Below are 72089 nucleotides of genomic sequence, written 5' to 3'. Positions count from 1 at the left end.
CAGGCATAGCGGGGTTAATGTGACGGCGGGACCTTCTCTGTGGCGGCCCCGGCCTTCTGGAACCAACTCCCCCCAGAGATTAGAATTGCCCCCACACTCATTGCCTTTCAGGATTGCTCCCCCATTCCTTTGATGTAGCAAACCCGCATCATCGCTTGTTAATATTAATAAGGTGTTAATAATAAAGATATCGGATGATAAAATTAAAATCCAATAGATTTCTTTTTGCCTGCGCAAAATACCGGACGTGACCACCGGAGGGCAGGTTTCTATCATTAACAATGCTGAATCAGGCATAGCCGGGTTAATGTGACGGCGGGACCTTCTCTGTGGCGGCCCCGGCCCTCTGGAACCAACTCCCCCCAGAGATTAGAATTGTCCCCACCCTCCTTGCCTCTCAGGATTGCTCCCCCATTCCTTTGATGTAGCAAACCCGCATCATCGCTTGTTAATATTAATAAGGCGTTAATAATAAAGATATCGGATGATAAAATTAAAATCCAATACATTTCTTTTTGCCTCCGCAAAATTCCGGACGTGACCACCGGAGGGCAGGTTTCTATCATTAACAATGCTGAATCAGGCATAGCGGGGTTAATGTGATGGCGGGACCTTCTCTGTGGCGGCCCCGGCCCTGTGGAACAAACTCCCCCCAGAGATTAGAATTGCCCGCACCCTCCTTGCCTTTCAGGATTGCTCCCCCATTCCTTTGATGTAGCAAACCCGCATCATCGCTTGTTAATATTAATAAGGTGTTAATAATAAAGATATCGGATGATAAAATTAAAATCCAATAGAATTCTTTTTCCCTCCGCAAAATACCGGACGTGACCACCGGAGGGCAGGTTTCTATCATTAACAATGCTGAATCAGGCATAGCGGGGTTAATGTGACGGCGGGACCTTCTCTGTGGCGGCCCCGGCCCTCTGGAACCAACTCCCCCCAGAGATTAGAATTGCCCCCACCCAAATTGCCTTTCAGGTTTGCTCCCCCATTCCTTTGATGTAGCAAACCCGCATCATCGCTTGTTAATATTAATAAGGCGTTAATAATAAAGATATCGGATGATAAAATTAAAATCCAATAGATTTCTTTTTGCCTCCGCAAAGTACCGGACGTGACCACCGGAGGGCAGGTTTCTATCATTAACAATGCTGAATCATGCATATCGGGGTTAATGTTACGGCGGGACCTTCTCTGTGGCGGCCCCGGCCCTCTGGAACCAACTCCCCCCAGAGATTAGAATTGCCCCCACCCTCCTTGCCTTTCAGGATTGCTCCCCCATTCCTTTGATGTAGCAAACCCGCATCATCGCTTGTTAATATTAATAAGGCGTTAATAATAAAGATATCAGATAATAAAATTAAAATCCAATAGATTTCTTTTTGCCTCTACAAAATACCGGACGTGACCACCGGAGGGCAGGTTTCTATCATAAACAATGCTGGATCAGGCATTGCGGGGTTAATGTGACGGCGGGACCTTCTCTGTGGCGACCCCGGCCCTCTGGAACCAATTCCCCCCAGAGATTAGAATTGCCACAATCCTCCTTTCCTTTTAGGATTGCTTCCCCATTCCTTTGATGTAGCAAACCCGCATCATCGCTTGTTAATATTAATAAGGCGTTAATAATAAAGATATCGGATAATAAAATTAAAATCCAATAGATTTCTTTTTGCCTCAGCAGAATACCGGGCGTGACCACCGGAGGGCAGGTTTCTATCATTAACAATGCTGAATCAGGCATAGCGGGGTTAATGTGACGGCGGGACCTTCTCTGTGGCGGCCCCGGCCCTCTGGAACCAACTCCCCCCAGAGATTAGAATTGCCCCCCCCCTCCTTCCCTTTCAGGATTGCTCCCCCATTCCTTTGATGTAGCAAACCCGCATCATCGCTTGTTAATATTAATAAGGCATTAATAATAAAGATATCGGATGATAAAATTAAAATCCAATAGAATTCTTTTTGCCTCCGCAAAATACCGGACGTGACCACCGGAGGGCAGGTTTCTATCATTAACAATGCTGAATCAGGCATAGCGGGGTTAATGTGATGGCGGGACCTTCTCTGTGGCGGCCCCGCCCCTCTGGAACAAACTCCCCCCAGAGATTAGAATTGCCCCCACCCACCTTGCCTTTCAGGATTGCTCCCCCATTCCCTTGATGTAGCAAACCCGCATCATCGTTTGTTAATATTAATAAGGCGTTAATAATAAAGATATCGGATGATAAAATTAAAATCCAATACATTTCTTTTTGCCTCCGCAAAATTCCGGACGTGACCACCGGAGGGCAGGTTTCTATCATTAACAATGCTGAATCAGGCATAGCGGGGTTAATGTGACGGCGGGTCCTTCTCTGTGGCGGCCCCGGCCCTCTGGAACCAACTCCCCCCAGAGATTAGAATTGTCCCCACCCTCCATGCCTTTCAGGATTGCTCCGCCATTCCTTTGATGTAGCAAACCCGCATCATCGCTTGTTAATATTAATAAGGCGTTAATAATAAAGATATCGGATGATAAAATTAAAATCCAATAGATTTCTTTTTGCCACCGTAAAATACCGGACGTGACCACCGGAGGGCAGGTTTCTATCATTAACAATGCTGAATCAGGCATAGCGGGGTTAATGTGACGGCGGGTCCTTCTCTGTGGCGGCCCCGGCCCTCTGGAACCAACTCCCCCCAGAGATTAGAATTGCCCCCACCCTCCTTGCCTTTCGGGATTGCTCCCCTATTCCTTTGATGTAGCGAACCGCATCATTGCTTGTTAATATTAATAAGGCATTAATAATAAAGATATCGGATAATAAAATTAAAATCCAATAGATTTCTTTTTGCGTCCGCAATACCGGACGAGACCACCGGAGGGCAGTTTTCTATCATTAACAATGCTGAATCAGGCATAGCAGGGTTAATGTGATGGCGGGACCTTCTCTGTGGCGGCCCCGGCCCTCTGGAACCAACTCCCCCCAGAGATTAGAATTGCCCCCACCCTCCTTGCCTTTCAGGATTGTTCCCCCATTCCTTTGATGTACCAAACCGTATCATGGCTTGTTGATATTAATAAGGCATTAATAATAAAGATATCGGATAATAAAATTAAAATCCAATTTAAAAAGTAGATTTCTTTTTGTGTCCGCAATACGTGACCACAGGAGGGTAGTTTTCTATCATTAACAATGCTGAATCAGGCATAGCAGGGTGAATGTGATGGCGGGACCTTCTCTGTGGCGGCCCCGGCCCTCTGGAACCAACTCCCCCCAGAGATTAGAATTGCCCCCACCCTCCTTGCCTTTTGGGATTGCTCCCCTATTCCTTTGATGTAGCGAACCGCATCATTGCTTGTTAATATTAATAAGGCGTTAATAATAAAGATATCGGATGATAAAATTAAAATCCAATAGATTTCTTTTTGCCTCCGTAAAATACCGGACGTGACCACCGGAGGGCAGGTTTCTATCATCAACAATGCTGAATCAGGCATAGCGGGGTTAATGTGACGGCGGGTCCTTCTCTGTGGCGGCCCCGGCCCTCTGGAACCAACTCCCCCCAGAGATTAGAATTGCCCCCACCCTCCTTGCCTTTCGGGATTGCTCCCCTATTCCTTTGATGTAGCGAACCGCATCATTGCTTGTTAATATTAATAAGGCATTAATAATAAAGATATCGGATAATAAAATTAAAATCCAATAGATTTCTTTTTGCGTCCGCAATACCGGACGAGACCACCGGAGGGCAGTTTTCTATCATTAACAATGCTGAATCAGGCATAGCAGGGTGAATGTGATGGCGGGACCTTCTCTGTGGCGGCCCCGGCCCTCTGGAACCAACTCCCCCCAGAGATTAGAATTGCCCCCACCCTCCTTGCCTTTCAGGATTGTTCCCCCATTCCTTTGATGTACCAAACCGTATCATGGCTTGTTGATATTAATAAGGCATTAATAATAAAGATATCGGATAATAAAATTAAAATCCAATTTAAAAAGTAGATTTCTTTTTGTGTCCGCAATACGTGACCACAGGAGGGTAGTTTTCTATCATTAACAATGCTGAATCAGGCATAGCAGGGTGAATGTGATGGCGGGACCTTCTCTGTGGCGGCCCCGGCCCTCTGGAACCAACTCCCCCCAATGATTAGAATTGCCCCAACCCTCCCTGCCTTTCAGGATTGCTCCCCCATTCCTTTGATGTAGCAAACCCGCATCATCGCTTGTTAATATTAATAAGGCGTTAATAATAAAGATATCGGATAATAAAATTAAAATCCAATAGATTTCTTTTTGCCTCCGCAAAACACCGGACGTTATCAACGGAGGGCAGGTTTCTATCATTAACAATGCTGAATCAGGCATAGCGGGGTTAATGTGATGGCGGGACCTTCTCTGTGGCGGCCCCGGACCTCTGGAACCAACTCCCCCCAGAGATTAGAATTGCCCCCATCCTCCTTGCCTTTCAGGATTGCTCCCCCATTCCTTTGATGTAGCAAACCCGCATCATCGCTTGTTAATATTAATAAGGCGTTAATAATAAAGATATCGGATAATAAAATTAAAATCCAATAGATTTCTTTTTGTCTCCGCAAAATACCGGACGTGACCACCGGAGGGCAGGTTTCTATCATTAACAATGCTGATTCAGGCATAGCGGGGTGAATCTGATGGCGGGACCTTCTCTGTGGCGGCCCCAGCCCTCTGGAACCGATAAAATTATAATCCAATAGATTTCTTTTTGCCTCCGGAAAATACCGGACGTGACCACTGGAGGGCAGGTTTCTATCATTAACAATGCTGAATCAGGCATAGCGGGGTTAATGTGATGACGGGACCTTCTCTGTGGTGGCCCCGGCCCTCTGGAACCAACTCCCCCCAGAGATTAGAATTGCCCCCACCCTCCCTGCCTTTCAGGACTGCTCCCCCATTCCTTTGATGTATCAAAGCGCATCATGGCTTGTTGATATTAATAAGGCATTAATAATAAAGATATCGGATAATAAAATTAAAATCCAATTTAAAAAGTAGATTTCTTTTTGTGTCCGCAATACGTGACCAACGGAGGGCAGTTGTCTATCATTAACAATGCTGAATCAGGCATAGCAGGGTTAATGTGATGGCGGGACCTTCTCTGTGGCGGCCCCGGCCCTCTGGAACCAACTCCCCCCAGAGATTAGAATTGCCCCCACCCTCCTTGCCTTTCAGGATTGCTCCCCCATTCCTTTGATGTAGCAAACCCGCATCATCGCTAGTTAATATTAATAAGGCGTTAATAATAAAGATATCGTATAATAAAATTAAAATCCAATAGATTTCTTTTTGCCTCCGCAAAATACCGGAAGTGACCACCGGAGGGCAGGTTTCTATCATTAACGATGCTGAATCAGGCATAGCGGGGTTAATGTGACGGCGGGATCTTCTCTGTGGCGGCCCCGGCCCTCTGGAACCAACTCCCCCCAGAGATTAGAATTGCCCCCACCCTCCTTGCCTTTCAGGATTGCTCCCCCATTCCTTTGATGTAGGAAACCCGCATTATCGCTTGTTAATATTAATAAGGCGTTAATAATAAAGATATCGGATGATAAAATTAAAATCCAATAGATTACTTTTTGCCTCCGCAAAATACCGGACATGACCACCGGAGGGCAGGTTTCTATCATTAACAATGCCGAATCAGGCATAGCGGAGTTAATGTGACGGCGGGACCTTCTCTGTTGTGGCCCCGGCCCTCTGGAACCAACTCCCCCCAGAGATTAGAATTGCCCCCACCCTCCTTGCCTTTCAGGATTGTTCCCCCATTCCTTTGATGTACCAAACCGTATCATGGCTTGTTGATATTAATAAGGCATTAATAATAAAGATATCGGATAATAAAATTAAAATCCAATTTAAAAAGTAGATTTCTTTTTCTGTCCGCAATACGTGACCACAGGAGGGTAGTTTTCTATCATTAACAATGCTGAATCAGGCATAGCAGGGTGAATGTGATGGCGGGACCTTCTCTGTGGCGGCCCCGGCCCTCTGGAACCAACTCCCCCCCAGAGATTAGAATTGCCCCCACCCTCCTTGCCTTTCAGGATTGCTCCCCCATTCCTTTGATGTAGCAAACCCGCATCATCGCTTGTTAATACTAATAAGGCGTTAATAATAAAGATATCGGATGATAAAATTAAAATCCAATACATTTCTTTTTGCCTCAGCAAAATACCGGACGTGACCACCGGAGGGCAGGTTTCTATCATTAACAATGCTGAATCAGGCATAGCGGGGTTAATGTGACGGCGGGACCTTCTCTGTGGCGGCCCCGGCCCTCTGGAACCAACTCCCCCCAGAGATTAGAATTGCCCCCACCCTCATTGCCTTTCAGGATTGCTCCCCCATTCCTTTGATGTAGCAAACCCGCATCATCGCTTGTTAATACTAATAAGGCGTTAATAATAAAGATATCGGATGATAAAATTAAAATCCAATACATTTCTTTTTGCCTCAGCAAAATACCGGACGTGACCACCGGAGGGCAGGTTTCTATCATTTAAAATGCTGAATCAGGCATAGCGGGGTTAATGTGATGGCGAGACCTTCTCTGGCGGCCCCGGCCCTCTGGAACCACTCCCCCCAGAGATTAGAATTGCCCCCACCCTCCTTGCCTCTCAGGTTTGCTCCCCCATTCCTTTGATGTAGCAAACCCGCATCATCGCTAGTTAATATTAATAAGGCGTTAATAATAAAGATATCGTATAATAAAATTAAAATCCAATAGATTTCTTTTTGCCTCCGCAAAATACCGGACGTGACCACCGGAGGGCAGGTTTCTATCATTAACAATGCTGAATCAGGCATAGCGGGGTTAATGTGACGGCGGGACCTTCTCTGTGGCGGCCCCGGACCTCTGGAACCAACTCCCCCCAGAGATTAGAATTGCCCCCACCCTCCCTGCCTTTCAGGACTGCTCCCCCATTCCTTTGATGTATCAAAGCGCATCATGGCTTGTTGATATTAATAAGGCATTAATAATAAAGATATCGGATAATAAAATTAAAATCCAATTTAAAAAGTAGAATAATGTAACGTCTTTAAAAGAACCATACTGACCCCAGGGTCAATGCTATTCCAGACCTGCCAGAAAAGTCAGATCTTAACGGGTTTCCGGAAGACCGGTAGGGGGGAGATAGCACGAAATTACAAAAAGATATTGACAAAATTGAACGGGTCCAAAGACGGGCTACAAGAACGGTGGAAGGTCTTAAGCATAAAACTTCTCAGGAAAGACTTCATGAACTCCATCTGTGTAGTCTGGAGGACAGAAGGAAAAGGGGGGACAGGATCGAAACATTTAAATACGTTAAAGGGTTAGACAAGGTTCAGGAGGGAAGTGTTTTTAATAGGAAAGTGAACACAAGAACAAAGGGACACCATCTGAAGTTAGTTGGGGGTACGATCAAAAGCAACGTGAGAAAATATTATTTTACCGAAAGAGTAGTAGATCGTTGGAACAAACTTCCAGTAGACGTGGTAGATAAATCCACAGTAACTGAATGTAACACGCCTGGGATAAACATATATCCATCCTAAGATAAAATACAGAAAATAGTATAAGGGCAGACTAGATGGACCATGGGGTCTTTTTCTGCCGTCAGACTTCTATGTTTCTATGAGCATGTTAGTTGCTTATGCTAGTTGCCAAGCATCGCAATTTTGAACACGTGACCATGGGAATGCCATAAAAAAATCACTTTGTTCAGTGCCTTTCACTAAGTAATTCTCTGAGTCTTCGTAGAAGGGCAGAACACAAATATTATTATTATAATAATAATAATAATAATAATAATAATAATAATAATAATAATATAATGATGATGATGTTGATAATAATAATAAGAGTAATACTACTACTACTACTACTACAAATAACAATAATAATTATATGCATGGCTGCCAACTTCTTTCTTAAAAACCTATGATTCATATTTAGGCCATCACAGCCCTTCTTAACTGGGTTTCAGGCTTTTACAGGATTATTTCCAATTCCTTTGATTTATCAAAATGCATCATCGCCTGTTAATATTAATATGGCATTGATAATAAAGATACAGGATAATAACGTTAAAATCCAATTGAAAAAGTGTATTTCTTTCTGTGGCTGCAATACCGAATTTGACCACAGGACGGCAGTTTTCTATCATTAAGGCTCAAATAGGGATAGCGAGGGGGGGGGAGTCCGCGTTCCTTTGTGCCCTTCTGGCATTCCCTCACCAACTTCCTTTGGAGTGACCTTCTAAGCATGGCCGACTTCCTGTGTGTCCTTTTCTTCGCATGCCTTACCAACTTCCTTTGGCATCGCCCTTCTAAGTATGGCCGACTTCCTGTGTGCCCTTCTTATGGCATCCCTTACCAACTCTGACTTCAGGTGTGCTCTTCTCCTGGCATTCCCTCACCAACTTCCTTTGGAGTGACCTTCTAAGCATGGCCGACTTCCTGTGTGTCCTTTTCTTCGCATGCCTTACCAACTTCCTTTGGCATCGCCCTTCTAAGCATGGCCGACTTCCTGTGTGCCCTTCTCCTGGCATCCCTTACAAACTCTGACTTCATGTGTGCTCTTCTCCTGGCATCCCTCACCAACTTCCTTTGGCATCGCCCTTCTAAGCATGGCCGACTTCCTGTGTGCCCTTCTTCTGGCATCCCTTACCAACTCTGACTTCAAGTGTGCTCTTCTCCTGGCATCCCTCACCAACTTCCTTTGGCAGCATTGCTCACCTCCTGTCAGTTTCCTGCCCCCCCTTTGGAAAACCCGCCCTCTTCTCCATTCCCTCTCAGCTGTGAGGAACGCTAGTTGATGAAGTTTAAGAGCAGCGCCGGAGCAGCTTGGCCGATGTCTCTGCAACTGACCGGCTGTGGGAGCTGAAGGACCCCTGCAGAGCGTGTGAACCGCCGGTGGAGAGCTGTGGGAAAAGGTTATTTCTTGTGCCTTTTCATTTTTAGTGCTGTTGTTGGATGTCTTCCTCCCTAAAATCAGTAGAGCTAGTGGTAAATATTCTATTTAGACCTCACACTTAAATTATTTCTGTCTCTATAGATATTAAATTAACAATTGCTTAATCATAGATTGAATAATCCTACCCCTGTTCTATTGCATCCTATTTATGATATATAAAAGAAAAAAGCAGGTCCCAAACCAAATATTGATATTAATTGCATAAATCACATAATAACATCAAAATTCATTGACCCCAACCGAGAGAAATTTATCACTTTCTTCAGTGCCTTTCATTAAATAATTCTCTGAGTCTTCGGAGAAGGGCAGAATACAAATATAATAATAATAATAATAATAATAATAATAATAATAATAATAATAATATATAAAAGAAAAAAACAGGTTCTAAACCCAAGATTGATATTAATTGCATAAATCACGTAGTAAGATCAAAATTCATTGACCCAGCGGAGAGAAAAGTACCGTCTGGTTCTCTTCCACGACATATACACGTCTCAGATAATTTCGGTAACTAATTTATTTATTTCATAGACTCTCACACACACACAGACACCCCCCGGGCAGTCAATGGTGTCCCGCTTTACCAATGTTAAAATCTGGTCACCTTATGTAAGAGTCAGTTGTGTAGGTTTTGTGTTATTTTTGTGTGAAGAGCGATTATCCTTTATTATTAAAACATCATTAGTATTAATAGGCATCATAGGCTTTAACTTGTTTCAAGGCTTGCGCCTCCCATTAACCTATTAAAATTGATAATACTTTAAAAATATACAGGATAACTTTAAAATCCGATTAAAAAGGTCGATTCCTTTGTGTGGCTGCAATATCTGTTTTGACCACAGAACGGCAGAGTTTTCGGTTTCAGGATTTAATATTGAGGCCAAGGGACAGAATATCGCCAAGGGACAGAAGACTCTGCCATTCTATTGTCAAAAAAGGAATATGAGACAGAAAAAGGAATCAACCCTCTTAACAGATTTTAAGTTTATTATTCTGTATATTTATTATTAAACTCCTTAATAACATTCATAGGGCAACAGTAGGCCCGGGGGTCGCAACGCAAGCACCAGAAGGAATCCTTCAAGAGTTAAAGCTGCCAGGTAGGGAGGGGAATCCCGTCCTAGCACGAACCGGTCAATCTCCAGGCGGAGAGCCGGACCGTTTGATCGGTCACAGCCGGGGAGAGCAGATATTTGAGAGCCTGGAGAGCACAGCCTCCCAGAGATTTTCACCGCGCCATTGGGTTTTTACTTGTTATGCATTTTCTCATTGTAACGGAATAAAGTCGTTTCTATTTAGCCGCTCGTCTGCTGGTTCTTACCAATATTCAAGACTTTCCCTTTAAAGCACAGGACGGTTCCAATATCATATAACACCCGTTTCTCCCAAATTCTAGAACCCGGCCACTCGAGGGATGCAGGCGGAATCCTACCGAGGCGATGGTACATCAGCCCGTTCATCTGGGAAAAGGCAGCCAAGCGTGTCGCCAGCAAGATGACCATCCCGTCCTTTGCGGGGGGCACGGTGAGAGCTGGGCCTTTAAAGGTAAGGAGCAGCTGTTTCGTATAACTTTTCTTAACAGGTGCCACTCGGTCCATTGACATAAATACCGTCCTCTGAAGTCATAGCAGACCAGAAGGTCTTTTCACCTGACCCCACATCAGTTGGCCATCCCCTGGGATAGGCAGAAGAGAAGGGCACCGTGGTTCCCCAGACGTAGGACAGGTAGAAGACTTCTTTTTGTGTCCGCAATACCGGATGTGACCACAGGAGGGCAGTTTTCTATCATTAACAAGGCTGAATCAGGCATAGCAGCCCCCCCCCCCCCCCCCAAAAAAAGCCCGGCATCTGGACTTGGACCACCCACCCTAGGGAAGGGGAGGGTTAGGGAAGGGGAGGTTTAGGGTTCATAGGGAAGGGGAGGGTTAGCGTTATTAGGGAAGGCGAGGGGCCCGGCATCTGGACTTGGCCCAGCCACCCTAGGGATGGGGAGGGTTAGGGTTAATGTGATGGCGGGACCCAGGGGAAGAGCCTTCTCTGTGGCGGCCCCGGCCCTCTGGAACCAACTCCCCTCAGAGATTAGAATTGCCCCCACCCTCCTTGCCTTTCGTAAGCTACTCAAAACCCACCTCTGCCGCCAGGCATGGGGGAATTAAGATTCCTTTTCCCCCTAGGCCTTTGCAATTTTATGCATGGTGTGTTTGTATGTATGTATGTTTGGTTGTTTATATTAAGGGGTTTTTAATTCGTTCTTAGTATTGGATTATAATTGTACACTGTTTTATGACTGCTGTTAGCCGCCCTGAGTCTTCGGAGAGGGGTGGCATATAAATCCAATAAGTAAACGATTAAATAAACAAAAGATTAAATAAATAAATAAATAAATAAATAAACAAACAAACAAACAAATAAATATGATGATGACGATGATGACAGCCCTTCTTAACTGGGTTTAAGGCTTTTGCAGGATTACTCACCTATTCCTTTGATGTAGCAAACCGCATCATTGGTTATTAATATTAATAAGGCATTAATAATAAAGATATAGGATAATAAAATTAAAATCCAATAGATTTCTTTTTGTGTCCGCAATACAGTACCGGATTTGATCACCGGAGGGCAGTTTTCTATCATTAACAATGCTGAATCAGGCATAGCAGGGTTAATGCGATGGCGGGACCTCCTCTGTGGCGGCCCCGGCCCTCTGGAACAAACTCCCCCCAGAGATTAGAATTGCCCGCACCCTCCTTGCCTTTCAGGATTGCTCCCCCATTCCTTTGATGTAGCAAACCCGCATCATCCCTTGTTAATATTAATAAGGCGTTAATAATAAAGATATCGGATGATAAAATTAAAATCCAATACATTTCTTTTTGCCTCCGCAAAATTCCGGACGTGACCACCGGAGGGCAGGTTTCTATCATTAACAATGCAGAATCAGGCATAGCGGGGTTAATGTGGCGGCGGGACCTTCTCTGTGGCGGCCCCGGCCCTCTGGAACCAACTCCCCCCAGAGATTAGAATTGCCCCCACCCTCCTTGCCTTTCAGGATTGCTCCCCCATTCCTTTGATGTAGAAAACCCGCATCATCGCTTGTTAATATTAATAAGGCGTTAATAATAAAGATATCGGATGATAAAATTAAAATCCAATAGATTACTTTTTGCCTCCGCAAAATACCGGACATGACCACCGGAGGGCAGGTTTCTATCATTAACAATGCCGAATCAGGCATAGCGGGGTTAATGTGACGGCGGGACCTTCTCTGTTGTGGCCCCGGCCCTCTGGAACCAACTCCCCCCAGAGATTAGAATTGCCCCCACCCTCCTTGCCTTTCAGGATTGTTCCCCCATTCCTTTGATGTACCAAACCGTATCATGGCTTGTTGATATTAATAAGGCATTAATAATAAAGATATCGGATAATAAAATTAAAATCCAATTTAAAAAGTAGATTTCTTTTTCTGTCCGCAATACGTGACCACAGGAGGGTAGTTTTCTATCATTAACAATGCTGAATCAGGCATAGCAGGGTGAATGTGATGGCGGGACCTTCTCTGTGGCGGCCCCGGCCCTCTGGAACCAACTCCCCCCCAGAGATTAGAATTGCCCCCACCCTCCTTGCCTTTCAGGATTGCTCCCCCATTCCTTTGATGTAGCAAACCCGCATCATCGCTTGTTAATACTAATAAGGCGTTAATAATAAAGATATCGGATGATAAAATTAAAATCCAATACATTTCTTTTTGCCTCAGCAAAATACCGGACGTGACCACCGGAGGGCAGGTTTCTATCATTAACAATGCTGAATCAGGCATAGCGGGGTTAATGTGACGGCGGGACCTTCTCTGTGGCGGCCCCGGCCCTCTGGAACCAACTCCCCCCAGAGATTAGAATTGCCCCCACCCTCATTGCCTTTCAGGATTGCTCCCCCATTCCTTTGATGTAGCAAACCCGCATCATCGCTTGTTAATACTAATAAGGCGTTAATAATAAAGATATCGGATGATAAAATTAAAATCCAATACATTTCTTTTTGCCTCAGCAAAATACCGGACGTGACCACCGGAGGGCAGGTTTCTATCATTTAAAATGCTGAATCAGGCATAGCGGGGTTAATGTGATGGCGAGACCTTCTCTGGCGGCCCCGGCCCTCTGGAACCACTCCCCCCAGAGATTAGAATTGCCCCCACCCTCCTTGCCTCTCAGGTTTGCTCCCCCATTCCTTTGATGTAGCAAACCCGCATCATCGCTAGTTAATATTAATAAGGCGTTAATAATAAAGATATCGTATAATAAAATTAAAATCCAATAGATTTCTTTTTGCCTCCGCAAAATACCGGACGTGACCACCGGAGGGCAGGTTTCTATCATTAACAATGCTGAATCAGGCATAGCGGGGTTAATGTGACGGCGGGACCTTCTCTGTGGCGGCCCCGGACCTCTGGAACCAACTCCCCCCAGAGATTAGAATTGCCCCCACCCTCCCTGCCTTTCAGGACTGCTCCCCCATTCCTTTGATGTATCAAAGCGCATCATGGCTTGTTGATATTAATAAGGCATTAATAATAAAGATATCGGATAATAAAATTAAAATCCAATTTAAAAAGTAGAATAATGTAACGTCTTTAAAAGAACCATACTGACCCCAGGGTCAATGCTATTCCAGACCTGCCAGAAAAGTCAGATCTTAACGGGTTTCCGGAAGACCGGTAGGGGGGAGATAGCACGAAATTACAAAAAGATATTGACAAAATTGAACGGGTCCAAAGACGGGCTACAAGAACGGTGGAAGGTCTTAAGCATAAAACTTCTCAGGAAAGACTTCATGAACTCCATCTGTGTAGTCTGGAGGACAGAAGGAAAAGGGGGGACAGGATCGAAACATTTAAATACGTTAAAGGGTTAGACAAGGTTCAGGAGGGAAGTGTTTTTAATAGGAAAGTGAACACAAGAACAAAGGGACACCATCTGAAGTTAGTTGGGGGTACGATCAAAAGCAACGTGAGAAAATATTATTTTACCGAAAGAGTAGTAGATCGTTGGAACAAACTTCCAGTAGACGTGGTAGATAAATCCACAGTAACTGAATGTAACACGCCTGGGATAAACATATATCCATCCTAAGATAAAATACAGAAAATAGTATAAGGGCAGACTAGATGGACCATGGGGTCTTTTTCTGCCGTCAGACTTCTATGTTTCTATGAGCATGTTAGTTGCTTATGCTAGTTGCCAAGCATCGCAATTTTGAACACGTGACCATGGGAATGCCATAAAAAAATCACTTTGTTCAGTGCCTTTCACTAAGTAATTCTCTGAGTCTTCGTAGAAGGGCAGAACACAAATATTATTATTATAATAATAATAATAATAATAATAATAATAATAATAATAATAATAATAATATAATGATGATGATGTTGATAATAATAATAAGAGTAATACTACTACTACTACTACTACAAATAACAATAATAATTATATGCATGGCTGCCAACTTCTTTCTTAAAAACCTATGATTCATATTTAGGCCATCACAGCCCTTCTTAACTGGGTTTCAGGCTTTTACAGGATTATTCCCAATTCCTTTGATTTATCAAAATGCATCATCGCCTGTTAATATTAATATGGCATTGATAATAAAGATACAGGATAATAACGTTAAAATCCAATTGAAAAAGTGTATTTCTTTCTGTGGCTGCAATACCGAATTTGACCACAGGACGGCAGTTTTCTATCATTAAGGCTCAAATAGGGATAGCGAGGGGGGGGGAGTCCGCGTTCCTTTGTGCCCTTCTGGCATTCCCTCACCAACTTCCTTTGGAGTGACCTTCTAAGCATGGCCGACTTCCTGTGTGTCCTTTTCTTCGCATGCCTTACCAACTTCCTTTGGCATCGCCCTTCTAAGTATGGCCGACTTCCTGTGTGCCCTTCTTATGGCATCCCTTACCAACTCTGACTTCAGGTGTGCTCTTCTCCTGGCATTCCCTCACCAACTTCCTTTGGAGTGACCTTCTAAGCATGGCCGACTTCCTGTGTGTCCTTTTCTTCGCATGCCTTACCAACTTCCTTTGGCATCGCCCTTCTAAGCATGGCCGACTTCCTGTGTGCCCTTCTCCTGGCATCCCTTACAAACTCTGACTTCATGTGTGCTCTTCTCCTGGCATCCCTCACCAACTTCCTTTGGCATCGCCCTTCTAAGCATGGCCGACTTCCTGTGTGCCCTTCTTCTGGCATCCCTTACCAACTCTGACTTCAAGTGTGCTCTTCTCCTGGCATCCCTCACCAACTTCCTTTGGCAGCATTGCTCACCTCCTGTCAGTTTCCTGCCCCCCCTTTGGAAACCCCGCCCTCTTCTCCATTCCCTCTCAGCTGTGAGGAACGCTAGTTGATGAAGTTTAAGAGCAGCGCCGGAGCAGCTTGGCCGATGTCTCTGCAACTGACCGGCTGTGGGAGCTGAAGGACCCCTGCAGAGCGTGTGAACCGCCGGTGGAGAGCTGTGGGAAAAGGTTATTTCTTGTGCCTTTTCATTTTTAGTGCTGTTGTTGGATGTCTTCCTCCCTAAAATCAGTAGAGCTAGTGGTAAATATTCTATTTAGACCTCACACTTAAATTATTTCTGTCTCTATAGATATTAAATTAACAATTGCTTAATCATAGATTGAATAATCCTACCCCTGTTCTATTGCATCCTATTTATGATATATAAAAGAAAAAAGCAGGTCCCAAACCAAATATTGATATTAATTGCATAAATCACATAATAACATCAAAATTCATTGACCCCAACCGAGAGAAATTTATCACTTTCTTCAGTGCCTTTCATTAAATAATTCTCTGAGTCTTCGGAGAAGGGCAGAATACAAATATAATAATAATAATAATAATAATAATAATAATAATAATAATATATAAAAGAAAAAAACAGGTTCTAAACCCAAGATTGATATTAATTGCATAAATCACGTAGTAAGATCAAAATTCATTGACCCAGCGGAGAGAAAAGTACCGTCTGGTTCTCTTCCACGACATATACACGTCTCAGATAATTTCGGTAACTAATTTATTTATTTCATAGACTCTCACACACACACAGACACCCCCCGGGCAGTCAATGGTGTCCCGCTTTACCAATGTTAAAATCTGGTCACCTTATGTAAGAGTCAGTTGTGTAGGTTTTGTGTTATTTTTGTGTGAAGAGCGATTATCCTTTATTATTAAAACATCATTAGTATTAATAGGCATCATAGGCTTTAACTTGTTTCAAGGCTTGCGCCTCCCATTAACCTATTAAAATTGATAATACTTTAAAAATATACAGGATAACTTTAAAATCCGATTAAAAAGGTCGATTCCTTTGTGTGGCTGCAATATCTGTTTTGACCACAGAACGGCAGAGTTTTCGGTTTCAGGATTTAATATTGAGGCCAAGGGACAGAATATCGCCAAGGGACAGAAGACTCTGCCATTCTATTGTCAAAAAAGGAATATGAGACAGAAAAAGGAATCAACCCTCTTAACAGATTTTAAGTTTATTATTCTGTATATTTATTATTAAACTCCTTAATAACATTCATAGGGCAACAGTAGGCCCGGGGGTCGCAACGCAAGCACCAGAAGGAATCCTTCAAGAGTTAAAGCTGCCAGGTAGGGAGGGGAATCCCGTCCTAGCACGAACCGGTCAATCTCCAGGCGGAGAGCCGGACCGTTTGATCGGTCACAGCCGGGGAGAGCAGATATTTGAGAGCCTGGAGAGCACAGCCTCCCAGAGATTTTCACCGCGCCATTGGGTTTTTACTTGTTATGCATTTTCTCATTGTAACGGAATAAAGTCGTTTCTATTTAGCCGCTCGTCTGCTGGTTCTTACCAATATTCAAGACTTTCCCTTTAAAGCACAGGACGGTTCCAATATCATATAACACCCGTTTCTCCCAAATTCTAGAACCCGGCCACTCGAGGGATGCAGGCGGAATCCTACCGAGGCGATGGTACATCAGCCCGTTCATCTGGGAAAAGGCAGCCAAGCGTGTCGCCAGCAAGATGACCATCCCGTCCTTTGCGGGGGGCACGGTGAGAGCTGGGCCTTTAAAGGTAAGGAGCAGCTGTTTCGTATAACTTTTCTTAACAGGTGCCACTCGGTCCATTGACATAAATACCGTCCTCTGAAGTCATAGCAGACCAGAAGGTCTTTTCACCTGACCCCACATCAGTTGGCCATCCCCTGGGATAGGCAGAAGAGAAGGGCACCGTGGTTCCCCAGACGTAGGACAGGTAGAAGACTTCTTTTTGTGTCCGCAATACCGGATGTGACCACAGGAGGGCAGTTTTCTATCATTAACAAGGCTGAATCAGGCATAGCAGCCCCCCCCCCCCCCCAAAAAAAGCCCGGCATCTGGACTTGGACCACCCACCCTAGGGAAGGGGAGGGTTAGGGAAGGGGAGGTTTAGGGTTCATAGGGAAGGGGAGGGTTAGCGTTATTAGGGAAGGCGAGGGGCCCGGCATCTGGACTTGGCCCAGCCACCCTAGGGATGGGGAGGGTTAGGGTTAATGTGATGGCGGGACCCAGGGGAAGAGCCTTCTCTGTGGCGGCCCCGGCCCTCTGGAACCAACTCCCCTCAGAGATTAGAATTGCCCCCACCCTCCTTGCCTTTCGTAAGCTACTCAAAACCCACCTCTGCCGCCAGGCATGGGGGAATTAAGATTCCTTTTCCCCCTAGGCCTTTGCAATTTTATGCATGGTGTGTTTGTATGTATGTATGTTTGGTTGTTTATATTAAGGGGTTTTTAATTCGTTCTTAGTATTGGATTATAATTGTACACTGTTTTATGACTGCTGTTAGCCGCCCTGAGTCTTCGGAGAGGGGTGGCATATAAATCCAATAAGTAAACGATTAAATAAACAAAAGATTAAATAAATAAATAAATAAATAAATAAACAAACAAACAAACAAATAAATATGATGATGACGATGATGACAGCCCTTCTTAACTGGGTTTAAGGCTTTTGCAGGATTACTCACCTATTCCTTTGATGTAGCAAACCGCATCATTGGTTATTAATATTAATAAGGCATTAATAATAAAGATATAGGATAATAAAATTAAAATCCAATAGATTTCTTTTTGTGTCCGCAATACAGTACCGGATTTGATCACCGGAGGGCAGTTTTCTATCATTAACAATGCTGAATCAGGCATAGCAGGGTTAATGCGATGGCGGGACCTCCTCTGTGGCGGCCCCGGCCCTCTGGAACAAACTCCCCCCAGAGATTAGAATTGCCCGCACCCTCCTTGCCTTTCAGGATTGCTCCCCCATTCCTTTGATGTAGCAAACCCGCATCATCCCTTGTTAATATTAATAAGGCGTTAATAATAAAGATATCGGATGATAAAATTAAAATCCAATACATTTCTTTTTGCCTCCGCAAAATTCCGGACGTGACCACCGGAGGGCAGGTTTCTATCATTAACAATGCAGAATCAGGCATAGCGGGGTTAATGTGGCGGCGGGACCTTCTCTGTGGCGGCCCCGGCCCTCTGGAACCAACTCCCCCCAGAGATTAGAATTGCCCCCACCCTCCTTGCCTTTCAGGATTGCTCCCCCATTCCTTTGATGTAGAAAACCCGCATCATCGCTTGTTAATATTAATAAGGCGTTAATAATAAAGATATCGGATGATAAAATTAAAATCCAATAGATTACTTTTTGCCTCCGCAAAATACCGGACATGACCACCGGAGGGCAGGTTTCTATCATTAACAATGCCGAATCAGGCATAGCGGGGTTAATGTGACGGCGGGACCTTCTCTGTTGTGGCCCCGGCCCTCTGGAACCAACTCCCCCCAGAGATTAGAATTGCCCCCACCCTCCTTGCCTTTCAGGATTGTTCCCCCATTCCTTTGATGTACCAAACCGTATCATGGCTTGTTGATATTAATAAGGCATTAATAATAAAGATATCGGATAATAAAATTAAAATCCAATTTAAAAAGTAGATTTCTTTTTCTGTCCGCAATACGTGACCACAGGAGGGTAGTTTTCTATCATTAACAATGCTGAATCAGGCATAGCAGGGTGAATGTGATGGCGGGACCTTCTCTGTGGCGGCCCCGGCCCTCTGGAACCAACTCCCCCCCAGAGATTAGAATTGCCCCCACCCTCCTTGCCTTTCAGGATTGCTCCCCCATTCCTTTGATGTAGCAAACCCGCATCATCGCTTGTTAATACTAATAAGGCGTTAATAATAAAGATATCGGATGATAAAATTAAAATCCAATACATTTCTTTTTGCCTCAGCAAAATACCGGACGTGACCACCGGAGGGCAGGTTTCTATCATTAACAATGCTGAATCAGGCATAGCGGGGTTAATGTGACGGCGGGACCTTCTCTGTGGCGGCCCCGGCCCTCTGGAACCAACTCCCCCCAGAGATTAGAATTGCCCCCACCCTCATTGCCTTTCAGGATTGCTCCCCCATTCCTTTGATGTAGCAAACCCGCATCATCGCTTGTTAATACTAATAAGGCGTTAATAATAAAGATATCGGATGATAAAATTAAAATCCAATACATTTCTTTTTGCCTCAGCAAAATACCGGACGTGACCACCGGAGGGCAGGTTTCTATCATTTAAAATGCTGAATCAGGCATAGCGGGGTTAATGTGATGGCGAGACCTTCTCTGGCGGCCCCGGCCCTCTGGAACCACTCCCCCCAGAGATTAGAATTGCCCCCACCCTCCTTGCCTCTCAGGTTTGCTCCCCCATTCCTTTGATGTAGCAAACCCGCATCATCGCTAGTTAATATTAATAAGGCGTTAATAATAAAGATATCGTATAATAAAATTAAAATCCAATAGATTTCTTTTTGCCTCCGCAAAATACCGGACGTGACCACCGGAGGGCAGGTTTCTATCATTAACAATGCTGAATCAGGCATAGCGGGGTTAATGTGACGGCGGGACCTTCTCTGTGGCGGCCCCGGACCTCTGGAACCAACTCCCCCCAGAGATTAGAATTGCCCCCACCCTCCCTGCCTTTCAGGACTGCTCCCCCATTCCTTTGATGTATCAAAGCGCATCATGGCTTGTTGATATTAATAAGGCATTAATAATAAAGATATCGGATAATAAAATTAAAATCCAATTTAAAAAGTAGAATAATGTAACGTCTTTAAAAGAACCATACTGACCCCAGGGTCAATGCTATTCCAGACCTGCCAGAAAAGTCAGATCTTAACGGGTTTCCGGAAGACCGGTAGGGGGGAGATAGCACGAAATTACAAAAAGATATTGACAAAATTGAACGGGTCCAAAGACGGGCTACAAGAACGGTGGAAGGTCTTAAGCATAAAACTTCTCAGGAAAGACTTCATGAACTCCATCTGTGTAGTCTGGAGGACAGAAGGAAAAGGGGGGACAGGATCGAAACATTTAAATACGTTAAAGGGTTAGACAAGGTTCAGGAGGGAAGTGTTTTTAATAGGAAAGTGAACACAAGAACAAAGGGACACCATCTGAAGTTAGTTGGGGGTACGATCAAAAGCAACGTGAGAAAATATTATTTTACCGAAAGAGTAGTAGATCGTTGGAACAAACTTCCAGTAGACGTGGTAGATAAATCCACAGTAACTGAATGTAACACGCCTGGGATAAACATATATCCATCCTAAGATAAAATACAGAAAATAGTATAAGGGCAGACTAGATGGACCATGGGGTCTTTTTCTGCCGTCAGACTTCTATGTTTCTATGAGCATGTTAGTTGCTTATGCTAGTTGCCAAGCATCGCAATTTTGAACACGTGACCATGGGAATGCCATAAAAAAATCACTTTGTTCAGTGCCTTTCACTAAGTAATTCTCTGAGTCTTCGTAGAAGGGCAGAACACAAATATTATTATAATAATAATAATAATAATAATAATAATAATAATAATAATATAATGATGATGATGTTGATAATAATAATAAGAGTAATACTACTACTACTACTACTACAAATAACAATAATAATTATATGCATGGCTGCCAACTTCTTTCTTAAAAACCTATGATTCATATTTAGGCCATCACAGCCCTTCTTAACTGGGTTTCAGGCTTTTACAGGATTATTCCCAATTCCTTTGATTTATCAAAATGCATCATCGCCTGTTAATATTAATATGGCATTGATAATAAAGATACAGGATAATAACGTTAAAATCCAATTGAAAAAGTGTATTTCTTTCTGTGGCTGCAATACCGAATTTGACCACAGGACGGCAGTTTTCTATCATTAAGGCTCAAATAGGGATAGCGAGGGGGGGGGAGTCCGCGTTCCTTTGTGCCCTTCTGGCATTCCCTCACCAACTTCCTTTGGAGTGACCTTCTAAGCATGGCCGACTTCCTGTGTGTCCTTTTCTTCGCATGCCTTACCAACTTCCTTTGGCATCGCCCTTCTAAGTATGGCCGACTTCCTGTGTGCCCTTCTTATGGCATCCCTTACCAACTCTGACTTCAGGTGTGCTCTTCTCCTGGCATTCCCTCACCAACTTCCTTTGGAGTGACCTTCTAAGCATGGCCGACTTCCTGTGTGTCCTTTTCTTCGCATGCCTTACCAACTTCCTTTGGCATCGCCCTTCTAAGCATGGCCGACTTCCTGTGTGCCCTTCTCCTGGCATCCCTTACAAACTCTGACTTCATGTGTGCTCTTCTCCTGGCATCCCTCACCAACTTCCTTTGGCATCGCCCTTCTAAGCATGGCCGACTTCCTGTGTGCCCTTCTTCTGGCATCCCTTACCAACTCTGACTTCAAGTGTGCTCTTCTCCTGGCATCCCTCACCAACTTCCTTTGGCAGCATTGCTCACCTCCTGTCAGTTTCCTGCCCCCCCTTTGGAAACCCCGCCCTCTTCTCCATTCCCTCTCAGCTGTGAGGAACGCTAGTTGATGAAGTTTAAGAGCAGCGCCGGAGCAGCTTGGCCGATGTCTCTGCAACTGACCGGCTGTGGGAGCTGAAGGACCCCTGCAGAGCGTGTGAACCGCCGGTGGAGAGCTGTGGGAAAAGGTTATTTCTTGTGCCTTTTCATTTTTAGTGCTGTTGTTGGATGTCTTCCTCCCTAAAATCAGTAGAGCTAGTGGTAAATATTCTATTTAGACCTCACACTTAAATTATTTCTGTCTCTATAGATATTAAATTAACAATTGCTTAATCATAGATTGAATAATCCTACCCCTGTTCTATTGCATCCTATTTATGATATATAAAAGAAAAAAGCAGGTCCCAAACCAAATATTGATATTAATTGCATAAATCACATAATAACATCAAAATTCATTGACCCCAACCGAGAGAAATTTATCACTTTCTTCAGTGCCTTTCATTAAATAATTCTCTGAGTCTTCGGAGAAGGGCAGAATACAAATATAATAATAATAATAATAATAATAATAATAATAATAATATATAAAAGAAAAAAACAGGTTCTAAACCCAAGATTGATATTAATTGCATAAATCACGTAGTAAGATCAAAATTCATTGACCCAGCGGAGAGAAAAGTACCGTCTGGTTCTCTTCCACGACATATACACGTCTCAGATAATTTCGGTAACTAATTTATTTATTTCATAGACTCTCACACACACACAGACACCCCCCGGGCAGTCAATGGTGTCCCGCTTTACCAATGTTAAAATCTGGTCACCTTATGTAAGAGTCAGTTGTGTAGGTTTTGTGTTATTTTTGTGTGAAGAGCGATTATCCTTTATTATTAAAACATCATTAGTATTAATAGGCATCATAGGCTTTAACTTGTTTCAAGGCTTGCGCCTCCCATTAACCTATTAAAATTGATAATACTTTAAAAATATACAGGATAACTTTAAAATCCGATTAAAAAGGTCGATTCCTTTGTGTGGCTGCAATATCTGTTTTGACCACAGAACGGCAGAGTTTTCGGTTTCAGGATTTAATATTGAGGCCAAGGGACAGAATATCGCCAAGGGACAGAAGACTCTGCCATTCTATTGTCAAAAAAGGAATATGAGACAGAAAAAGGAATCAACCCTCTTAACAGATTTTAAGTTTATTATTCTGTATATTTATTATTAAACTCCTTAATAACATTCATAGGGCAACAGTAGGCCCGGGGGTCGCAACGCAAGCACCAGAAGGAATCCTTCAAGAGTTAAAGCTGCCAGGTAGGGAGGGGAATCCCGTCCTAGCACGAACCGGTCAATCTCCAGGCGGAGAGCCGGACCGTTTGATCGGTCACAGCCGGGGAGAGCAGATATTTGAGAGCCTGGAGAGCACAGCCTCCCAGAGATTTTCACCGCGCCATTGGGTTTTTACTTGTTATGCATTTTCTCATTGTAACGGAATAAAGTCGTTTCTATTTAGCCGCTCGTCTGCTGGTTCTTACCAATATTCAAGACTTTCCCTTTAAAGCACAGGACGGTTCCAATATCATATAACACCCGTTTCTCCCAAATTCTAGAACCCGGCCACTCGAGGGATGCAGGCGGAATCCTACCGAGGCGATGGTACATCAGCCCGTTCATCTGGGAAAAGGCAGCCAAGCGTGTCGCCAGCAAGATGACCATCCCGTCCTTTGCGGGGGGCACGGTGAGAGCTGGGCCTTTAAAGGTAAGGAGCAGCTGTTTCGTATAACTTTTCTTAACAGGTGCCACTCGGTCCATTGACATAAATACCGTCCTCTGAAGTCATAGCAGACCAGAAGGTCTTTTCACCTGACCCCACATCAGTTGGCCATCCCCTGGGATAGGCAGAAGAGAAGGGCACCGTGGTTCCCCAGACGTAGGACAGGTAGAAGACTTCTTTTTGTGTCCGCAATACCGGATGTGACCACAGGAGGGCAGTTTTCTATCATTAACAAGGCTGAATCAGGCATAGCAGCCCCCCCCCCCCCCCAAAAAAAGCCCGGCATCTGGACTTGGACCACCCACCCTAGGGAAGGGGAGGGTTAGGGAAGGGGAGGTTTAGGGTTCATAGGGAAGGGGAGGGTTAGCGTTATTAGGGAAGGCGAGGGGCCCGGCATCTGGACTTGGCCCAGCCACCCTAGGGATGGGGAGGGTTAGGGTTAATGTGATGGCGGGACCCAGGGGAAGAGCCTTCTCTGTGGCGGCCCCGGCCCTCTGGAACCAACTCCCCTCAGAGATTAGAATTGCCCCCACCCTCCTTGCCTTTCGTAAGCTACTCAAAACCCACCTCTGCCGCCAGGCATGGGGGAATTAAGATTCCTTTTCCCCCTAGGCCTTTGCAATTTTATGCATGGTGTGTTTGTATGTATGTATGTTTGGTTGTTTATATTAAGGGGTTTTTAATTCGTTCTTAGTATTGGATTATAATTGTACACTGTTTTATGACTGCTGTTAGCCGCCCTGAGTCTTCGGAGAGGGGTGGCATATAAATCCAATAAGTAAACGATTAAATAAACAAAAGATTAAATAAATAAATAAATAAATAAATAAACAAACAAACAAACAAATAAATATGATGATGACGATGATGACAGCCCTTCTTAACTGGGTTTAAGGCTTTTGCAGGATTACTCACCTATTCCTTTGATGTAGCAAACCGCATCATTGGTTATTAATATTAATAAGGCATTAATAATAAAGATATAGGATAATAAAATTAAAATCCAATAGATTTCTTTTTGTGTCCGCAATACAGTACCGGATTTGATCACCGGAGGGCAGTTTTCTATCATTAACAATGCTGAATCAGGCATAGCAGGGTTAATGCGATGGCGGGACCTCCTCTGTGGCGGCCCCGGCCCTCTGGAACAAACTCCCCCCAGAGATTAGAATTGCCCGCACCCTCCTTGCCTTTCAGGATTGCTCCCCCATTCCTTTGATGTAGCAAACCCGCATCATCCCTTGTTAATATTAATAAGGCGTTAATAATAAAGATATCGGATGATAAAATTAAAATCCAATACATTTCTTTTTGCCTCCGCAAAATTCCGGACGTGACCACCGGAGGGCAGGTTTCTATCATTAACAATGCAGAATCAGGCATAGCGGGGTTAATGTGGCGGCGGGACCTTCTCTGTGGCGGCCCCGGCCCTCTGGAACCAACTCCCCCCAGAGATTAGAATTGCCCCCACCCTCCTTGCCTTTCAGGATTGCTCCCCCATTCCTTTGATGTAGAAAACCCGCATCATCGCTTGTTAATATTAATAAGGCGTTAATAATAAAGATATCGGATGATAAAATTAAAATCCAATAGATTACTTTTTGCCTCCGCAAAATACCGGACATGACCACCGGAGGGCAGGTTTCTATCATTAACAATGCCGAATCAGGCATAGCGGGGTTAATGTGACGGCGGGACCTTCTCTGTTGTGGCCCCGGCCCTCTGGAACCAACTCCCCCCAGAGATTAGAATTGCCCCCACCCTCCTTGCCTTTCAGGATTGTTCCCCCATTCCTTTGATGTACCAAACCGTATCATGGCTTGTTGATATTAATAAGGCATTAATAATAAAGATATCGGATAATAAAATTAAAATCCAATTTAAAAAGTAGATTTCTTTTTCTGTCCGCAATACGTGACCACAGGAGGGTAGTTTTCTATCATTAACAATGCTGAATCAGGCATAGCAGGGTGAATGTGATGGCGGGACCTTCTCTGTGGCGGCCCCGGCCCTCTGGAACCAACTCCCCCCCAGAGATTAGAATTGCCCCCACCCTCCTTGCCTTTCAGGATTGCTCCCCCATTCCTTTGATGTAGCAAACCCGCATCATCGCTTGTTAATACTAATAAGGCGTTAATAATAAAGATATCGGATGATAAAATTAAAATCCAATACATTTCTTTTTGCCTCAGCAAAATACCGGACGTGACCACCGGAGGGCAGGTTTCTATCATTAACAATGCTGAATCAGGCATAGCGGGGTTAATGTGACGGCGGGACCTTCTCTGTGGCGGCCCCGGCCCTCTGGAACCAACTCCCCCCAGAGATTAGAATTGCCCCCACCCTCATTGCCTTTCAGGATTGCTCCCCCATTCCTTTGATGTAGCAAACCCGCATCATCGCTTGTTAATACTAATAAGGCGTTAATAATAAAGATATCGGATGATAAAATTAAAATCCAATACATTTCTTTTTGCCTCAGCAAAATACCGGACGTGACCACCGGAGGGCAGGTTTCTATCATTTAAAATGCTGAATCAGGCATAGCGGGGTTAATGTGATGGCGAGACCTTCTCTGGCGGCCCCGGCCCTCTGGAACCACTCCCCCCAGAGATTAGAATTGCCCCCACCCTCCTTGCCTCTCAGGTTTGCTCCCCCATTCCTTTGATGTAGCAAACCCGCATCATCGCTAGTTAATATTAATAAGGCGTTAATAATAAAGATATCGTATAATAAAATTAAAATCCAATAGATTTCTTTTTGCCTCCGCAAAATACCGGACGTGACCACCGGAGGGCAGGTTTCTATCATTAACAATGCTGAATCAGGCATAGCGGGGTTAATGTGACGGCGGGACCTTCTCTGTGGCGGCCCCGGACCTCTGGAACCAACTCCCCCCAGAGATTAGAATTGCCCCCACCCTCCCTGCCTTTCAGGACTGCTCCCCCATTCCTTTGATGTATCAAAGCGCATCATGGCTTGTTGATATTAATAAGGCATTAATAATAAAGATATCGGATAATAAAATTAAAATCCAATTTAAAAAGTAGAATAATGTAACGTCTTTAAAAGAACCATACTGACCCCAGGGTCAATGCTATTCCAGACCTGCCAGAAAAGTCAGATCTTAACGGGTTTCCGGAAGACCGGTAGGGGGGAGATAGCACGAAATTACAAAAAGATATTGACAAAATTGAACGGGTCCAAAGACGGGCTACAAGAACGGTGGAAGGTCTTAAGCATAAAACTTCTCAGGAAAGACTTCATGAACTCCATCTGTGTAGTCTGGAGGACAGAAGGAAAAGGGGGGACAGGATCGAAACATTTAAATACGTTAAAGGGTTAGACAAGGTTCAGGAGGGAAGTGTTTTTAATAGGAAAGTGAACACAAGAACAAAGGGACACCATCTGAAGTTAGTTGGGGGTACGATCAAAAGCAACGTGAGAAAATATTATTTTACCGAAAGAGTAGTAGATCGTTGGAACAAACTTCCAGTAGACGTGGTAGATAAATCCACAGTAACTGAATGTAACACGCCTGGGATAAACATATATCCATCCTAAGATAAAATACAGAAAATAGTATAAGGGCAGACTAGATGGACCATGGGGTCTTTTTCTGCCGTCAGACTTCTATGTTTCTATGAGCATGTTAGTTGCTTATGCTAGTTGCCAAGCATCGCAATTTTGAACACGTGACCATGGGAATGCCATAAAAAAATCACTTTGTTCAGTGCCTTTCACTAAGTAATTCTCTGAGTCTTCGTAGAAGGGCAGAACACAAATATTATTATTATAATAATAATAATAATAATAATAATAATAATAATATAATGATGATGATGTTGATAATAATAATAAGAGTAATACTACTACTACTACTACTACAAATAACAATAATAATTATATGCATGGCTGCCAACTTCTTTCTTAAAAACCTATGATTCATATTTAGGCCATCACAGCCCTTCTTAACTGGGTTTCAGGCTTTTACAGGATTATTCCCAATTCCTTTGATTTATCAAAATGCATCATCGCCTGTTAATATTAATATGGCATTGATAATAAAGATACAGGATAATAACGTTAAAATCCAATTGAAAAAGTGTATTTCTTTCTGTGGCTGCAATACCGAATTTGACCACAGGACGGCAGTTTTCTATCATTAAGGCTCAAATAGGGATAGCGAGGGGGGGGGAGTCCGCGTTCCTTTGTGCCCTTCTGGCATTCCCTCACCAACTTCCTTTGGAGTGACCTTCTAAGCATGGCCGACTTCCTGTGTGTCCTTTTCTTCGCATGCCTTACCAACTTCCTTTGGCATCGCCCTTCTAAGTATGGCCGACTTCCTGTGTGCCCTTCTTATGGCATCCCTTACCAACTCTGACTTCAGGTGTGCTCTTCTCCTGGCATTCCCTCACCAACTTCCTTTGGAGTGACCTTCTAAGCATGGCCGACTTCCTGTGTGTCCTTTTCTTCGCATGCCTTACCAACTTCCTTTGGCATCGCCCTTCTAAGCATGGCCGACTTCCTGTGTGCCCTTCTCCTGGCATCCCTTACAAACTCTGACTTCATGTGTGCTCTTCTCCTGGCATCCCTCACCAACTTCCTTTGGCATCGCCCTTCTAAGCATGGCCGACTTCCTGTGTGCCCTTCTTCTGGCATCCCTTACCAACTCTGACTTCAAGTGTGCTCTTCTCCTGGCATCCCTCACCAACTTCCTTTGGCAGCATTGCTCACCTCCTGTCAGTTTCCTGCCCCCCCTTTGGAAACCCCGCCCTCTTCTCCATTCCCTCTCAGCTGTGAGGAACGCTAGTTGATGAAGTTTAAGAGCAGCGCCGGAGCAGCTTGGCCGATGTCTCTGCAACTGACCGGCTGTGGGAGCTGAAGGACCCCTGCAGAGCGTGTGAACCGCCGGTGGAGAGCTGTGGGAAAAGGTTATTTCTTGTGCCTTTTCATTTTTAGTGCTGTTGTTGGATGTCTTCCTCCCTAAAATCAGTAGAGCTAGTGGTAAATATTCTATTTAGACCTCACACTTAAATTATTTCTGTCTCTATAGATATTAAATTAACAATTGCTTAATCATAGATTGAATAATCCTACCCCTGTTCTATTGCATCCTATTTATGATATATAAAAGAAAAAAGCAGGTCCCAAACCAAATATTGATATTAATTGCATAAATCACATAATAACATCAAAATTCATTGACCCCAACCGAGAGAAATTTATCACTTTCTTCAGTGCCTTTCATTAAATAATTCTCTGAGTCTTCGGAGAAGGGCAGAATACAAATATAATAATAATAATAATAATAATAATAATAATAATAATATATAAAAGAAAAAAACAGGTTCTAAACCCAAGATTGATATTAATTGCATAAATCACGTAGTAAGATCAAAATTCATTGACCCAGCGGAGAGAAAAGTACCGTCTGGTTCTCTTCCACGACATATACACGTCTCAGATAATTTCGGTAACTAATTTATTTATTTCATAGACTCTCACACACACACAGACACCCCCCGGGCAGTCAATGGTGTCCCGCTTTACCAATGTTAAAATCTGGTCACCTTATGTAAGAGTCAGTTGTGTAGGTTTTGTGTTATTTTTGTGTGAAGAGCGATTATCCTTTATTATTAAAACATCATTAGTATTAATAGGCATCATAGGCTTTAACTTGTTTCAAGGCTTGCGCCTCCCATTAACCTATTAAAATTGATAATACTTTAAAAATATACAGGATAACTTTAAAATCCGATTAAAAAGGTCGATTCCTTTGTGTGGCTGCAATATCTGTTTTGACCACAGAACGGCAGAGTTTTCGGTTTCAGGATTTAATATTGAGGCCAAGGGACAGAATATCGCCAAGGGACAGAAGACTCTGCCATTCTATTGTCAAAAAAGGAATATGAGACAGAAAAAGGAATCAACCCTCTTAACAGATTTTAAGTTTATTATTCTGTATATTTATTATTAAACTCCTTAATAACATTCATAGGGCAACAGTAGGCCCGGGGGTCGCAACGCAAGCACCAGAAGGAATCCTTCAAGAGTTAAAGCTGCCAGGTAGGGAGGGGAATCCCGTCCTAGCACGAACCGGTCAATCTCCAGGCGGAGAGCCGGACCGTTTGATCGGTCACAGCCGGGGAGAGCAGATATTTGAGAGCCTGGAGAGCACAGCCTCCCAGAGATTTTCACCGCGCCATTGGGTTTTTACTTGTTATGCATTTTCTCATTGTAACGGAATAAAGTCGTTTCTATTTAGCCGCTCGTCTGCTGGTTCTTACCAATATTCAAGACTTTCCCTTTAAAGCACAGGACGGTTCCAATATCATATAACACCCGTTTCTCCCAAATTCTAGAACCCGGCCACTCGAGGGATGCAGGCGGAATCCTACCGAGGCGATGGTACATCAGCCCGTTCATCTGGGAAAAGGCAGCCAAGCGTGTCGCCAGCAAGATGACCATCCCGTCCTTTGCGGGGGGCACGGTGAGAGCTGGGCCTTTAAAGGTAAGGAGCAGCTGTTTCGTATAACTTTTCTTAACAGGTGCCACTCGGTCCATTGACATAAATACCGTCCTCTGAAGTCATAGCAGACCAGAAGGTCTTTTCACCTGACCCCACATCAGTTGGCCATCCCCTGGGATAGGCAGAAGAGAAGGGCACCGTGGTTCCCCAGACGTAGGACAGGTAGAAGACTTCTTTTTGTGTCCGCAATACCGGATGTGACCACAGGAGGGCAGTTTTCTATCATTAACAAGGCTGAATCAGGCATAGCAGCCCCCCCCCCCCCCCAAAAAAAGCCCGGCATCTGGACTTGGACCACCCACCCTAGGGAAGGGGAGGGTTAGGGAAGGGGAGGTTTAGGGTTCATAGGGAAGGGGAGGGTTAGCGTTATTAGGGAAGGCGAGGGGCCCGGCATCTGGACTTGGCCCAGCCACCCTAGGGATGGGGAGGGTTAGGGTTAATGTGATGGCGGGACCCAGGGGAAGAGCCTTCTCTGTGGCGGCCCCGGCCCTCTGGAACCAACTCCCCTCAGAGATTAGAATTGCCCCCACCCTCCTTGCCTTTCGTAAGCTACTCAAAACCCACCTCTGCCGCCAGGCATGGGGGAATTAAGATTCCTTTTCCCCCTAGGCCTTTGCAATTTTATGCATGGTGTGTTTGTATGTATGTATGTTTGGTTGTTTATATTAAGGGGTTTTTAATTCGTTCTTAGTATTGGATTATAATTGTACACTGTTTTATGACTGCTGTTAGCCGCCCTGAGTCTTCGGAGAGGGGTGGCATATAAATCCAATAAGTAAACGATTAAATAAACAAAAGATTAAATAAATAAATAAATAAATAAATAAACAAACAAACAAACAAATAAATATGATGATGACGATGATGACAGCCCTTCTTAACTGGGTTTAAGGCTTTTGCAGGATTACTCACCTATTCCTTTGATGTAGCAAACCGCATCATTGGTTATTAATATTAATAAGGCATTAATAATAAAGATATAGGATAATAAAATTAAAATCCAATAGATTTCTTTTTGTGTCCGCAATACAGTACCGGATTTGATCACCGGAGGGCAGTTTTCTATCATTAACAATGCTGAATCAGGCATAGCAGGGTTAATGCGATGGCGGGACCTCCTCTGTGGCGGCCCCGGCCCTCTGGAACAAACTCCCCCCAGAGATTAGAATTGCCCGCACCCTCCTTGCCTTTCAGGATTGCTCCCCCATTCCTTTGATGTAGCAAACCCGCATCATCCCTTGTTAATATTAATAAGGCGTTAATAATAAAGATATCGGATGATAAAATTAAAATCCAATACATTTCTTTTTGCCTCCGCAAAATTCCGGACGTGACCACCGGAGGGCAGGTTTCTATCATTAACAATGCAGAATCAGGCATAGCGGGGTTAATGTGGCGGCGGGACCTTCTCTGTGGCGGCCCCGGCCCTCTGGAACCAACTCCCCCCAGAGATTAGAATTGCCCCCACCCTCCTTGCCTTTCAGGATTGCTCCCCCATTCCTTTGATGTAGAAAACCCGCATCATCGCTTGTTAATATTAATAAGGCGTTAATAATAAAGATATCGGATGATAAAATTAAAATCCAATAGATTACTTTTTGCCTCCGCAAAATACCGGACATGACCACCGGAGGGCAGGTTTCTATCATTAACAATGCCGAATCAGGCATAGCGGGGTTAATGTGACGGCGGGACCTTCTCTGTTGTGGCCCCGGCCCTCTGGAACCAACTCCCCCCAGAGATTAGAATTGCCCCCACCCTCCTTGCCTTTCAGGATTGTTCCCCCATTCCTTTGATGTACCAAACCGTATCATGGCTTGTTGATATTAATAAGGCATTAATAATAAAGATATCGGATAATAAAATTAAAATCCAATTTAAAAAGTAGATTTCTTTTTCTGTCCGCAATACGTGACCACAGGAGGGTAGTTTTCTATCATTAACAATGCTGAATCAGGCATAGCAGGGTGAATGTGATGGCGGGACCTTCTCTGTGGCGGCCCCGGCCCTCTGGAACCAACTCCCCCCCAGAGATTAGAATTGCCCCCACCCTCCTTGCCTTTCAGGATTGCTCCCCCATTCCTTTGATGTAGCAAACCCGCATCATCGCTTGTTAATACTAATAAGGCGTTAATAATAAAGATATCGGATGATAAAATTAAAATCCAATACATTTCTTTTTGCCTCAGCAAAATACCGGACGTGACCACCGGAGGGCAGGTTTCTATCATTAACAATGCTGAATCAGGCATAGCGGGGTTAATGTGACGGCGGGACCTTCTCTGTGGCGGCCCCGGCCCTCTGGAACCAACTCCCCCCAGAGATTAGAATTGCCCCCACCCTCATTGCCTTTCAGGATTGCTCCCCCATTCCTTTGATGTAGCAAACCCGCATCATCGCTTGTTAATACTAATAAGGCGTTAATAATAAAGATATCGGATGATAAAATTAAAATCCAATACATTTCTTTTTGCCTCAGCAAAATACCGGACGTGACCACCGGAGGGCAGGTTTCTATCATTTAAAATGCTGAATCAGGCATAGCGGGGTTAATGTGATGGCGAGACCTTCTCTGGCGGCCCCGGCCCTCTGGAACCACTCCCCCCAGAGATTAGAATTGCCCCCACCCTCCTTGCCTCTCAGGTTTGCTCCCCCATTCCTTTGATGTAGCAAACCCGCATCATCGCTAGTTAATATTAATAAGGCGTTAATAATAAAGATATCGTATAATAAAATTAAAATCCAATAGATTTCTTTTTGCCTCCGCAAAATACCGGACGTGACCACCGGAGGGCAGGTTTCTATCATTAACAATGCTGAATCAGGCATAGCGGGGTTAATGTGACGGCGGGACCTTCTCTGTGGCGGCCCCGGACCTCTGGAACCAACTCCCCCCAGAGATTAGAATTGCCCCCACCCTCCCTGCCTTTCAGGACTGCTCCCCCATTCCTTTGATGTATCAAAGCGCATCATGGCTTGTTGATATTAATAAGGCATTAATAATAAAGATATCGGATAATAAAATTAAAATCCAATTTAAAAAGTAGAATAATGTAACGTCTTTAAAAGAACCATACTGACCCCAGGGTCAATGCTATTCCAGACCTGCCAGAAAAGTCAGATCTTAACGGGTTTCCGGAAGACCGGTAGGGGGGAGATAGCACGAAATTACAAAAAGATATTGACAAAATTGAACGGGTCCAAAGACGGGCTACAAGAACGGTGGAAGGTCTTAAGCATAAAACTTCTCAGGAAAGACTTCATGAACTCCATCTGTGTAGTCTGGAGGACAGAAGGAAAAGGGGGGACAGGATCGAAACATTTAAATACGTTAAAGGGTTAGACAAGGTTCAGGAGGGAAGTGTTTTTAATAGGAAAGTGAACACAAGAACAAAGGGACACCATCTGAAGTTAGTTGGGGGTACGATCAAAAGCAACGTGAGAAAATATTATTTTACCGAAAGAGTAGTAGATCGTTGGAACAAACTTCCAGTAGACGTGGTAGATAAATCCACAGTAACTGAATGTAACACGCCTGGGATAAACATATATCCATCCTAAGATAAAATACAGAAAATAGTATAAGGGCAGACTAGATGGACCATGGGGTCTTTTTCTGCCGTCAGACTTCTATGTTTCTATGAGCATGTTAGTTGCTTATGCTAGTTGCCAAGCATCGCAATTTTGAACACGTGACCATGGGAATGCCATAAAAAAATCACTTTGTTCAGTGCCTTTCACTAAGTAATTCTCTGAGTCTTCGTAGAAGGGCAGAACACAAATATTATTATAATAATAATAATAATAATAATAATAATAATAATAATAATAATAATAATAATATAATGATGATGATGTTGATAATAATAATAAGAGTAATACTACTACTACTACTACTACAAATAACAATAATAATTATATGCATGGCTGCCAACTTCTTTCTTAAAAACCTATGATTCATATTTAGGCCATCACAGCCCTTCTTAACTGGGTTTCAGGCTTTTACAGGATTATTCCCAATTCCTTTGATTTATCAAAATGCATCATCGCCTGTTAATATTAATATGGCATTGATAATAAAGATACAGGATAATAACGTTAAAATCCAATTGAAAAAGTGTATTTCTTTCTGTGGCTGCAATACCGAATTTGACCACAGGACGGCAGTTTTCTATCATTAAGGCTCAAATAGGGATAGCGAGGGGGGGGGAGTCCGCGTTCCTTTGTGCCCTTCTGGCATTCCCTCACCAACTTCCTTTGGAGTGACCTTCTAAGCATGGCCGACTTCCTGTGTGTCCTTTTCTTCGCATGCCTTACCAACTTCCTTTGGCATCGCCCTTCTAAGTATGGCCGACTTCCTGTGTGCCCTTCTTATGGCATCCCTTACCAACTCTGACTTCAGGTGTGCTCTTCTCCTGGCATTCCCTCACCAACTTCCTTTGGAGTGACCTTCTAAGCATGGCCGACTTCCTGTGTGTCCTTTTCTTCGCATGCCTTACCAACTTCCTTTGGCATCGCCCTTCTAAGCATGGCCGACTTCCTGTGTGCCCTTCTCCTGGCATCCCTTACAAACTCTGACTTCATGTGTGCTCTTCTCCTGGCATCCCTCACCAACTTCCTTTGGCATCGCCCTTCTAAGCATGGCCGACTTCCTGTGTGCCCTTCTTCTGGCATCCCTTACCAACTCTGACTTCAAGTGTGCTCTTCTCCTGGCATCCCTCACCAACTTCCTTTGGCAGCATTGCTCACCTCCTGTCAGTTTCCTGCCCCCCCTTTGGAAACCCCGCCCTCTTCTCCATTCCCTCTCAGCTGTGAGGAACGCTAGTTGATGAAGTTTAAGAGCAGCGCCGGAGCAGCTTGGCCGATGTCTCTGCAACTGACCGGCTGTGGGAGCTGAAGGACCCCTGCAGAGCGTGTGAACCGCCGGTGGAGAGCTGTGGGAAAAGGTTATTTCTTGTGCCTTTTCATTTTTAGTGCTGTTGTTGGATGTCTTCCTCCCTAAAATCAGTAGAGCTAGTGGTAAATATTCTATTTAGACCTCACACTTAAATTATTTCTGTCTCTATAGATATTAAATTAACAATTGCTTAATCATAGATTGAATAATCCTACCCCTGTTCTATTGCATCCTATTTATGATATATAAAAGAAAAAAGCAGGTCCCAAACCAAATATTGATATTAATTGCATAAATCACATAATAACATCAAAATTCATTGACCCCAACCGAGAGAAATTTATCACTTTCTTCAGTGCCTTTCATTAAATAATTCTCTGAGTCTTCGGAGAAGGGCAGAATACAAATATAATAATAATAATAATAATAATAATAATAATAATAATAATAATATATAAAAGAAAAAAACAGGTTCTAAACCCAAGATTGATATTAATTGCATAAATCACGTAGTAAGATCAAAATTCATTGACCCAGCGGAGAGAAAAGTACCGTCTGGTTCTCTTCCACGACATATACACGTCTCAGATAATTTCGGTAACTAATTTATTTATTTCATAGACTCTCACACACACACAGACACCCCCCGGGCAGTCAATGGTGTCCCGCTTTACCAATGTTAAAATCTGGTCACCTTATGTAAGAGTCAGTTGTGTAGGTTTTGTGTTATTTTTGTGTGAAGAGCGATTATCCTTTATTATTAAAACATCATTAGTATTAATAGGCATCATAGGCTTTAACTTGTTTCAAGGCTTGCGCCTCCCATTAACCTATTAAAATTGATAATACTTTAAAAATATACAGGATAACTTTAAAATCCGATTAAAAAGGTCGATTCCTTTGTGTGGCTGCAATATCTGTTTTGACCACAGAACGGCAGAGTTTTCGGTTTCAGGATTTAATATTGAGGCCAAGGGACAGAATATCGCCAAGGGACAGAAGACTCTGCCATTCTATTGTCAAAAAAGGAATATGAGACAGAAAAAGGAATCAACCCTCTTAACAGATTTTAAGTTTATTATTCTGTATATTTATTATTAAACTCCTTAATAACATTCATAGGGCAACAGTAGGCCCGGGGGTCGCAACGCAAGCACCAGAAGGAATCCTTCAAGAGTTAAAGCTGCCAGGTAGGGAGGGGAATCCCGTCCTAGCACGAACCGGTCAATCTCCAGGCGGAGAGCCGGACCGTTTGATCGGTCACAGCCGGGGAGAGCAGATATTTGAGAGCCTGGAGAGCACAGCCTCCCAGAGATTTTCACCGCGCCATTGGGTTTTTACTTGTTATGCATTTTCTCATTGTAACGGAATAAAGTCGTTTCTATTTAGCCGCTCGTCTGCTGGTTCTTACCAATATTCAAGACTTTCCCTTTAAAGCACAGGACGGTTCCAATATCATATAACACCCGTTTCTCCCAAATTCTAGAACCCGGCCACTCGAGGGATGCAGGCGGAATCCTACCGAGGCGATGGTACATCAGCCCGTTCATCTGGGAAAAGGCAGCCAAGCGTGTCGCCAGCAAGATGACCATCCCGTCCTTTGCGGGGGGCACGGTGAGAGCTGGGCCTTTAAAGGTAAGGAGCAGCTGTTTCGTATAACTTTTCTTAACAGGTGCCACTCGGTCCATTGACATAAATACCGTCCTCTGAAGTCATAGCAGACCAGAAGGTCTTTTCACCTGACCCCACATCAGTTGGCCATCCCCTGGGATAGGCAGAAGAGAAGGGCACCGTGGTTCCCCAGACGTAGGACAGGTAGAAGACTTCTTTTTGTGTCCGCAATACCGGATGTGACCACAGGAGGGCAGTTTTCTATCATTAACAAGGCTGAATCAGGCATAGCAGCCCCCCCCCCCCCCAAAAAAAGCCCGGCATCTGGACTTGGACCACCCACCCTAGGGAAGGGGAGGGTTAGGGAAGGGGAGGTTTAGGGTTCATAGGGAAGGGGAGGGTTAGCGTTATTAGGGAAGGCGAGGGGCCCGGCATCTGGACTTGGCCCAGCCACCCTAGGGATGGGGAGGGTTAGGGTTAATGTGATGGCGGGACCCAGGGGAAGAGCCTTCTCTGTGGCGGCCCCGGCCCTCTGGAACCAACTCCCCTCAGAGATTAGAATTGCCCCCACCCTCCTTGCCTTTCGTAAGCTACTCAAAACCCACCTCTGCCGCCAGGCATGGGGGAATTAAGATTCCTTTTCCCCCTAGGCCTTTGCAATTTTATGCATGGTGTGTTTGTATGTATGTATGTTTGGTTGTTTATATTAAGGGGTTTTTAATTCGTTCTTAGTATTGGATTATAATTGTACACTGTTTTATGACTGCTGTTAGCCGCCCTGAGTCTTCGGAGAGGGGTGGCATATAAATCCAATAAGTAAACGATTAAATAAACAAAAGATTAAATAAATAAATAAATAAATAAATAAACAAACAAACAAACAAATAAATATGATGATGACGATGATGACAGCCCTTCTTAACTGGGTTTAAGGCTTTTGCAGGATTACTCACCTATTCCTTTGATGTAGCAAACCGCATCATTGGTTATTAATATTAATAAGGCATTAATAATAAAGATATAGGATAATAAAATTAAAATCCAATAGATTTCTTTTTGTGTCCGCAATACAGTACCGGATTTGATCACCGGAGGGCAGTTTTCTATCATTAACAATGCTGAATCAGGCATAGCAGGGTTAATGCGATGGCGGGACCTCCTCTGTGGCGGCCCCGGCCCTCTGGAACAAACTCCCCCCAGAGATTAGAATTGCCCGCACCCTCCTTGCCTTTCAGGATTGCTCCCCCATTCCTTTGATGTAGCAAACCCGCATCATCCCTTGTTAATATTAATAAGGCGTTAATAATAAAGATATCGGATGATAAAATTAAAATCCAATACATTTCTTTTTGCCTCCGCAAAATTCCGGACGTGACCACCGGAGGGCAGGTTTCTATCATTAACAATGCAGAATCAGGCATAGCGGGGTTAATGTGGCGGCGGGACCTTCTCTGTGGCGGCCCCGGCCCTCTGGAACCAACTCCCCCCAGAGATTAGAATTGCCCCCACCCTCCTTGCCTTTCAGGATTGCTCCCCCATTCCTTTGATGTAGAAAACCCGCATCATCGCTTGTTAATATTAATAAGGCGTTAATAATAAAGATATCGGATGATAAAATTAAAATCCAATAGATTACTTTTTGCCTCCGCAAAATACCGGACATGACCACCGGAGGGCAGGTTTCTATCATTAACAATGCCGAATCAGGCATAGCGGGGTTAATGTGACGGCGGGACCTTCTCTGTTGTGGCCCCGGCCCTCTGGAACCAACTCCCCCCAGAGATTAGAATTGCCCCCACCCTCCTTGCCTTTCAGGATTGTTCCCCCATTCCTTTGATGTACCAAACCGTATCATGGCTTGTTGATATTAATAAGGCATTAATAATAAAGATATCGGATAATAAAATTAAAATCCAATTTAAAAAGTAGATTTCTTTTTCTGTCCGCAATACGTGACCACAGGAGGGTAGTTTTCTATCATTAACAATGCTGAATCAGGCATAGCAGGGTGAATGTGATGGCGGGACCTTCTCTGTGGCGGCCCCGGCCCTCTGGAACCAACTCCCCCCCAGAGATTAGAATTGCCCCCACCCTCCTTGCCTTTCAGGATTGCTCCCCCATTCCTTTGATGTAGCAAACCCGCATCATTGCTTGTTAATACTAATAAGGCGTTAATAATAAAGATATCGGATGATAAAATTAAAATCCAATACATTTCTTTTTGCCTCAGCAAAATACCGGATGTGACCACCGGAGGGCAGGTTTCTATCATTTAAAATGCTGAATCAGGCATAGCGGGGTTAATGTGATGGCGAGACCTTCTCTGGCGGCCCCGGCCCTCTGGAACCACTCCCCCCAGAGATTAGAATTGCCCCCACCCTCCTTGCCTCTCAGGTTTGCTCCCCCATTCCTTTGATGTAGCAAACCCGCATCATCGCTAGTTAATATTAATAAGGCGTTAATAATAAAGATATCGTATAATAAAATTAAAATCCAATAGATTTCTTTTTGCCTCCGCAAAATACCGGACGTGACCACCGGAGGGCAGGTTTCTATCATTAACAATGCTGAATCAGGCATAGCGGGGTTAATGTGACGGCGGGACCTTCTCTGTGGCGGCCCCGGCCCTCTGGAACCAACTCCCCCCAGAGATTAGAATTGCCCCCACCCTCCTTGCCTTTCAGGATTGCTCACCCATTCATTTGATGTAGCAAACCCGCATCATCGCTTGTTAATATTAATAAGGCGTTAATAATAAAGATATCGGATGATAAAATTAAAATCCAATAGATTTCTTTTTGCCTCCGCAAAATACCGGACGTGACCACCGGAGGGCAGGTTTCTATCATTAACAATGCTGAATCAGGCATAGCGGGGTTAATGTGATGGCGGGACCTTCTCTGTGGCGGCCCCGGCCCTGTGGAATCAACTCCCCCCAGAGATTAGAATTGCCCCCATCCTCCTTGCCTTTCAGGATTGCTCCCCCATTCCTTTGATGTAGCAAACCCGCATCATCGCTTGTTAATATTAATAAGGCGTTAATAATAAAGATATCGGATGATAAAATTAAAATCCAATAGATTACTTTTTGCCTCCGCCAAATACCGGACGTGACCACCGGAGTGCAGGTTTCTATAATTAACAATGCTGAATCAGGCATAGCGGTGTTAATGTGACGGCGGGACCTTCTCTGTGGCGGCCCCGGCCCTGTGGAATCAACTCCCTCCAGAGATTAGAATTGCCCCCATCCTCCTTGCCTTTCAGGATTGCTCCCCCATTCCTTTGATGTAGCAAACCCGCATCATCGCTTGTTAATACTAATAAGGCGTTAATAATAAAGATATCGGATAGTAAAATTAAAATCGAATAGATTTCTTTTTGCCTCCGCAAAATACTGGACGTGACCACCGGAGGGCAGGTTTCTATCATTAACAATGCTGAATCAGGCATAGCGGGGTTAATGTGATGGCGGGATCTTCTCTGTGGCGGCCCTGGCCCTCTGGAACCAAGTCCCCCCAGAGATTAGAATTGCCCCCACCCTCCTTGCCTTTCAGGATTGCTCCCCCATTCCTTTGATGTAGCAAACCCGCATCATCGCTTGTTAATATTAATAAGGTGTTAATAATGAAGATATCGGATAATAAAATTAAAATCCAATAGATTTCTTTTTGCCTCCGCAAAATACCGGACGTGACCACCGGAGGGCAGGTTTCTATCATAAACAATGCTGAATCAGGCATTGCGGGGTTAATGTGACGGCGGGACCTTCTCTGTGGCGACCCCGGCCCTCTGGAACCAACTCCCCCCAGAGATTAAAATTGCCTCCACCCTCCTTGCCTTTCAGGATTGCTTCCCCATTCCTTTGATGTACCAAACCCGCATCATCGCTTGTTAATATTAATAAGGCGTTAATAATAAAGATATCGGATGATAAAATTAAAATCCAATAGATTTCTTTTTGCCTCCGCAAAATACCGGACGTGACCACCGGAGGGCAGGTTTCTATCATTAACAATGCTGAATCAGGCATAGCGGGGTTAATGTGACGGCGGGACCTTCTCTGTGGCGGCCCCGGCCCTCTGGAACCAACTCCCCCCCAGAGATTAGAATTGCCCCCACCCTCCTTGCCTTTCAGGATTGCTCCCCCATTCCTTTGATGTAGCAAACCCGCATCATCGCTTGTTAATATTAATAAGGCGTTAATAATAAAGATATCGGATGATAAAATTAAAATCCAATAGATTTCTTTTTCCCTCCGTAAAATACCGGACGCGACCACCGGAGGGCAGGTTTCTATCATTAACAATGCTGAATCAGGCATAGCGGGGTTAATGTGACGGCGGGACCTTCTCTGTGGCGGCCCCAGCCCTCTGGAACCAACTCCCCCCAGAGATTAGAATTGCCCCACCCTCCTTGCTTTTCAGGATTGCTCCCCCATTCCTTTGATGTACCAAACCCGCATCATCGCTTGTTAATATTAATAAGGCGTTAATAATAAAGATATCGGATGATAAAATTAAAATCCAATAGATTTCTTTTTGTCTCCGCAAAAGACCGGACGTGACCACCGGAGGGCAGGTTTCTATCATTAACAATGCTGAATCAGGCATAGCGGGGTTAATGTGATGGCGCGACCTTCTCTGTGGTGGCCCCAACCCTCTGGAACCAACTCCCCCCAGAGATTAGAATTGCCCCCACCCTCCTTGCCTTTCAGGATTGCTCCGCCATTCCTTTGATGTAGCAAACCCGCATCATCGCTTGTAAATAGAAACATAGAAACATAGAAGTCTGACGGCAGAAAAAGACCTCCTGGTCCATCTAGTCTGCCCTTATACTATTTTCTGTATTTTATCTTAGGATGGATATTCTTTTTGCCTGCGCAAAATACCGGACGTGACCACCGGAGGGCAGGTTTCTATCACTAACAATGCTGAATCAGGCATAGCGGGGTTAATGTGATGGCGGGACCTTCTCTATGGCGGCCCCGGCCCTCTGGAACCAACTCCCCCCAGAGATTAGAATTGCCTCCACCCTCCTTGCCTTTCAGGATTGCTTCCCCATTCCTTTGATGTAGCAAACCCGCATCATCGCTTGTTAATATTAATAAGGCATTAATAATAAAGATATCGGATGATAAAATTAAAATCCAATAGATTTATTTTTGCCTCCGCAAAATACCGGACGTGACCACCGGAGGGCAGGTTTCTATAATTAACAATCCTGAATCAGGCATAGCGGGGTTAATGTGACGGCGGGACCTTCTCTGTGGCGGCCCCGGCCCTCTGGAACAAACTCCCCCCAGAGATTAGAATTGCCCCCACCCTCCTTGCCTTTCAGGATTGCTCCCCCATTCCTTTGATGTAGCAAACCCGCATCATCGGTTGTTAATATTAATAAGGCGTTAATAATAAAGATATCGGATGATAAAATTAAAATCCAATAGAATTCTTTTTGCCTGCGCAAAATACCGGACGTGACCACCGGAGGGCAGGTTTCTATCATTAACAGTGCTGAATCAGGCATAGCGGGGTTAATGTGACGGCGGGACCTTCTCTGTGGCGGCCCCGGCCCTCTGGAACCAACTCCCCCCCAGAGATTAGAATTGCCCCCACCCTCCTTGCCTTTCAGGATTGCTCCCCCATTCCTTTGATGTAGCAAACCCGCATCATCGCTTGTTAATACTAATAAGGCGTTAATAATAAAGATATCGGATGATAAAATTAAAATCCAATACATTTCTTTTTGCCTCAGCAAAATACCGGACGTGACCACCGGAGGGCGGGTTTCTATCATTAACAATGCTGAATCAGGCATAGCGGGGTTAATGTTGCGGCGGGACCTTCTCTGTGGCGGCCCCGGCCCTCTGGAACCAACTCCCCCCAGAGATTAGAATTGCCCCCACCCTCATTGCCTTTCAGGATTGCTCCCCCATTCCTTTGATGTAGCAAACCCGCATCATCGCTTGTTAATATTAATAAGGCGTTAATAATAAAGATATCGGATGATAAAATTAAAATCCAATAGAATTCTTTTTGCCTCCGCAAAATACCGGACGTGACCACCGGAGGGCAGGTTTCTATGATTAACAATGCTGAATCAGGCATAGCGGGGTTAATGTGACGGCGGGACCTTCTCTGTGGCGGCCCCGGCCTTCTGGAACCAACTCCCCCCAGAGATTAGAATTGCCCCCACACTCATTGCCTTTCAGGATTGCTCCCCCATTCCTTTGATGTAGCAAACCCGCATCATCGCTTGTTAATATTAATAAGGTGTTAATAATAAAGATATCGGATGATAAAATTAAAATCCAATAGATTTCTTTTTGCCTGCGCAAAATACCGGACGTGACCACCGGAGGGCAGGTTTCTATCATTAACAATGCTGAATCAGGCATAGCCGGGTTAATGTGACGGCGGGACCTTCTCTGTGGCGGCCCCGGCCCTCTGGAACCAACTCCCCCCAGAGATTAGAATTGTCCCCACCCTCCTTGCCTCTCAGGATTGCTCCCCCATTCCTTTGATGTAGCAAACCCGCATCATCGCTTGTTAATATTAATAAGGCGTTAATAATAAAGATATCGGATGATAAAATTAAAATCCAATACATTTCTTTTTGCCTCCGCAAAATTCCGGACGTGACCACCGGAGGGCAGGTTTCTATCATTAACAATGCTGAATCAGGCATAGCGGGGTTAATGTGATGGCGGGACCTTCTCTGTGGCGGCCCCGGCCCTGTGGAACAAACTCCCCCCAGAGATTAGAATTGCCCGCACCCTCCTTGCCTTTCAGGATTGCTCCCCCATTCCTTTGATGTAGCAAACCCGCATCATCGCTTGTTAATATTAATAAGGTGTTAATAATAAAGATATCGGATGATAAAATTAAAATCCAATAGAATTCTTTTTCCCTCCGCAAAATACCGGACGTGACCACCGGAGGGCAGGTTTCTATCATTAACAATGCTGAATCAGGCATAGCGGGGTTAATGTGACGGCGGGACCTTCTCTGTGGCGGCCCCGGCCCTCTGGAACCAACTCCCCCCAGAGATTAGAATTGCCCCCACCCAAATTGCCTTTCAGGTTTGCTCCCCCATTCCTTTGATGTAGCAAACCCGCATCATCGCTTGTTAATATTAATAAGGCGTTAATAATAAAGATATCGGATGATAAAATTAAAATCCAATAGATTTCTTTTTGCCTCCGCAAAGTACCGGACGTGACCACCGGAGGGCAGGTTTCTATCATTAACAATGCTGAATCATGCATATCGGGGTTAATGTTACGGCGGGACCTTCTCTGTGGCGGCCCCGGCCCTCTGGAACCAACTCCCCCCAGAGATTAGAATTGCCCCCACCCTCCTTGCCTTTCAGGATTGCTCCCCCATTCCTTTGATGTAGCAAACCCGCATCATCGCTTGTTAATATTAATAAGGCGTTAATAATAAAGATATCAGATAATAAAATTAAAATCCAATAGATTTCTTTTTGCCTCTACAAAATACCGGACGTGACCACCGGAGGGCAGGTTTCTATCATAAACAATGCTGGATCAGGCATTGCGGGGTTAATGTGACGGCGGGACCTTCTCTGTGGCGACCCCGGCCCTCTGGAACCAATTCCCCCCAGAGATTAGAATTGCCACAATCCTCCTTTCCTTTTAGGATTGCTTCCCCATTCCTTTGATGTAGCAAACCCGCATCATCGCTTGTTAATATTAATAAGGCGTTAATAATAAAGATATCGGATAATAAAATTAAAATCCAATAGATTTCTTTTTGCCTCAGCAGAATACCGGGCGTGACCACCGGAGGGCAGGTTTCTATCATTAACAATGCTGAATCAGGCATAGCGGGGTTAATGTGACGGCGGGACCTTCTCTGTGGCGGCCCCGGCCCTCTGGAACCAACTCCCCCCAGAGATTAGAATTGCCCCCCCCTCCTTCCCTTTCAGGATTGCTCCCCCATTCCTTTGATGTAGCAAACCCGCATCATCGCTTGTTAATATTAATAAGGCATTAATAATAAAGATATCGGATGATAAAATTAAAATCCAATAGAATTCTTTTTGCCTCCGCAAAATACCGGACGTGACCACCGGAGGGCAGGTTTCTATCATTAACAATGCTGAATCAGGCATAGCGGGGTTAATGTGATGGCGGGACCTTCTCTGTGGCGGCCCCGCCCCTCTGGAACAAACTCCCCCCAGAGATTAGAATTGCCCCCACCCACCTTGCCTTTCAGGATTGCTCCCCCATTCCCTTGATGTAGCAAACCCGCATCATCGTTTGTTAATATTAATATGGCGTTAATAATAAAGATATCGGATGATAAAATTAAAATCCAATACATTTCTTTTTGCCTCCGCAAAATTCCGGACGTGACCACCGGAGGGCAGGTTTCTATCATTAACAATGCTGAATCAGGCATAGCGGGGTTAATGTGACGGCGGGTCCTTCTCTGTGGCGGCCCCGGCCCTCTGGAACCAACTCCCCCCAGAGATTAGAATTGTCCCCACCCTCCATGCCTTTCAGGATTGCTCCGCCATTCCTTTGATGTAGCAAACCCGCATCATCGCTTGTTAATATTAATAAGGCGTTAATAATAAAGATATCGGATGATAAAATTAAAATCCAATAGATTTCTTTTTGCCTCCGTAAAATACCGGACGTGACCACCGGAGGGCAGGTTTCTATCATTAACAATGCTGAATCAGGCATAGCGGGGTTAATGTGACGGCGGGTCCTTCTCTGTGGCGGCCCCGGCCCTCTGGAACCAACTCCCCCCAGAGATTAGAATTGCCCCCACCCTCCTTGCCTTTCGGGATTGCTCCCCTATTCCTTTGATGTAGCGAACCGCATCATTGCTTGTTAATATTAATAAGGCATTAATAATAAAGATATCGGATAATAAAATTAAAATCCAATAGATTTCTTTTTGCGTCCGCAATACCGGACGAGACCACCGGAGGGCAGTTTTCTATCATTAACAATGCTGAATCAGGCATAGCAGGGTTAATGTGATGGCGGGACCTTCTCTGTGGCGGCCCCGGCCCTCTGGAACCAACTCCCCCCAGAGATTAGAATTGCCCCCACCCTCCTTGCCTTTCAGGATTGTTCCCCCATTCCTTTGATGTACCAAACCGTATCATGGCTTGTTGATATTAATAAGGCATTAATAATAAAGATATCGGATAATAAAATTAAAATCCAATTTAAAAAGTAGATTTCTTTTTGTGTCCGCAATACGTGACCACAGGAGGGTAGTTTTCTATCATTAACAATGCTGAATCAGGCATAGCAGGGTGAATGTGATGGCGGGACCTTCTCTGTGGCGGCCCCGGCCCTCTGGAACCAACTCCCCCCAGAGATTAGAATTGCCCCCACCCTCCTTGCCTTTTGGGATTGCTCCCCTATTCCTTTGATGTAGCGAACCGCATCATTGCTTGTTAATATTAATAAGGCGTTAATAATAAAGATATCGGATGATAAAATTAAAATCCAATAGATTTCTTTTTGCCTCCGTAAAATACCGGACGTGACCACCGGAGGGCAGGTTTCTATCATCAACAATGCTGAATCAGGCATAGCGGGGTTAATGTGACGGCGGGTCCTTCTCTGTGGCGGCCCCGGCCCTCTGGAACCAACTCCCCCCAGAGATTAGAATTGCCCCCACCCTCCTTGCCTTTCGGGATTGCTCCCCTATTCCTTTGATGTAGCGAACCGCATCATTGCTTGTTAATATTAATAAGGCATTAATAATAAAGATATCGGATAATAAAATTAAAATCCAATAGATTTCTTTTTGCGTCCGCAATACCGGACGAGACCACCGGAGGGCAGTTTTCTATCATTAACAATGCTGAATCAGGCATAGCAGGGTTAATGTGATGGCGGGACCTTCTCTGTGGCGGCCCCGGCCCTCTGGAACCAACTCCCCCCAGAGATTAGAATTGCCCCCACCCTCCTTGCCTTTCAGGATTGTTCCCCCATTCCTTTGATGTACCAAACCGTATCATGGCTTGTTGATATTAATAAGGCATTAATAATAAAGATATCGGATAATAAAATTAAAATCCAATTTAAAAAGTAGATTTCTTTTTGTGTCCGCAATACGTGACCACAGGAGGGTAGTTTTCTATCATTAACAATGCTGAATCAGGCATAGCAGGGTGAATGTGATGGCGGGACCTTCTCTGTGGCGGCCCCGGCCCTCTGGAACCAACTCCCCCCAGAGATTAGAATTGCCCCCACCCTCCTTGCCTTTCAGGATTGTTCCCCCATTCCTTTGATGTACCAAACCGTATCATGGCTTGTTGATATTAATAAGGCATTAATAATAAAGATATCGGATAATAAAATTAAAATCCAATTTAAAAAGTAGATTTCTTTTTGTGTCCGCAATACGTGACCACAGGAGGGTAGTTTTCTATCATTAACAATGCTGAATCAGGCATAGCAGGGTGAATGTGATGGCGGGACCTTCTCTGTGGCGGCCCCGGCCCTCTGGAACCAACTCCCCCCAATGATTAGAATTGTCCCAACCCTCCCTGCCTTTCAGGATTGCTCCCCCATTCCTTTGATGTAGCAAATCCGCATCATCGCTTGTTAATATTAATAAGGCGTTAATAATAAAGATATCGGATAATAAAATTAAAATCCAATAGATTTCTTTTTGCCTCCGCAAAACACCGGACGTTATCAACGGAGGGCAGGTTTCTATCATTAACAATGCTGAATCAGGCATAGCGGGGTTAATGTGATGGCGGGACCTTCTCTGTGGCGGCCCCGGCCCTCTGGAACCAACTCCCCCCAGAGATTAGAATTGCCCCCATCCTCCTTGCCTTTCAGGATTGCTCCCCCATTCCTTTGATGTAGCAAACCCGCATCATCGCTTGTTAATATTAATAAGGCGTTAATAATAAAGATATCGGATAATAAAATTAAAATCCAATAGATTTCTTTTTGTCTCCGCAAAATACCGGACGTGACCACCGGAGGGCAGGTTTCTATCATTAACAATGCTGATTCAGGCATAGCGGGGTGAATCTGATGGCGGGACCTTCTCTGTGGCGGCCCCAGCCCTCTGGAACCGATAAAATTATAATCCAATAGATTTCTTTTTGCCTCCGGAAAATACCGGACGTGACCACTGGAGGGCAGGTTTCTATCATTAACAATGCTGAATCAGGCATAGCGGGGTTAATGTGATGACGGGACCTTCTCTGTGGTGGCCCCGGCCCTCTGGAACCAACTCCCCCCAGAGATTAGAATTGCCCCCACCCTCCCTGCCTTTCAGGACTGCTCCCCCATTCCTTTGATGTATCAAAGCGCATCATGGCTTGTTGATATTAATAAGGCATTAATAATAAAGATATCGGATAATAAAATTAAAATCCAATTTAAAAAGTAGATTTCTTTTTGTGTCCGCAATACGTGACCAACGGAGGGCAGTTGTCTATCATTAACAATGCTGAATCAGGCATAGCAGGGTTAATGTGATGGCGGGACCTTCTCTGTGGCGGCCCCGGCCCTCTGGAACCAACTCCCCCCAGAGATTAGAATTGCCCCCACACTCATTGCCTTTCAGGATTGCTCCCCCATTCCTTTGATGTAGCAAACCCGCATCATCGCTTGTTAATATTAATAAGGTGTTAATAATAAAGATATCGGATGATAAAATTAAAATCCAATAGATTTCTTTTTGCCTGCGCAAAATACCGGACGTGACCACCGGAGGGCAGGTTTCTATCATTAACAATGCTGAATCAGGCATAGCCGGGTTAATGTGACGGCGGGACCTTCTCTGTGGCGGCCCCGGCCCTCTGGAACCAACTCCCCCCAGAGATTAGAATTGTCCCCTCCCTCCTTGCCTCTCAGGATTGCTCCCCCATTCCTTTGATGTAGCAAACCCGCATCATCGCTTGTTAATATTAATAAGGCGTTAATAATAAAGATATCGGATGATAAAATTAAAATCCAATACATTTCTTTTTGCCTCCGCAAAATTCCGGACGTGACCACCGGAGGGCAGGTTTCTATCATTAACAATGCTGAATCAGGCATAGCGGGGTTAATGTGATGGCGGGACCTTCTCTGTGGCGGCCCCGGCCCTGTGGAACAAACTCCCCCCAGAGATTAGAATTGCCCGCACCCTCCTTGCCTTTCAGGATTGCTCCCCCATTCCTTTGATGTAGCAAACCCGCATCATCGCTTGTTAATATTAATAAGGTGTTAATAATAAAGATATCGGATGATAAAATTAAAATCCAATAGAATTCTTTTTCCCTCCGCAAAATACCGGACGTGACCACCGGAGGGCAGGTTTCTATCATTAACAATGCTGAATCAGGCATAGCGGGGTTAATGTGACGGCGGGACCTTCTCTGTGGCGGCCCCGGCCCTCTGGAACCAACTCCCCCCAGAGATTAGAATTGCCCCCACCCAAATTGCCTTTCAGGTTTGCTCCCCCATTCCTTTGATGTAGCAAACCCGCATCATCGCTTGTTAATATTAATAAGGCGTTAATAATAAAGATATCGGATGATAAAATTAAAATCCAATAGATTTCTTTTTGCCTCCGCAAAGTACCGGACGTGACCACCGGAGGGCAGGTTTCTATCATTAACAATGCTGAATCATGCATATCGGGGTTAATGTTACGGCGGGACCTTCTCTGTGGCGGCCCCGGCCCTCTGGAACCAACTCCCCCCAGAGATTAGAATTGCCCCCACCCTCCTTGCCTTTCAGGATTGCTCCCCCATTCCTTTGATGTAGCAAACCCGCATCATCGCTTGTTAATATTAATAAGGCGTTAATAATAAAGATATCAGATAATAAAATTAAAATCCAATAGATTTCTTTTTGCCTCTACAAAATACCGGACGTGACCACCGGAGGGCAGGTTTCTATCATAAACAATGCTGGATCAGGCATTGCGGGGTTAATGTGACGGCGGGACCTTCTCTGTGGCGACCCCGGCCCTCTGGAACCAATTCCCCCCAGAGATTAGAATTGCCACAATCCTCCTTTCCTTTTAGGATTGCTTCCCCATTCCTTTGATGTAGCAAACCCGCATCATCGCTTGTTAATATTAATAAGGCGTTAATAATAAAGATATCGGATAATAAAATTAAAATCCAATAGATTTCTTTTTGCCTCAGCAGAATACCGGGCGTGACCACCGGAGGGCAGGTTTCTATCATTAACAATGCTGAATCAGGCATAGCGGGGTTAATGTGACGGCGGGACCTTCTCTGTGGCGGCCCCGGCCCTCTGGAACCAACTCCCCCCAGAGATTAGAATTGCCCCCCCCCTCCTTCCCTTTCAGGATTGCTCCCCCATTCCTTTGATGTAGCAAACCCGCATCATCGCTTGTTAATATTAATAAGGCATTAATAATAAAGATATCGGATGATAAAATTAAAATCCAATAGAATTCTTTTTGCCTCCGCAAAATACCGGACGTGACCACCGGAGGGCAGGTTTCTATCATTAACAATGCTGAATCAGGCATAGCGGGGTTAATGTGATGGCGGGACCTTCTCTGTGGCGGCCCCGCCCCTCTGGAACAAACTCCCCCCAGAGATTAGAATTGCCCCCACCCACCTTGCCTTTCAGGATTGCTCCCCCATTCCCTTGATGTAGCAAACCCGCATCATCGTTTGTTAATATTAATATGGCGTTAATAATAAAGATATCGGATGATAAAATTAAAATCCAATACATTTCTTTTTGCCTCCGCAAAATTCCGGACGTGACCACCGGAGGGCAGGTTTCTATCATTAACAATGCTGAATCAGGCATAGCGGGGTTAATGTGACGGCGGGTCCTTCTCTGTGGCGGCCCCGGCCCTCTGGAACCAACTCCCCCCAGAGATTAGAATTGTCCCCACCCTCCATGCCTTTCAGGATTGCTCCGCCATTCCTTTGATGTAGCAAACCCGCATCATCGCTTGTTAATATTAATAAGGCGTTAATAATAAAGATATCGGATGATAAAATTAAAATCCAATAGATTTCTTTTTGCCTCCGTAAAATACCGGACGTGACCACCGGAGGGCAGGTTTCTATCATTAACAATGCTGAATCAGGCATAGCGGGGTTAATGTGACGGCGGGTCCTTCTCTGTGGCGGCCCCGGCCCTCTGGAACCAACTCCCCCCAGAGATTAGAATTGCCCCCACCCTCCTTGCCTTTCGGGATTGCTCCCCTATTCCTTTGATGTAGCGAACCGCATCATTGCTTGTTAATATTAATAAGGCATTAATAATAAAGATATCGGATAATAAAATTAAAATCCAATAGATTTCTTTTTGCGTCCGCAATACCGGACGAGACCACCGGAGGGCAGTTTTCTATCATTAACAATGCTGAATCAGGCATAGCAGGGTTAATGTGATGGCGGGACCTTCTCTGTGGCGGCCCCGGCCCTCTGGAACCAACTCCCCCCAGAGATTAGAATTGCCCCCACCCTCCTTGCCTTTCAGGATTGTTCCCCCATTCCTTTGATGTACCAAACCGTATCATGGCTTGTTGATATTAATAAGGCATTAATAATAAAGATATCGGATAATAAAATTAAAATCCAATTTAAAAAGTAGATTTCTTTTTGTGTCCGCAATACGTGACCACAGGAGGGTAGTTTTCTATCATTAACAATGCTGAATCAGGCATAGCAGGGTGAATGTGATGGCGGGACCTTCTCTGTGGCGGCCCCGGCCCTCTGGAACCAACTCCCCCCAGAGATTAGAATTGCCCCCACCCTCCTTGCCTTTTGGGATTGCTCCCCTATTCCTTTGATGTAGCGAACCGCATCATTGCTTGTTAATATTAATAAGGCGTTAATAATAAAGATATCGGATGATAAAATTAAAATCCAATAGATTTCTTTTTGCCTCCGTAAAATACCGGACGTGACCACCGGAGGGCAGGTTTCTATCATCAACAATGCTGAATCAGGCATAGCGGGGTTAATGTGACGGCGGGTCCTTCTCTGTGGCGGCCCCGGCCCTCTGGAACCAACTCCCCCCAGAGATTAGAATTGCCCCCACCCTCCTTGCCTTTCGGGATTGCTCCCCTATTCCTTTGATGTAGCGAACCGCATCATTGCTTGTTAATATTAATAAGGCATTAATAATAAAGATATCGGATAATAAAATTAAAATCCAATAGATTTCTTTTTGCGTCCGCAATACCGGACGAGACCACCGGAGGGCAGTTTTCTATCATTAACAATGCTGAATCAGGCATAGCAGGGTTAATGTGATGGCGGGACCTTCTCTGTGGCGGCCCCGGCCCTCTGGAACCAACTCCCCCCAGAGATTAGAATTGCCCCCACCCTCCTTGCCTTTCAGGATTGTTCCCCCATTCCTTTGATGTACCAAACCGTATCATGGCTTGTTGATATTAATAAGGCATTAATAATAAAGATATCGGATAATAAAATTAAAATCCAATTTAAAAAGTAGATTTCTTTTTGTGTCCGCAATACGTGACCACAGGAGGGTAGTTTTCTATCATTAACAATGCTGAATCAGGCATAGCAGGGTGAATGTGATGGCGGGACCTTCTCTGTGGCGGCCCCGGCCCTCTGGAACCAACTCCCCCCAGAGATTAGAATTGCCCCCACCCTCCTTGCCTTTCAGGATTGTTCCCCCATTCCTTTGATGTACCAAACCGTATCATGGCTTGTTGATATTAATAAGGCATTAATAATAAAGATATCGGATAATAAAATTAAAATCCAATTTAAAAAGTAGATTTCTTTTTGTGTCCGCAATACGTGACCACAGGAGGGTAGTTTTCTATCATTAACAATGCTGAATCAGGCATAGCAGGGTGAATGTGATGGCGGGACCTTCTCTGTGGCGGCCCCGGCCCTCTGGAACCAACTCCCCCCAATGATTAGAATTGCCCCAACCCTCCCTGCCTTTCAGGATTGCTCCCCCATTCCTTTGATGTAGCAAACCCGCATCATCGCTTGTTAATATTAATAAGGCGTTAATAATAAAGATATCGGATAATAAAATTAAAATCCAATAGATTTCTTTTTGCCTCCGCAAAACACCGGACGTTATCAACGGAGGGCAGGTTTCTATCATTAACAATGCTGAATCAGGCATAGCGGGGTTAATGTGATGGCGGGACCTTCTCTGTGGCGGCCCCGGCCCTCTGGAACCAACTCCCCCCAGAGATTAGAATTGCCCCCATCCTCCTTGCCTTTCAGGATTGCTCCCCCATTCCTTTGATGTAGCAAACCCGCATCATCGCTTGTTAATATTAATAAGGCGTTAATAATAAAGATATCGGATAATAAAATTAAAATCCAATAGATTTCTTTTTGTCTCCGCAAAATACCGGACGTGACCACCGGAGGGCAGGTTTCTATCATTAACAATGCTGATTCAGGCATAGCGGGGTGAATCTGATGGCGGGACCTTCTCTGTGGCGGCCCCAGCCCTCTGGAACCGATAAAATTATAATCCAATAGATTTCTTTTTGCCTCCGGAAAATACCGGACGTGACCACTGGAGGGCAGGTTTCTATCATTAACAATGCTGAATCAGGCATAGCGGGGTTAATGTGATGACGGGACCTTCTCTGTGGTGGCCCCGGCCCTCTGGAACCAACTCCCCCCAGAGATTAGAATTGCCCCCACCCTCCCTGCCTTTCAGGACTGCTCCCCCATTCCTTTGATGTATCAAAGCGCATCATGGCTTGTTGATATTAATAAGGCATTAATAATAAAGATATCGGATAATAAAATTAAAATCCAATTTAAAAAGTAGATTTCTTTTTGTGTCCGCAATACGTGACCAACGGAGGGCAGTTGTCTATCATTAACAATGCTGAATCAGGCATAGCAGGGTTAATGTGATGGCGGGACCTTCTCTGTGGCGGCCCCGGCCCTCTGGAACCAACTCCCCCCAGAGATTAGAATTGCCCCCACCCTCCTTGCCTTTCAGGATTGCTCCCCCATTCCTTTGATGTAGCAAACCCGCATCATCGCTAGTTAATATTAATAAGGCGTTAATAATAAAGATATCGTATAATAAAATTAAAATCCAATAGATTTCTTTTTGCCTCCGCAAAATACCGGAAGTGACCACCGGAGGGCAGGTTTCTATCATTAACGATGCTGAATCAGGCATAGCGGGGTTAATGTGACGGCGGGATCTTCTCTGTGGCGGCCCCGGCCCTCTGGAACCAACTCCCCCCAGAGATTAGAATTGCCCCCACCCTCCTTGCCTTTCAGGATTGCTCCCCCATTCCTTTGATGTAGGAAACCCGCATTATCGCTTGTTAATATTAATAAGGCGTTAATAATAAAGATATCGGATGATAAAATTAAAATCCAATAGATTACTTTTTGCCTCCGCAAAATACCGGACATGACCACCGGAGGGCAGGTTTCTATCATTAACAATGCCGAATCAGGCATAGCGGAGTTAATGTGACGGCGGGACCTTCTCTGTTGTGGCCGCGGCCCTCTGGAACCAACTCCCCCCAGAGATTAGAATTGCCCCCACCCTCCTTGCCTTTCAGGATTGTTCCCCCATTCCTTTGATGTACCAAACCGTATCATGGCTTGTTGATATTAATAAGGCATTAATAATAAAGATATCGGATAATAAAATTAAAATCCAATTTAAAAAGTAGATTTCTTTTTCTGTCCGCAATACGTGACCACAGGAGGGTAGTTTTCTATCATTAACAATGCTGAATCAGGCATAGCAGGGTGAATGTGATGGCGGGACCTTCTCTGTGGCGGCCCCGGCCCTCTGGAACCAACTCCCCCCCAGAGATTAGAATTGCCCCCACCCTCCTTGCCTTTCAGGATTGCTCCCCCATTCCTTTGATGTAGCAAACCCGCATCATCGCTTGTTAATACTAATAAGGCGTTAATAATAAAGATATCGGATGATAAAATTAAAATCCAATACATTTCTTTTTGCCTCAGCAAAATACCGGACGTGACCACCGGAGGGCAGGTTTCTATCATTAACAATGCTGAATCAGGCATAGCGGGGTTAATGTGACGGCGGGACCTTCTCTGTGGCGGCCCCGGCCCTCTGGAACCAACTCCCCCCAGAGATTAGAATTGCCCCCACCCTCATTGCCTTTCAGGATTGCTCCCCCATTCCTTTGATGTAGCAAACCCGCATCATCGCTTGTTAATACTAATAAGGCGTTAATAATAAAGATATCGGATGATAAAATTAAAATCCAATACATTTCTTTTTGCCTCAGCAAAATACCGGACGTGACCACCGGAGGGCAGGTTTCTATCATTTAAAATGCTGAATCAGGCATAGCGGGGTTAATGTGATGGCGAGACCTTCTCTGGCGGCCCCGGCCCTCTGGAACCACTCCCCCCAGAGATTAGAATTGCCCCCACCCTCCTTGCCTCTCAGGTTTGCTCCCCCATTCCTTTGATGTAGCAAACCCGCATCATCGCTAGTTAATATTAATAAGGCGTTAATAATAAAGATATCGTATAATAAAATTAAAATCCAATAGATTTCTTTTTGCCTCCGCAAAATACCGGACGTGACCACCGGAGGGCAGGTTTCTATCATTAACAATGCTGAATCAGGCATAGCGGGGTTAATGTGACGGCGGGACCTTCTCTGTGGCGGCCCCGGACCTCTGGAACCAACTCCCCCCAGAGATTAGAATTGCCCCCACCCTCCCTGCCTTTCAGGACTGCTCCCCCATTCCTTTGATGTATCAAAGCGCATCATGGCTTGTTGATATTAATAAGGCATTAATAATAAAGATATCGGATAATAAAATTAAAATCCAATTTAAAAAGTAGAATAATGTAACGTCTTTAAAAGAACCATACTGACCCCAGGGTCAATGCTATTCCAGACCTGCCAGAAAAGTCAGATCTTAACGGGTTTCCGGAAGACCGGTAGGGGGGAGATAGCACGAAATTACAAAAAGATATTGACAAAATTGAACGGGTCCAAAGACGGGCTACAAGAACGGTGGAAGGTCTTAAGCATAAAACTTCTCAGGAAAGACTTCATGAACTCCATCTGTGTAGTCTGGAGGACAGAAGGAAAAGGGGGGACAGGATCGAAACATTTAAATACGTTAAAGGGTTAGACAAGGTTCAGGAGGGAAGTGTTTTTAATAGGAAAGTGAACACAAGAACAAAGGGACACCATCTGAAGTTAGTTGGGGGTACGATCAAAAGCAACGTGAGAAAATATTATTTTACCGAAAGAGTAGTAGATCGTTGGAACAAACTTCCAGTAGACGTGGTAGATAAATCCACAGTAACTGAATGTAACACGCCTGGGATAAACATATATCCATCCTAAGATAAAATACAGAAAATAGTATAAGGGCAGACTAGATGGACCATGGGGTCTTTTTCTGCCGTCAGACTTCTATGTTTCTATGAGCATGTTAGTTGCTTATGCTAGTTGCCAAGCATCGCAATTTTGAACACGTGACCATGGGAATGCCATAAAAAAATCACTTTGTTCAGTGCCTTTCACTAAGTAATTCTCTGAGTCTTCGTAGAAGGGCAGAACACAAATATAATAATAATAATAATAATAATAATAATAATAATAATAATATAATGATGATGATGTTGATAATAATAATAAGAGTAATACTACTACTACTACTACTACAAATAACAATAATAATTATATGCATGGCTGCCAACTTCTTTCTTAAAAACCTATGATTCATATTTAGGCCATCACAGCCCTTCTTAACTGGGTTTCAGGCTTTTACAGGATTATTCCCAATTCCTTTGATTTATCAAAATGCATCATCGCCTGTTAATATTAATATGGCATTGATAATAAAGATACAGGATAATAACGTTAAAATCCAATTGAAAAAGTGTATTTCTTTCTGTGGCTGCAATACCGAATTTGACCACAGGACGGCAGTTTTCTATCATTAAGGCTCAAATAGGGATAGCGAGGGGGGGGGGAGTCCGCGTTCCTTTGTGCCCTTCTGGCATTCCCTCACCAACTTCCTTTGGAGTGACCTTCTAAGCATGGCCGACTTCCTGTGTGTCCTTTTCTTCGCATGCCTTACCAACTTCCTTTGGCATCGCCCTTCTAAGTATGGCCGACTTCCTGTGTGCCCTTCTTATGGCATCCCTTACCAACTCTGACTTCAGGTGTGCTCTTCTCCTGGCATTCCCTCACCAACTTCCTTTGGAGTGACCTTCTAAGCATGGCCGACTTCCTGTGTGTCCTTTTCTTCGCATGCCTTACCAACTTCCTTTGGCATCGCCCTTCTAAGCATGGCCGACTTCCTGTGTGCCCTTCTCCTGGCATCCCTTACCAACTCTGACTTCATGTGTGCTCTTCTCCTGGCATCCCTCACCAACTTCCTTTGGCAGCATTGCTCACCTCATGTCAGTTTCCTGCCCCCCCTTTGGAAACCCCGCCCTCTTCTCCATTCCCTCTCAGCTGTGAGGAAGGCTGGTTGATGACATTTAAGAGCAGCGCCGGAGCAGCTTGGCCGACGTTTCTGCAATTGACCGGCCATGGGAGCTGAAGGACCCCTGCAGAGCGTGTGAACCGCCGGTGGAGAGCTGTGGGAAAAGGTTATTTCTTGTGCCTTTTCATTTTTAGTGCTGTTGTTGGATGTCTTCCTCCCTAAAATCAGTAGAGCTAGTGGTAAATATTCTATTTAGACCTCAGAGTTAAATTATTTCTGTCTCAATCTGAGTATTGTATTGGCAGTTCAGTGTTGGCAAATACTTCAAAAGAAAAGGATTTAGGGGTAGTGATTTCTGACAGTCTCAAAATGGGTGAACAGTGCAGTCAGGCGGTAGGGAAAGCAAGTAGGATGCTTGGCTGCATAGCTAGAGGTATAACAAGCAGGAAGAGGGAGATTATGATCCCACTATATAGAATGCTGGTGAGACCACATTTGGAATACTGTGTTCAGTTCTGGAGACCTCACCTCCAAAAAGATATTGACAAAATTGAACGGGTCCAAAGATGGGGTACAAGAATGGTGGAAGGTCTTAAGCATAAAACGTATCAGGAAAGACTTAATGAACTCAATCTGTATAGTCTGGAGGACAGAAGGAAAAGGGGGGACATGATCGAAACATTTAAATATATTAAAGGGTTAAATAAGGTCCAGGAGGGAAGTGTTTTTAATAGTAAAGCGAAGCCAAGAACAAGGGGACACCATCTGAAATTAGTTGGGGGAAAGATCAAAAGCAACATGAAAAAATATTATTTTACTGAAAGAGTAGTAGATCCTTGGAACAAATTTCCAGCAGACGTGGTAGATAAATCCACAGTAACTGAATTTAAACATGCCTGGGATAAACATATATCCATCCTAAGATAAAATACAGAAAATAGTATAAGGGCAGACTAGATGGACCAGGAGGTCTTTTTCTGCCGCCAGACTTCTATGTTTCTATAATTGTCTGCATGGCTGCCAACTTCTTTCTTAAAAACTTATGATTCATATTTAGGATTATTCCCAATTCCTTTGATTTAGCAAAATACATCATCGTCTGTTAATATTAATATGGCATTGATAATAAAGATACATGATAATAACGTTAAAATCCAATTGAAAAAGTGTACTGTACACAGTATTTCTTTCTGTGGCTGCAATACCGAATTTGACCACAGGACGGCAGTTTTCTATCATTAAGGCTCAAATAGGGATAGCGGGGAGGGGGGGGGGAAGCCCGCAGTTCCTTTGTGCCCTTCTGGCATTCCCTCACCAACTTCCTTTGGAGTGACCTTCTAAGCATGGCCGACTTCCTGTGTGTCCTTTTCTTGGCATCCCTTACCAACTTCCTTTGGCATCGCTCTTCTAAGCATGGCCGACTTCCTGTGTGCCCTTCTCCTGGCATCCCTGACCAACTCTGACTTCATGTGTGCTCTTCTCCTGGCATCCCTCACCAACTTCCTTTGGAGTGACCTTCTAAGCATGGCCGACTTCCTGTGTGTCCTTTTCTTGGCATCCCTTACCAACTTCCTTTGGCATCTCTCTTCTAAGCATGGCCGACTTCCTGTGTGCCCTTCTCCTGGCATCCCTGACCAACTCTGACTTCCTGTGTGCCCTTCTCCTGGCATCCCTGACCAACTCTGACTTCATGTGTGCTCTTCTCCTGGCATCCCTCACTAACTTCCTTTGGCAGCATTGCTCACCTCCTGTCAGTTTCCTGCCCCCCCCCTTGGCAACCCCGCCCTCTTCTCCATTCCGTCTCAGCTGTGAGGAAGGCTGGTTGATGACGTTTAAGAGCAGCGCCGGAGCAGCTTGGCCGATGTCTCTGCAATTGACCGGCCGTGGGAGCTGAAGGACCCCTGCAGAGCGTGTGAACCGCCGGTGGAGAGCTGTGGGAAAAGGTTATTTCTTGTGCCTTTTCATTTTTAGTGCTGTTGTTGGACGTCTTCCTCCCTAAAATCAGTAGAGCTAGTGGTAAATATTCTATTTAGACACACTTAAATTATTTGTGTCTCTATAGATATTAAATTAAGAATTGCTTAATCATAGATTGAATAATCCTACCCCTGTTCTATTGCATCCTATTTATGATATATAAAAGAAAAAACCAGGTCCCAAACCAAATATTGATATTAATTGCATAAATCACGTAGTAACATCAAAATTCATTGATCCCAACCGAGAGAAATTTATCACTTTCTTCAGTGCCTTTCATTAAATAATTCTCTGAGTCTTCGGAGAAGGGCAGAATACAAATATAATAATAATAATAATAATAATAATAATAATAATAATAATAATAATAATATATAAAAGAAAAAAACAGGTTCTAAACCCAAGATTGATATTAATTGAATAAATCACGTAGTAACATCAAAATTCATTGACCCAGCGGAGAGAAAAGTAACGGCTGGTTCTCTTCCACGACATATACACGTCTCAGATAATTTCGGTAACTAATTTATTTCATAGACTCTCACACACACACAGACACCCCCCGGGCAGTCAATGGTGTCCCGCTTTACCAATGTTAAAATCTGGTCACCTTATGTAAGAGTCAGTTGTGTAGGTTTTGTGTTATTTTTGTGAGAAGAGCGATTATCCTTTATTATTAAAACATCATTAGTATTAATAGGCATCATAGGCTTTAACTTGTTTCAAGGCTTGCGCCTCCCATTAACCTATTAAAATTGATAATACTTTAAAAATATACAGGATAACTTTAAAATCCGATTAAAAATGTCGATTCCTTTGTGTGGCTGCAATATCTGTTTTGACCACAGAACGGCAGAGTTTTCGGTTTCAGGATTTAATATTGAGGCCAAGGGACAGAATATCGCCAAGGGACAGAAAGCAGTGCAATTCTACGGTCAAAAAAGGAATATGAGACAGAAAAAGGAATCAACCCTCTGAACAGATTTTAAGTTTATTATTCTGTATATTTATTATTAAACTCCTTAATAACATTCATAGGGCAACAGTAGGCCCGGGGGTCGCAATGCAGGGAGAGAAGGAATCCTTCAAGAGTTAAAGCTGCCAGGCGGGGAGGGGCATCCCGTCCTAGCACGAACTGATCAATCGCCAGGCGGAGAGCCGGACCGTTTGATCGGTCACAGCCGGAGAGAGCGGATATTCGACAGCCAGGATAGCACAGCCTCCCAGAGATTTTCACCGCGCCATTGGGTTTTTTCTTGTTGCGCATTTTCTCATTGTAACGGAATAAAGTCGTTTCTATATAGCCGCTCGTCTGCTGGTTCTTACCAATATTCAAGACTTTCCCTTTAAAGCACAGGACGGTTCCAATATCATATAACACCCGCTTCTCCCAATTTCTAGAACCAGGCCACTCGAGGGATGAAGGCGGAATCCTACCGAGGCGATGGCACATCAGCCCGTCCATCTGGGAAAAGGCAGCCAAGCGTGTCGCCGGCAAGATGACCATCCCGTCCTTTGCGGGGCACGGGGAGAGCTGGGCCTTTAAAGTTAAGGAGCAGGTGTTTTGTATAACTTTTCTTAACAGGTGCCACTCGGTCGGTTGACATAAATACCGTCCTCTGAAGTCATAGCAGACCAGAAGGTCTTTTCAGCTGACCCCACATCAGTCGGCCATCCCCCGGGATAGGCAGAAGAGAAGGGCACCGTGGTTCCCCAAACGTAGGACAGGTAGAAGACTTCTTTATGTGTCCGCAATACCGGATGTGACCACAGGAGGGCAGTTTTCCCATCATTAACAATGCTGAATCAGGCATAGCAGGGTCAATGTGATGGCGGGACCTTCTCTGTGGCGGCCCCGGTCCTCTGGAACCAACTCCCCCCAGAGATTAGAATTGCCCCCACCCTCCTTGCCTTTCAGGATTGCTCCCCCATTCCTTTGATGTAGCAAACCCGCATCATCGCTTGTTAATATTAATAAGGCGTTAATAATAAAGATATCGGATAATAAAATTACAATCCAATAAATTTCTTTTTGCCTCCGCAAAATACCGGACGTGACCACCGGAGGGCAGGTTTCCCATCATTAACAATGCTGAATCAGAGATAGCCGGGTTAATGTGACGGTGGGACCTTCTCTGTGGCGGGCCCGGCCCTCTGGAACCAACTCCCCCCAGAGATTAGAATTGCCCCCACCCTCCTTGCCTTTCAGGATTGCTCCCCCATTCCTTTGATGTAGCAAACCCGCATCATCGCTTGTTAATATTAATAAGGCGTTAATAATAAAGATAGCGGATAATAAAATAAAAATCCAATAGATTTCTTTTTGCCTTCGCAGTACCGGACGCGACCACCGGAGGGCAGTTTCCCCATCGTTAACAATGCTGAATCAGGCATAGCGGCGTTAATGTGAAGGCGGGACCTTCTCTGTGACGGCCCCGGCCCTCTGGAACCAACTCCCCCCAGAGATTAGAATTGCCCCCACCCTCCTTGCCTTTCAGGATTGCTTCCCCATTCCTTTGATGTAGCAAACCCGCATCATCGCTTGTTAATATTAATAAGGCGTTAATAATAAAGATATCGGATGATAAAATTAAAATCCAATAGATTTCTTTTTGCCTCCGCAAAATACCGGACGTGACCACCGGAGGGCAGTTTTCCCATCATTAACAATGCTGAATGAGGCATAGCAGGGTCAATGTGATGGCGGGACCTTCTCTGTGGAGGCCCCGGCCGTCTGGAACCAACTCTCCCCAGAGATTAGAATTGCCCCCACCCTCCTTGCCTTTCAGGATTGCTCCCCCATTCCTTTGATGTAGCAAACCCGCATCATCGCTTGTTAATATTAATAAGGCGTTAATAATAAAGATATCGGATAATAAAATTAAAATCCAATAGATTTCTTTTTGCCTTCGCAGTACCGGACGCGACCACCGGAGGGCAGTTTCCCCATCGTTAACAATGCTGAATCAGGCATAGCGGCGTTAATGTGATGGCGGGACCTTCTCTGTGGCGGCCCCAGCCCTCTGGAACCAACTCCCCCCAGAGATTAGAATTGCCCCCACCCTCCTTGCCTTTCAGGATTGCTCCCCCATTCCTTTGATGTAGCAAACCCGCATCATCGCTTGTTAATATTAATAAGGCGTTAATAATAAAGATATCGGATGATAAAATTAAAATCCAATAGATTTCTTTTTGCCTCCGCAAAATACCGGACGTGACCACCGGATGGCAGTTTTCCCATCATTAACAATGCTGAATGAGGCATAGCAGGGTCAATGTGATGGCGGGACCTTTTCTGTGGCGGCCCCGGCCCTCTGGAACCAACTCCCCCCAGAGATTAGAATTGCCCCCACCCTCCTTGCCTTTCAGGATGGCTCCCCCATTCCTTTGATGTAGCAAACCCGCATCATCGCTTGTTAATATTAATAAGGCGTTAATAATAAAGATATCGGATAATAAAATTAAAATCCAATAGATTTCTTTTTGCCTCCGCAAAATACCGGACGTGACCACCGGAGGGCAGTTTTCTATCAATCATTAACAATGCTGAATCAGGCATAGCGGGGTTAATGTGACGGCGGGACCTTTTCTGTGGCGGCCCCGGCCCTCTGGAACCAACTCCCCCCAGAGATTAGAATTGCCCCCACCCTCCTTGCCTTTCAGGATTGCTCCCCCATTCCTTTGATGTAGCAAACCCGCATCATCGCTTGTTAATATTAATAAGGCGTTAATAATAAAGATATCGGATAATAAAATTAAAATCCAATAGATTTCTTTTTGCCTCCGCAAAATACCGGACGTGACCACCGGAGGGCAGTTTTCCCATCATTAACAATGCTGAATCAGAGATAGCCGGGTTAATGTGACGGCGGGACCTTCTCTGTGGCGGGCCCGGCCCTCTGGAACCAACTCCCCCCAGAGATTAGAATTGCCCCCACCTTTCTTGCCTTTCAGGATTGCTCCCCCATTCCTTTGATGTAGCAAACCCGCATCATCGCTTGTTAATATTAATAAGGCGTTAATAATAAAGATAGCGGATAATAAAATAAAAATCCAATAGATTTCTTTTTGCCTTCGCAGTACCGGACGCGACCACCGGAGGGCAGTTTCCCCATCGTTAACAATGCTGAATCAGGCATAGCGTCGTTAATGTGATGGCGGGACCTTCTCTGTGGCGGCCCCGGCCCTCTGGAACCAACTCCCCCCAGAGATTAGAATTGCCCCCACCCTCCTTGCCTTTCAGGATTGCTTCCCCATTCCTTTGATATAGCAAACCCGCATCATCGCTTGTTAATATTAATAAGGCGCTAATAATAAAGATATCGGATGATAAAATTAAAATCCAATAGATTTCTTTTTGCCTCCGCAAAATACCGGACGTGACCACCGGAGGGCAGTTTTCCCATCATTAACAATGCTGAATGAGGCATAGCAGGGTCAATGTGATGGCGGGACCTTCTCTGTGGAGGCCCCGGCCGTCTGGAACCAACTCTCCCCAGAGATTAGAATTGCCCCCACCCTCCTTGCCTTTCAGGATTGCTCCCCCATTCCTTTGATGTAGCAAACCCGCATCATCGCTTGTTAATATTAATAAGACGTTAATAATAAAGATATCGGATAATAAAATTAAAATCCAATAGATTTCTTTTTGCCTCCGCAAAATACCGGACGTGACCACCGGAGGGCAGTTTTCCCATCATTAACAATGCTGAATCAGAGATAGCCGGGTTAATGTGACGGCGGGACCTTCTCTGTGGCGGGCCCGGCCCTCTGGAACCAACTCCCCCCAGAGATTAGAATTGCCCCCACCCTTCTTGCCTTTCAGGATTGCTCCCCCATTCCTTTGATGTAGCAAACCCGCATCATCGCTTGTTAATATTAATAAGGCGTTAATAATAAAGATAGCGGATAATAAAATAAAAATCCAATAGATTTCTTTTTGCCTTCGCAGTACCGGACGCGACCACCGGAGGGCAGTTTCCCCATCGTTAACAATGCTGAATCAGGCATAGCGTCGTTAATGTGATGGCGGGACCTTCTCTGTGGCGGCCCCGGCCCTCTGGAACCAACTCCCCCCAGAGATTAGAATTGCCCCCACCCTCCTTGCCTTTCAGGATTGCTTCCCCATTCCTTTGATATAGCAAACCCGCATCATCGCTTGTTAATATTAATAAGGCGCTAATAATAAAGATATCGGATGATAAAATTAAAATCCAATAGATTTCTTTTTGCCTCCGCAAAATACCGGACGTGACCACCGGAGGGCAGTTTTCCCATCATTAACAATGCTGAATGAGGCATAGCAGGGTCAATGTGATGGCGGGACCTTCTCTGTGGAGGCCCCGGCCGTCTGGAACCAACTCTCCCCAGAGATTAGAATTGCCCCCACCCTCCTTGCCTTTCAGGATTGCTCCCCCATTCCTTTGATGTAGCAAACCCGCATCATCGCTTGTTAATATTAATAAGACGTTAATAATAAAGATATCGGATAATAAAATTAAAATCCAATAGATTTCTTTTTGCCTCCGCAAAATACCGGACGTGACCACCGGAGGGCAGTTTTCCCATCATTAACAATGCTGAATCAGAGATAGCCGGGTTAATGTGACGGCGGGACCTTCTCTGTGGCGGGCCCGGCCCTCTGGAACCAACTCCCCCCAGAGATTAGAATTGCCCCCACCCTTCTTGCCTTTCAGGATTGCTCCCCCATTCCTTTGATGTAGCAAACCCGCATCATCGCTTGTTAATATTAATAAGGCGTTAATAATAAAGATAGCGGATAATAAAATAAAAATCCAATAGATTTCTTTTTGCCTTCGCAGTACCGGACGCGACCACCGGAGGGCAGTTTCCCCATCGTTAACAATGCTGAATCAGGCATAGCGGCGTTAATGTGATGGCGGGACCTTCTCTGTGGCGGCCCCAGCCCTCTGGAACCAACTCCCCCCAGAGATTAGAATTGCCCCCACCCTCCTTGCCTTTCAGGATTGCTTCCCCATTCCTTTGATGTAGCAAACCCGCATCATCGCTTGTTAATATTAATATGGCTTTAATAATAAAGATATCGGATAATAAAATTAAAATCCAATAGGTTTCTTTTTGCCTCCGCAAAATACCGGACGTGACCACCGGAAGGCAGGTTTCCCATCATTAACAATGCTGAATCAGGCATAGCCGGGTTAATGTGACGGCGGGACCTTCTCTGTGGCGGCCCAGGCCCTCTGGAACCAACTCCCCCCAGAGATTAGAATTGCCCCCACCCTCCTTGCCTTTCAGGATTGCTCCCCCATTCCTTTGATGTAGAAAACCCGCATCGTCGCTTGTTAATATTAATAAGGCGTTAATAATAAAGATATCGGATAATAAAATTAAAATCCAATAGATTTCTTTTTGCCTCCGCAAAATACCGGACGTGACCACCGGAGGGCAGGTTTCTATCAATCATTAATAATGCTGAATCAGGCATAGCGGGGTTAATGTGACGGCGGGACCTTCTCCGTGGCGGCCCCGGCCCTCTGGAACCAACTCCCCCCAGAGATTAGAATTGCCCCCACCCTCCTTGCCTTTCAGGATTGCTCCCCCATTCCTTTGATGTAGCAAACCCGCATCATCGCTTGTTAATATTAATTAGGCGTTAATAATAAAGATATCGGATAATAAAATTAAAATCCAATAGATTTCTTTTTGCCTCCGCAAAATACCGGACGTGACCACCGGAGGGCAGTTTCCCCATCGTTAACAATCCTGAATCAGGCATAGCCGGGTTAATGTGATGGCGGGACCTTCTCTGTGGCGGCCCTGGCCCTCTGGAACCAACTCCCCCCCAGAGATTAGAATTGCCCCCACCCTCCTTGCCTTTCAGGATTGCTACCCCATTCCTTTGATGTAGCAAACCCGCATCGTCGCTTGTTAATATTAATAAGACGTTAATAATAAAGATATCAGATAATAAAATTAAAATCCAAAAGATTTCTTTTTGCCTCCGCAAAATACCGGACGTGACCACCGGAGGGCAGGTTTCTATCAATCATTAATAATGCTGAATCAGGCATAGCGGGGTTAATGTGACGGCGGGACCTTCTCTGTGGCGGCCCCGGCCCTCTGGAACCAACTCCCCCCAGAGATTAGAATTGCCCCCACCCTCCTTGCCTTTCAGGATTGCTCCCCCATTCCTTTGATGTAGCAAACCCGCATCATCGCTTGTTAATAATAATTAGGCGTTAATAATAAAGATATCGGATAATAAAATTAAAATCCAATAGATTTCTTTTTGCCTCCGCAAAATACCGGATGTGACCACCGGAGGGCAGGTTTCCCATCATTAACAATGCTGAATCAGGCATAGCGGGGTTAATGTGATGGCGGGACCTTCTCTGTGGAGGGCCCGGCCCTCTGGAACCAACTCCCCCCAGAGATTAGAATTGCCCCCACCCTACTTGCTTTTCAGGATTGCTCCCCCATTCCTTTGATGTAGCAAACCCGCATCATCGCTTGTTAATATTAATTAGGCGTTAACAATAAAGATATCGGATAATAAAATTACAATCTAATAGATTTCTTTTTGCCTCCGCAAAATACCGGACGTGACCACCGGAGGGCAGGTTTCCCATCATTAACAATGCTGAATCAGGCATAGCGGGGTTAATGTGATGGCGGGACCTTCTTTGTGGAGGCCCCGGCCCTCTGGAACCAACTCCCCCCAGAGATTAGAATTGCCACCACCCTCCTTGCCTTTCAGGATTGCTCCCCCATTCCTTTGATGTAGCAAACCCGCATCATCGCTTGTTAATATTAATATGGCTTTAATAATAAAGATATCGGCTAATAAAATTAAAATCCAATAGATTTCTTTTTGCCTCCGCAAAATACCGGACGTGACCACCGGAGGGCAGGTTTCCCATCATTAACAATGCTGAATCAGGCATAGCGGGGTTAATGTGACGGCTGGACCTTCTCTGTGGCGGCCCCGGTCCTCTGGAACCAACTCCCCCCAGAGATTAGAATTGCCCCCACCCTCCTTGCCTTTCGTAAGCTACTCAAAACCCACCTCTGTCGCCAGGCACGGGGCAATTAAGATTCCTTTTCCCCCTAGGCCTTTGCAATTTTATGCATGGTATGTTTGTATGTATGTATGTTTGGTTGTTTATATTAAGGGGTTTTTAATTCGTTCTTAGTATTGGATTATAATTGTACACTGTTTTATGACTGCTGTTAGCCGCCCCGAGTCTTTGGAGAGGGGCGGCATATAAATCCAATAAGTAAATGATTAAATAAACAAATGATTAAATAAATAAATAAAGTTATTTCAATTTATATAAAAATAGAAACATAGAAACATAGAAACATAGAAGACTGACGGCAGAAAAAGACCTCATGGTCCATCTAGTCTGCCCTTATACTATTTCCTGTATTTTATCTTACAATGGATATATGTTTATCCCAGGCATGCTTAAATTCCGTTACTGTGGATTTACCAACCACGTCTGCTGGAAGTTTGTTCCAAGGATCTACTTCAGATTGTGTCCCCTTGTTCTTGTGTTCACTTTCCTGTTAAAAACACTTCCCTCTTGAACCCTATTTAACCCTTTAACATATTTAAATGTTTCGATCATGTCCCCTCTTTTCCTTCTGCCTTCCAGACTATACAGATTGAGTTCATTAAGTGTTTCCTGATACGTTTTATACTTAAGACCTTCCACCATTCTTGTAGCCCGTCTTTGGACCCGTTCAATTTTGTCAATATCTTTTTGTAGGTGAGGTCTCCAGAACTGAACACAGTACTCCAAATGTGGTCTCAGCAGCGCTCTATATAAGGGGATCACAATCTCCCTCTTCCTGCTAGTTATACCTCTAGCTATGCAGCCAAGCATCCTACTTGCCTTTCCTACCGCCCGACCGCACCGCTCACCCATTTTGAGACTGTCAGAAATCACTACCCCTAAATCCTTATCTTCTGAAGTTTTTGCTAACACAGAACTGCCAATGCAATACTGTACTCAGATTGAGGATTCCTTTTCCCCAAGTGCATTATTTTACATTTGGAAACATTAAACTGCAGTTTCCATTGCTTTGACCATTTATCTAGTAACGCTAAATCATTTACCATATTACAGACGCCTCCAGGAATATCAACCCTATTGCACACTTTAGAGTCATCGGCAAATAGGCAAACCTTCCCTACTAAACCTTCCCCTATGTCACTCATAAACATATTAAAAAGAATAGGACCCAGAACAGACCCTTGTGGCACACCGCTTGTAACCTGTCTCTGCTCAGAATAGTCGCCATTAACAATAACTCTCTGATGTCTATGCTTCAGCCAGCTTGAAATCCACTGAACTATCCAGGGATTAAGTCCAATCTTCACTAATTTATCCATCAGCTCTTTATGTGGAACCGTATCAAAGGCTTTGCTGAAGTCCAGATAGGCAATATCCACGGCACCACCTTGATCCAACACCTTTGTGACATAGTCAAAGAACTCAATGAGAATAGTCTGACACGATTTGCCTTCAGTAAAGCCACGCTGATTTGGGTCCAATAAGTTATTGTTTTTTAGATTTATTTATTTATTTTATTACTTAGATTTGTATGCCGCCCCTCTCCGAAGACTCCGGAGATGCCGATTTATCCTCTTTTTGAGTAGAGTCTCCATCATTTTAACTACAACTGATGTCAAGCTAACTGGCCTGTAGTTACCAGCTTCTTCTCTACTGCCCTTCTTGCGGATAGGCACAACACTGGCCATTCTCCAATCCTCAGGAACATCTCCTGTTAACAGGGATTGGTTAAACAATTCAGTCAGGGGGGCAGCAATGACAGATCTGAGTTCTTTAAGAACTCTGGGGTGGATGCCATCTGGACCCATTGCCTTATTTATGTTTAATCTTTGAAGTTCTTCTAAGACATCGGCTTCTAAGATCACTGGAGCCGAATCCGTACAGCTGGAAGCAATGCTACATCCCTCTATAGTATTATTTTGTAAGGTGTCTTTTGAGAAAACTGAACAGAAGTAGCTATTGAAATGGTCAGCGATCTCCTTATTCCCATCAATGCATGTATTATTCCCGGTACTAAGGTTTGCGATGCCGCAGTTTTTCTTCTTCCTATCACTAATATATCTGAAGAAGGTTTTATCTCCCTTCTTTACAGATTTTTCAATTTCTTCCTCTTTTGAGGCTTTAGCAGCATATATTATCTGTTTCGCCTCCTTCTGTCTCATTTTATACACCTCCCTATCAGCTATACTTCCAGACTCTTTATACCTCCTATAGGCAGCCTTTTTTTCATTGACTATAGCCCTTACATCATTGCTAAACCATAGCGGTTTCTTCTTCCTTTTACCTTTAGTTACTTGCTTTACATAAAGTGTTGTGGCTTTTAAGATGGCCTTTTTTAATACAGTCCACCGGGTGCTCGCTCCTGCCATTTTATCCCTCCCCTTTAATTCATTATTTAAATATTCCCCCATTGCATTAAAATTTGTTTTTCCGAAATCCAATACTTTGGTTGCAGTATAGGATTGCTCACAATCAGTTTTTGCATCAAACCATAACATCAGGCATGTTGAAATCACCCATAACCACAATATCTCCCTTTACTGCCATTAGGGTAATCTCATCCACCATCTTGTTGTCAGGTTCCTCAGATTGCCCTGGAGGCCTATAGATTTATACATGGTATGCTTGTGTGTGTGTATGTTAGTATAGCGTTTTTGTAAAACTTTTAATATTTTAATTAATTGGATTATGTATTGGATTGTTTTTTCACTTGTTGTGAGCCGCCCCGAGTCTTCGGAGAGGGGCGGCATACAAATCCAAATAATAAATAAATAAATAAATAAATAAATAAATAAATAAATAAATAAATAAATAAATAAATAAATAATCACCCCAATTCTAATGACAGAACCGTCTTTATTTTGCATGCAAATCCAGAGGGTCTCCAGATCTTTACACGTATTTTGAATTAGTATTGTTTTTAGACTTTCTTTAACATAAACGGCTACTCCACCTCCCCTTCTCTCTATTCTATCCTTCCTATACAGTGTATATCCCGGTATGGATATTTCTCATTCATTAGAATCCTTAAACCACGTCTCAGTTACGGCAACCAGATCCAAATTATCTGTAGATATTATGGCCATTAACTCACAGAGCTTGTCGCTCAAGCTTCGAGCATTCGTGCACATTACCCGAAGAACATTATTTTCATTATTAGTTTGCCCCTTATCATCCACAACTACATCTATTTTATTTACAGCTCCCTTTTCATAAGCTTCCAGAAACTGATTTATTCTCATTGGTCGGGGACAGAAATCCTCCACATCCGGTACATCTCCGTCCCCTTTACGTAGTTTAAATGCCTGTCCAAAAAAGTTCTTAATTCCTCACCGAGCACCTGGGCACCTCCGTACGATGGATGCAAACCATCCCTCTTAAACAACTCCCTATTAGACCACCTACTGATATCATGACTTACATAACCAAAACCTTCAGCTTTACACCACTGCCTCAACCACAAATTAAACTCTCCGATACAACTTGTTTTACCCTCCTGGCCACAAACCGGTAACACCTCTGAGAAAGTCACCGAATCAGTTATTTTACCCAGCTCCACACTTAGACATTGAAAATCTCTTTTTACTACATTAACATTTCTTGGACAAATCGTTTGTGCCAAGATGCACCACCACATCAACTTTATTACCTTTAGTGACAAAATTATGCTGTTAATTTGAAACTTACATACTTTTTTTTAGTAAAACGGATTTGTTTCATAAAATTAGTTCTCTGGGTACAACGCGGTTGATTTTCAAAAGGATATTCCAAATATTTCTAGCCAAATATGGAGAAAAAGTGACAATAAAGGCACACAGCAAGGCCCAGCGGGGGTGGCCCTTTCGTGGCAAAAATAAACCAATAAGAAACATTTTTTAAAGTTCATTTATATTTTTCTTACGTTCAGGATCGTTCAATTTAGTATATCAAACCTTTTTGGGGGAAATTCCTTAGGGATTTGTAGCCTTAAAAAATATAAAGGGACACGAAATTCAGAAAGGATGGGGGGAGGTGATTTTCGATCAAAATAAAAATATAAGTCTCAATTTTTCCAGTTCAATTTTCATATCATTACGTTCATAAACGTTGAAACTAGTTTTCCAGTGGAAAAAGTTTTGAAAAAGATCAAATTCAAGTAGCTAAAAAAATTATTTTCGGTCCGGTCAGATACATTAACATTTCTTGGACAAATCGTTTGTGCCAAGATGCACCACCACATCAACTTTATTACCTTTAGTGACAAAATTATGCTGTTAATTTCAAACTGACATACTTTTTTTTAGTAAAACGGGTTTCTTTCATAAAATTAGTTCTCTGGGTACAACGCGGTTGATTTTCAAAATGATATTCCAAATATTTCTAGCCAAATATGCAGAAAAAGTGACAATAAAGGCACACAGCAAGGCCGAGCGGGGGTGGCCCTTTCGTGGCAAAAATAAACCAATAAGAAACATTTTTTAAAGTTCATTTATATTTTTCTTACGTTCAGGATGGTTCAATTTAGTATATCAAACCTTTTGGGGGGAAATTCCTTAGGGATTTGTAGCCTTAAAAAATATAAAGGGACACGAAATTCAGAAAGGACGGGGGGAGGTGATTTTCGATTAAAATAAAAATATAAGTCTCAATTTTTCCAGTTCAATTTTCATATCATTACGTTCATAAACGTTGAAACTAGTTTTCCAGTGGAAAAAGTTTTGAAAAAGATCAAATTCAAGTAGCTAAAAAAATTATTTTCGGTCCGGTCAGATACGAAGAGAAACAGACTGGAAGCGATGATTTTTTTTTGTCCAGAAAACAATTAGCCACCACCCCAAAAATATATTTTTAGGATTAGCATCGTTAAATCGAGTAAACGAACGCCTAAGATTTTAAAGAATATTTCGGATCGGGAGCATAAAAAAATAAAAAGCGAAAACGGTTGCAAGCAGCCGAGGGGGGGGGGGGGCTTATTTTCGATTTTAAAAAAGCA

Source organism: Erythrolamprus reginae, chromosome 12 (assembly GCF_031021105.1).
Source record: "Erythrolamprus reginae isolate rEryReg1 chromosome 12, rEryReg1.hap1, whole genome shotgun sequence".
In the NCBI taxonomy this organism is placed as follows: Eukaryota; Metazoa; Chordata; class Lepidosauria; order Squamata; family Dipsadidae; genus Erythrolamprus; species Erythrolamprus reginae.
This window is presented reverse-complemented; position numbering follows the sequence as displayed.